General features: G+C 34.5%; 2 protein-coding genes across 2 annotated transcripts; both read left to right on the top strand.

The window, feature by feature from the left end:
• Positions 1 to 34121: 34121 nt before the first annotated feature.
• LOC133324534 (protein fork head-like) lies at positions 34122 to 35921 on the top strand. Its single transcript, XM_061533373.1, has one exon. The coding sequence runs from the start codon at positions 34241 to 34243 to the stop codon at positions 35762 to 35764; it is 1524 nt and encodes a 507-aa protein (XP_061389357.1). The 5' UTR covers positions 34122 to 34240; the 3' UTR covers positions 35765 to 35921.
• LOC133324535 (putative uncharacterized protein DDB_G0279653) lies at positions 35804 to 36367 on the top strand. The gene has a single exon (XM_061533375.1). It carries the CDS (start codon positions 35804 to 35806, stop codon positions 36365 to 36367), a length of 564 nt encoding a protein of 187 aa, XP_061389359.1.
• The last annotated feature ends 35722 nt before the right edge of the window (positions 36368 to 72089 follow it).

Below are 72089 nucleotides of genomic sequence, written 5' to 3'. Positions count from 1 at the left end.
GTGTACTATATGGTACCAAATTTGGATTTGGGTGAAACGATGGAGCTGGAAGCTTTACATTTGGAGTTAGGATCATCGTTGGGGTAGAATTGAGCTATTTAGGAAATTTTGGAAATTCCTACTAATGTGAACTAAATTTTGTACAACTTAAATTTTGGGTATGTTTTGGATGAAGTTTTGAACTTTTGTACTAAATGGTGCCTAATGCGGGTTTGAGTGAACCAATTGAGCTGGAAACCTTGAAATTTGGAAATCAGGTTATGTGGAAAGTTTTGGAAATGTCTACTAAAACCCTAAATTTGGACAATTTGGATTAAAAGTTAACCGATAGAGCTGGAATCTTGAATTTGATTAATAAGATTTCCATTGGATTGCATGATGTAGGTAGTAAGGGAAATTTGTACTAAATTTTGATACAATTGGATGTATGATAGAACCGATAGAGCTGGAATCTTGAAATTTGATGGTAGGTTCACTGTTGTAATGTAGGATTGGACTTTGTAGGAAGTTCGTACTAATGTTTACTAAATTTTGTCCAATTTAAATGTTGGGTGAACCGATACAGCTGGAATCCTGAAATTTGGAGTTAGGGTTGGGTTGAAATTTGGGTTGGGTGTAGGATTGGTCTATGTAGGAAGTTTTGGAAATTTGTACTAATGTGTACAAAATAGTACCAAATGTGGATTTGAGTGAACCGATAGAGCTAGAATCTTGAAATCTGAGTTTAGGATTACTGTTTGGGTTTAGGATTGGGCTATGTTGAATGTTTTGGAAATGTTTACTAATGTGTAGGGGAAAGGGGGGCACCTTTGAACACTCTTTTCTTTCAAGCCTTATAAAATTTTGTATTTTAAGATTTTTGGTATCTTTTAAATTTTAACTAATAGCTTAAAGTATGTAAGCTTGATAAAATATTTTATTACTGTTTTAATGGACGAAGTCAAAGTGTTCAAAGCTTTGAACAAGGGTTGGCATTTTTGAACGACATGGTTTTTACGGTGTTTATGTTCAAATATATATGTTTTTTATTCATAGATATCAGAAATGCATTTATTTATTAAAAAACATATATACAAAAAGTTTCGAAAATTAAAAAATTCAAATTAAAATTTATTAAAACATAAAATGACTTAAAAACAAACATATTAACCCATTTGAAATTTTGAGAAATTGAAGCCAAAAGTTAAAAAATCCCTTTTTTACTAGAGCTTGTTGCGCATTTTACGGAAATTTATAATAACTTTTCTGTAGGAAATATATATGAAAGAAAATACATTAGTTATGTTTGAAATGATTGTTGGAATGCAAAAAAATTGTTTAACGAAAAAAAAAACGATCACCGAATTCTCTCTCCGCCCTTACAACCAAAAAATAAAAAGTTTACAATGGCACTGCGAAAACATGGTCACCCATGTACATTTTGTCGACAACTCAAAAAGATAGCCAAAGTGGTTTACGCAGATGGATAACAAGATTGTTATGAGCTATAGAGCTAAATTTATTTTGCGGTCAGAATTGGTGTGTTGTGTTGATATATGGAAGTAGTTTTGGAAAAAGAGAACATAGGTACTAAATGGTTCGAAAAGTGTTAATAATGTTTGGTATTGGGTTTTAAATACTTCCCACAGTTAGTCTATATGTAAAAGAGTCTATATATAATTCCGTTATAAGTGACTGACTGATTATGAACTTCCAGACGAATCTTGATATTTTGCATATTACATAATTAGTTAGGTTAGTTTCGAGGCATATGTGTGTGATAAGGCTGGGTTTATTGGAAATCTCAACAACTTTTAATAGAAATCTTTCCTATAAAGGCAGAGCTCCGTTAAATATTGCATTTAACGGAGCTCTATCTTTATAGGAAAGATTTGTCGATGTAAATAAAAATATGATGTAATGTGGAAAATATTATTTTACAAATCCGTTCTATAAAAGTGCTGAAGTACTAAAACGTACTACATAGTTCACCATTAGTATTAAACTATCATCTCATTCTTTATTTATAGCACATAGTTAGAAATGTATAATTCCATATTAAGTTATATTGTGTAGCTAAATTAATGTTTATTGATTTTAACTATAAAATGTAATGTGGTTATGGACAGAACCGCAAACGATGTAGTGGGGCATATGCTTGTAACTCATAAAACATTATAATTATATTAGAGACAATATTTTGAATTCAAAATTTCAATAAAATGTAGTCACGTCGTATTCAGCCATATCAAAATTTATGATTTTGTTCGAAACAACTCGTTATCTGCCTCCAGAGTTTTGGTTTAGCGCCTCAGTTTCAGGAATTTTGATGTTGAAAACTGTATTTGCAATTTGGCACTAGAAACTCAATTCAGGATATAAAATAGAATATACTCATATTCTGTCCCACTCAGAGTACTGTATACTAAGAAAGGTTCTGGAGGGAAAAACTAAAATGTCAAAATTAGATGACAGTTGCAGTTAGATTGGTTGCAGGTCCAGCACGGGACTATATTGTTGTGCAGTATCATCTTACTTAATACGGTCACCTTGGTAATTGACTAAGTGTATGTCAATCAGACTGTTAAATGCACATCAACGAACAAATATAAGCATTTGGTTTAATACACATTATCTCAATTTAATAAATTGCGAAATCCCATCAATTTCCAAATTTCTGATTATTCGAGTGCGTGAAGAGTGTGCGACTGTGTGGTTTCAGTTTTGTGGAAATAGTCTTACAACAGTCCTATTATACATTCCTTGCGATTGTGAACCTCATATCCCTGTCTATCTCAAGCAATGGGGGAGAGGATAACAAAATATGATGGGGAAGGAATACAATTTGAAGCGGAAACTGAGAATGTTATAATTTGGTTAATGGGTGCTGCTATTGTTCAATCCTTGTTCGGTGGGTGTTGGCTGGGGGACGGGGCCAATGTATATTCTCTGATTGTATTTGGCTGACTGTCAATGTATGTATGTGTGTGTGTGGAGAGTTTGCTTTAGTTAGACGATGATGACGACGCCTGCTGTGGAAAACAAATCAATAGAATAAATATTGGATTCGGATTAGCTACAACTGCATTGACCATCCCAAAAGATGGATGATTATGCTTAGCATACTCCGATACTTATTGTTGGAAGGAATATCCCATAATAATGCTCCTAAATGAGTGGCCGTTTTAATGTCTGTATGTTGTATTAAGTTTCAGTGATTCCATCATTAATTATTGCACACAGTGAAACAAAACAAAACGTAATAAAAGAACGCAGACATGTCTGGAACTGAAATATATGACTTCTGAAGTCTTGGAATTCAGTGAGTCGATATGCTAAATTTTGCATCAACTACGTAACGGTATGATTGACAACATTAACGAACACAATACGGTCATCTGGAAAATTTGTGAAAACCCCAACAAGTTATAGTATACAAGACTACTGCATATTTGCCATAGAAACACAGGTTTCCTAATTACAGAAATTTACTTCGCAGATAAGGACAATGTAGTGTCCAAACAAGTGGACAATGGGTAGAACGTGCAGTTTTTCCTAATGGGGCGATATTAGATGAGGGGTTTAGGAATGCAACATCAACGACAATGAAAATTTTAATAATATTTACAATGAGTTTCGTAGATTTAAATAAAATAAACATCATTAGACATCATCCACCCATCTGCCAGTCCGTACACACTGCCATATGTGTGGCATTAGAGTTTTCCCAATTTTCCAATTATCGTAATTAACAAGTTGTGCAAGATGGATAGCAAATATTTTTGTGCTAACGTCCAGACGGGGATTTTAAAGGAACTAAGAATAAGAATGGATTAAGGAAGTCAACACTTTAGACAAATGAATCGTATGTTTGGCATAGTATACACACAGCTACATCACCCGGTCAGTTTTGCTGTGGCAAATGCCAAACACGATGAAAGTGACCGTCAACGGATTATCCTTCAGCTAAACAAACCGAACAACGTCAAATAATAATCGACGTGATTTAACAACAAATGTATTTTGAGCGTTGTCCTTTTTTCTAATGTTTTGACTACCAACGGGATATAGATAATTGACGTCAAGTCTGTTGTGTATTGGTAAACAAATAAATATACTCCTGATAGTTCCTTGCACAGTGGGCGAAATACAAATCTAGCGTGAAAGCGGAAAAGTCCAAAAAATTACCACAACATACTTAAAACACTTTATGATCGTGTTTCAATCACGCATATCTTCGTAAGGCTTTAAATATTTAATTATATCTTTCAGTTAATTGCTTATTATGTTTTTTATCAATACCGTAATTGATATTTCAGAAGAATGTGATTCTACTATTTTTTACCTCGGAGTCTGTTTGACTCTCGCCTTTTTTCGAAAATTTGAAAAGTTAGTAATTCAATTTTGTTAGTAATTTATATGTACTTATCCTAGTACACTGCGTATCATAACTATAGACGCACCCTTAATTCAATTGGTATGTTAGTTGACAAATAAAATGGACCCATGAAGTTATTGTTCACAATAAAACGATCAAAAACACATATTATTCAACAAAAATAATTAATTTATTCTTTATGGTTTCGCCGAATTCTGCACTTTAAAAATTGCTGGTGTTGCATAACTATAGACGCACTGTTACAAAATAAGAAAAATTTATTTTTTAAAACTTAATTAAAATAAAATAACTTTTATAAATAATGGGTAGGGCCTCCCTTATTTTGAATAAGTTCAAAAATTTTATCCATCACACTGTTGATCAAAATTATTCGCAAGTCTTCATCGATTGACCGCCATTCATCGATAATCACTTCTTGGAAATAAAATAATGTTTGGTATTGGCGGTTTTCTGCATAGACACGACGAGGCAAGATTCCACACTTGTTCTCGATCGGATTCTGGTCGGAAATTTTAATATTTTTCGATTTTAAGCATACTTGAGTATGGCCACTTTTATGAACTGGTGCGTTGTCCTGCTAAAAAACGAGTCCTTGATTGTTGCTGCTTTCCCAAAATGGCAATAATTTGTCTTCCAAGACTTGAACGTACTCCATTGAATTCATCCGACAACATGGAAATGTCAAATAATGGCTATAAAATGCTCCCAAGGCCATTAAGGAACCGCCACCGAATGGGAATTGCAGCAACTTTAGCTTCATCGAGCAAGTCATTTTTCTTTTTCCGTATGATGTGACCTAATTGTGGCGTTAAGGTGTTTTTCTATTAGATAGAAATTGAATTTACCTGATGTCTAGGGCAGTGCTATAGCCTTGTATAATCCAGTGGACAGCAATGATAAATATTTTAAAATGTTAAAAATGGTTGGGGATAATTTCAGCATTGTATATAACTTTTGGTGTTACGACGATAAGTTTTACCACTTCGTACATGTTTTTGCCAAAAGATTTGAGCACTTGAGAAGTTCGTCAAGTGGCATCGTGTCCGATATACTCATCACATACGAGTAGATGATGATTGCTTCCCACAATATTTCTGTGTGGCAAACGAAGTGTAAGGACAAGCTTTAACTTCGATTTCATTATTGGCCTTTCATCGTTATTAACTAACCGTAATTATGACAAGGATGATGAGTTTGATGTCGAAGTTGATGGTATCACCACCAGCTCAGTTTGTGTCACTGCTGGGAATGTGAAATGTCGATATTAAATTTATTATTAGACAGTGAATGAATAACAAACGCCAGTAGCCTGAGAGTCAGTCAACCGTGAGCTCCGTCGAATGATTGATGGTGCGTAATTTGGGAGCAGAAGGGGTGGTTGATTGGGTTGCTTGCCCTGCACAATTTCATGAATATTACGAGGCAGTTAATGCTTTATTTTTGCTCGTCTAATGTTGGCCAACAAAGGTGTGCCCAAAGCACTCATTCGGGCTCATGGACAAAACATGATGATAGTATAGCCGAAGCGTTGGTTCGACCGCAGTTAACAAACCACTTTTTTGAACGGCGCGTGTCGATGTTTTGGCAGTGCCTTTCGCCGGCACATGCGGCGGGTATTATTAGAAAACAATTTAATTAAATATTCATTTAGAACATAACGAAACGCTCATAATGTGCAATGTCCGTTCTACTTGAAGCGGTTTAATGTGGGAACTGTTTGTATTAATTTTATTTTAAATATCCTATCCTAGTTCACTTAAACGACATTTTTTATTTTTCGAAAAATTGGGCAATGGGTTTGGATTTTCACAGTGAAACGAGTAGATTTGTAAGCACAAACGCATTTAGCTCTGACACAGGATGGTAAATGGTATCATATTGAACCCAATTACCTCTATTTCCGAAAGTTGACATCAGAAAAGGCAACCACGAGAACAGTTACTTAATTATCCCCACCGAGACAATGTAATCAAAGCTGTTTCTTGGATGAACTGTGAATGGATTAAATAATTGATCTGTCATTTTAGAAAGTAAAAATAGTCCCTTACTGTAAATTTGTTTGTGGAAAAAAGAAGTTGTGTAATTGGTTACGTAATCGTCCATTATTTGTTCAATCTGTGTTCACAAAAATGTGTTTGAATTAAATATCCCCTTTAAGGCTGTTTTTATTTTTTTTTCTATAAGTCTATATTGCCGTCACATACTAACATGTCGAAGCCAAAGGTGTGAACAAGGTGGAATGCAATGTCGAGTTAAAGGGAGTGAACGAATGATTGTCTACTACAAAAAATAATAATCAACATTTCGGGTCATGTTACGATGTCCGTGGAATTGTATTGATATTTAAACTGACAGGAGATAAAACGCAACTCATTGATAATTTGAAAAGTTAATTTGTTAGAAGTCGTTCTTGGCAATAACACAATGAGTTTACATGACAAAACACGGTTTTGCAAGTCATCCAACTACCCCTAGGGCGTTAGTCTGTCAGCGACAACTGATAAAACAGGAGTAATTTAGTATGCAAACGGATATTTTGTAATAGTGTGATAGTCAATGACACAAGCTGCAACGAATCGGTACGTGTGCTTTTCTAGCGGAAATCCCCAAATGAAGATGTGATATCCCCAAAAATAATTTATCGTCCCAACCAATCCCCTATATTTTTAAATTAGCTCAAGTATGAGAAAAACAATAGGAATATAGGAGATTACATCATAATTCCAATTATATTAAAGACATATATCCACCTAAAAATAATTTAAAAATATCAACATGATCTAAACACTACGATAAATCAAATGATTTCCAGGAAGTAAAGAAGGTGGTCTTTCAATCCATATATTATGTATTTTGAGAAATTTCATTTGACGCCTAAGACGTAGTTTACATCGCATTGAAGTCGTAAACTACGGAGCAGCTATCAATATGTAGAAAATTTTTGGACAAGGTATCTAAAAAAATCAAAGAATGTTTCTCGGCCGTCATAATAAACATAATAATCAGATTGGGTTTGAATCCAACATCTTTGAGAGATCAAGGATAATGGAGTGCAGGACATTATTAAACCAAAATTGCCTAAAATTTTTTGGACAACTGAAAAAGGTAGCCAAAATGGTTACGCAGATAAAGAACGAGATTGGCATATCAAAGAAATTGGTTGCGGGTTGGAAACATTTTAAGCCGAGATTTTAAGATCGCTGTTCAAAGGTGCTCCTATATTTTCTACAATATCGGAAATTTGCTCATTCATTCGAAAATCTTTCAAAATGTTTGCTGCTTTATGTTGAATATTTCGAGAAGCATATATATATATCTTTCAACACGATGTAAAACTCGATGAGTTGATGAAGTCCTTATATTTTTTCGATAGATATAGCTCCCATATATACTTTCGTCCGATTTTACGTAAATGGTGCACCTTAGCCCCTATATTTCTTTCGATTTGCACGACATTCGGCGTAGCGTACTGAATTGAGTCTAGAGTTTCGTGAATAGACACCCATATATATTTTACCTTTTCTTTGAAATTGGTGCAGATGCAGGCGTAGCTTCTATATCTATCCCCTGACTTCGTGTTAATTGTCCACCAAATAATCAACGTATGTCTGATTGAGATTAAATTTTGAACCGTGCACGGAATAGCGTTTGCTTTAAATCGATTTACACCCATTGTACTCAAACGACTCTAAATCTGCCCGAATGAAATTAAATTACAGTGATGGCCTATTATGTAATGTTACTTCTAAACATAAGCAAGATGTGAATCAACATATTTAATTTTGTTGATTGTTATTTTTTCTTCAGTGGCATTTGCTCCGCGAACCCACGAAAGCACCATGCACCATTGTTATGATCAATTGAACACATCCTTTAACCCGACATTTGTACCTTTTTTGAATAAAAATGCTGTAAAATTTTTAATAATGGAGATATTTGGATCAAATTTTGAGAAATAGTTTCTTGAGGTATTTTCACACATAATCGAAGAAAAAATTATAAATATTTGCCATATATATAATTTTTACAATTTTTTGAAGTTATTACCTACGTAGATCAATAACCGTGGTACATTTGTACCCATCTAAAGATAGCTCTGTAACTCATTAAAAAATTGGACTATCGTGAGGTTTTTTGTTTTAAATTAGTCTATGCGAATCTGGTCTAGATGTAGGAACTCAAAATTATATATACATTAAAATAATATATATTTAAATTCATGCTTACATGATAATCTATCTAAAACAATCATAGTAAATTCGTTATAGCTTTCGAATGGGTTAAGCTTTTTTAGTTATTTTTTTATTGGGATCTTACTTTGGTGTTCCTCAAACCCTCTGCAAATTTTTGTGGCCCTAGACAACGTGGGGCCATCAGGGCGACTCGTGGAAGTCAGAAACTACCCTGGTTTTCCCTTGGTATACAAAATAAATAATAAACAAAATTATTTATTTTAAAAACGAAATATTTTGGAAATCTATTATATTTCTATCGCTTCCACTTCTCTCCTCTAATTGAGCTATTGCCACTTATATGTGTAACACATATGAACATGCTAGACTTTGCGAGATGTTCCATGAGGAAAGATTTGCTTTCTAAAACGTTCCCAGCAGGCAGATTGAGAACATTGAGTAAACGTTGGGTTTTTGTCTGAATCTTCAACGACACTTGCGTACAACGCCACATTCCTCTGTCTTTAAATAATTTACAAGCTGTAAGAATTTTTTTCGTAACGAATCGACGTTTCCAAAGTCACATAAATTCATGAAATCTTCAAATTAAGCCGTTATTAAGAAGTGCTAAAATTTGTTTGTTTTTATCTGTGAAGCATCGGCTACCGAACAATGACTTGGATTGCAGGCTAATCAAAGAAATTTATTTGTTCCCGTCAGACAGAAGCCAACTACCGGTGCTGTTACTTACATCGTGCATTCTGGGCCCCACAGCATAAAAAGGCATAACGTCGGCATTTTCATTTCATGTTCTTCGCGTATTTATCAACATGTCCATAAACTTTTATTGTGGCCAACAAAGGTTGAAAGGCCGAAAAGGCAGCATTTCAAGGAGACGACGAAAAATCAACTCATTTGAAGCCACAAATCAGACAAAATGTCGACACATCTTACCACAAAATGCGGTAGGTACCATTAGGTCACCCTATAGGGAGATGGAATTTTCAATCAGCTTTAGACAGCCCTAAAAATAATACTGACATACGTAGGGTATTCGTTAGACAAAACCCCGCCGTTGGAAGAGTATGCACGCTATTAGCACTTATCTTTTACACTTTTATGATCTGTCAAAAGACTCATTCAGCACTGTAAACAATGGCTTCTACTTGCTACAGCCACTGTACGGCGAAGATATTTCAATTCGTAAGGTGGACGAATCCGTAATATACTAAATACACTCGTATAAATAAGTGTCCACATGATTCGTCAACATTTGAAAGACACCACATCGGAACGATATTTATACTGGCACCTAGAACAATTAGATGATTTTGTTTCAATCAGTTCTAGGTCTGCTTGTGTGCAGAAAGTCTGATTAATTGCTCCAATTTATTATATTCTCCCAAGTGTTCTATTATCTTTCGGTACGACCTGTACTGGACAGTTGTCAATAGCGTGGAATGTCACCCATTTACAATTTGTAATGCGTCTCCAAACTGTCAGGTACCTTTTCACATTCCTCGACATGCATCATTCACATTTGCTGCTGTCGCACCGGCAGCTATTGTCTGCTGACAAGTGCACGAAAAATTCCCTTTCTTTTATGTGCGATTTGTTTTTTCTCTTAATTTCTTGAAAACAATGCATTTGAGGAAAAGAAAATAATGAACGTCACGTCGTTGATGGACTATTGTTAAGGCATTGGATGGTCGGCCATGTTTTCTTTTATTTTAGCTGTAATCGTTAATTCGTGTCCAAAAGTGAAATGCATATTTTTTACAACACTGGGAAAACAACTCAGTACTAAATATTTGTTCGCTTCTAGTAGTTTTTATGCTCTTTGCAATAACGTGGAGTCTATATTAATTTCATCATTCTGTTTGCAAATAATATAATTTATCGATTCTAAAATGTCTGATTAAAAATAAAGATGAGACATTTTTTTCAAATATTTGGTCTGTTCTTACATCCTTTTTCTGACTTTAAACCCTTCAAACAGGTGATTTTTTCAGTGTATTGCCCCTACAATTGCTGACTTGTTTACATGAATGGCATCACAATCGATGAAATAGAAATTAATAAGCACTAAAAATTGGCTGTACTCAGCTAGAAGAGTTTACGCTAAAAAGCCATACAGGTAGAAAGTACTTCTGCTGGATGACAAGTAGCACTTCACCATCATACAGAGGTAGCGTGACAAATATGCATACCTCACCTATCGACGAGAGAAGTGGAAAGCTACAACTGAAGTGCCGCAGTCTTTGGAGTGCCAATGAATCGACAACTAACGCTGTCCCATTCGTTTTTATCCGGCATGAATATTCTACAGCATATTTAACATCAGAGACAAATGTCACAAACACACACTAAACGTATAAGAAAAAACAGTTGGCAATTAATCTTGACATTGAATTCGACGAAAAGGTTGAGAGCTAGTGTCGTCACCAACCGCTCCTGGCTATGAGAACAGCTCGGCAAACAGACGTACCTCAGGTTTAAATTTCTTAAACAATGGCCGCCAACAATAATCGAAACAAATATCAACTGGGTACACAATTTCCAGTGGCCTGAGAACAAAAGAACTTGAATCAATCATTTTTATTGTTACCACTCTATTTCAACTGAAGTAAACACTCGATTTTTTTTTTTAATTTTCTACATTCGAATTCCCTAATATGTCCAAACGTGTGTTCGACACGCGGCCTATACAAGTGCACCGCAATTTTCAGAGCATGGCGAGAAGCGACCGCAACTTCATGTAGTTCATCGTAATCAGGACATCATCAGCACTCGAAATCAAGCCAACGATGGAAGTTCCCATCACCGCGACCTGGTCACAATCATGATTATGGCTGCTACACCATCACCCATCATAAACCAAAGAGGTCATCGTGCACATACTTGTATCATTTGATCGACAAGTGCTACTGGCCGAAAAACAAGTGCATGTCAATGCTTCCCACGTTCGAGGGCAACAATTCTAATTACGCGTTTTCCATATTTCGTATTTTGTTTTGAGTGCAACCGTCGTTTGTCGTTATTAGACACGCAAAGTGCCATCAGCTAAAATTGATTATGACCACAAGTGTTTTTTTGAGTAAAAAGTACGGCTTGTTGGGAGTCGGGCATGAGGACATGTCAATATAAATAAATTGAAATAAAAGGGTGGCATATTAAGTTGTGACGAGTTGTACAATATTGTCTGCCACAATTTCCTTGTTAGACATAAAAAAACTGACTAAGACGAATCATGAATATTTAGTTCAGCTTTATTTTGTGTTGTTTTGTTGGACCTTTTGGTGATGCATAGATCCAGGCATTTTTCATTTGATTTAGATTGTCAATGTTTAACAATCAGATAAACTGCATATCTAGGATCAAGTTAAGTTTACGTTAAGTTTTTTGCCGAGGCGAGAACTATTTGCTTCGCCTTTTAATATTTTAAACAAAAAACACAACCAAACACAAAACTATTTATAATTTGTACGTTAATTTACTTGAAAATGTTCTTTAAAAATCTCGAAATAGTTTAAATGTCCTTGACAAAGACTATATAAATTAAAATTGAAATTGAGTTGACAAAATATTAATGTTTTCGTTTTGACGTCTTACATAATTTTGTATGTGTAGGTTTCAAAATATGATTTGACAGCAAACTTAATACCCAGTTGTAGGCCTTGTCTAGGATAATCTACCAAAATTGTTGACATAAATGGCATTAAACCAAAAAAGAGGATATTTCGTCGAAAAATTATTTCAGTAGATTAAAAATTCAAAAAATGGTAATTTGAGAACATTTGAAAAAAGGCATTAGAACTTTTTTACCGGGATAATATAATTTATGTGTATTTTTTTGACCCTGCGGGTTAACGATGTCCAATACAATGTAAACGTACTATAAAATTTTAAATATGTTGAATATCGTCTATACCATTTATGACGACTTGGTGCTTGATTACAACAGGTGCACTATGGGCCAGAGATTCCAATTTTTACCATAATTACAACAGCGAGTTTACGAAATAAATACATATCACATACAAGGGTTTCGAAGACGCTGGTTACGATCCTGCAAGAAAACGTAAAAAATCAATAGGGTGGATCGAAAATGGCGGTCAGAAGTTTTAAATGTTGAATTAAACGAATTACTTTTGAACATGTGTTGGTCACTCATTACAAATGTGATGACAACTCATTACAAATGTGATTATCAATTGAGAGTATTTATCGAAAATAATTTTGCAAAAACAGAAAACAAATTAATTTTGACAGCATGGGAATATTCATAAAATTTTCAACATTTGTTAATAAAATTTAAAAAGATGAATGAAAAGCAAAAAATTGTCCAGTTTTTATATATGTATGCTATGATATCATATACATTTTGTTGTTTTCTTAATGCAATATGCATTTATTCCCCTTTGGTCCTAATTAGCGTACAAAAGAAGAAACAAATGTGGGATTAAAATAAATTTTGCAATTTTCCAATGACATTTGAATTGAGAAAATATATAAATATATGTATATTTAAAGGAACAATAAATGTTGCCTTTTTACACAATACTTCAGATAAATAGAATTTAGATAGCTATTTTGAATTCTGTATTATGTACATAGTATTGAAAAATCTTACTGGAAATTTTTACTCACTAAAGTTTTGTAGAAGCAAAAAGACAGGATATGAATGTCAACTCATGTATTTTATACAACATTTTAAAATTTGTACAAAATGTTTTCTTTCTACTTTTTTAATTTTATAGTTTGACGAAGAAGAATCTCTCTTACTTTCACAAAAGAACTTTCTGAGTAATTATTACTGGAAAAGAACGCATGCAGATCTAACATTTTCAGAATAAAGTGGAAAAAATGAATTAAAAGTAAATATATATAGTCCGGAGAAAGAGAATTATTTTTTATTCATGTAATGGGATTAAATGCGAAAGGAAACAATCGAAAGAATTGCTACCAAACTTTTATTTATGTCAAAACTATTGTGTGATTCAAAGCAAAAATAAATATTTCACTCGTTGGTTTAAAATGTTGAAAACAGGCAGTTAATATTCCTTCTGTATCATTAACTCAATATCCCGAGTTTTGATTTATGGTGGTCGAGCGATATGTGATAGAACTAAAAAATTAAAAAACGGTTTTCAAAAAAAAAAAAAGATATGAAGCTCCCTTCGATATGAAGCTCTCATTGTGCATCACTAGCTTTGATCCAGAGGTACCGAATATCAATATAAAAAACTGTATAAGTTTGAAATCTCTAGCTAATACGCTTTTTTAGATGTACGGTTTTTTGTATTTTTACAGATGTTTTTTACATTTCGTAAGTATTTCGTGTATAAAACTTTTCATATTTGAATGTAGTATTATTAAAAAGATTTTAATTACAATGTATATTCTTATAAAAATAATTATAAATGTAATGTTTTTAGAAGACTGATAGAAAAAATTAAAAAAAAAACTACAGAAAATACCTTAATGGTAGATTCGGCATTTTAAAGTGGGACACATTCGGTCATATACAGATAGTGCTATATTATTTCCCTAAAATGTGTTTGAGCTTGTCTTTAAAAATAATCCTTTCATATGGTTCGAAATTACATACACAACATCAAACGTCCTTGTATTGACGAAAATGCGATAGGAAATATAGCATTAAAAGTCAAACATTGAGTCGCATATTAAAACAAAATAGAGCCTTTAGAGGATCTGAATTTTAACCAGACTGATAGCGGTCATAATTACCAGGCTATAACTATGTGTCCCATCAAATTAAATTATTCTAATTTATTGTATGTTTTTGGTACTAGTTTTTTAATTAAGTATCAGAGGACAATAATTAGCCATACAGTTTTTATATCTGTTGAATAAGTACTGAGACGTAGAGTTTCGAACATATAGTTCGAATTATGTTCATTGAAATTCGAAAGATGTTTTGTCCATTCTTCATGATCACGTCAAAAATACTTCAAATGTTATACATAATGTTGAGGTAGGGCTTTCAATATGGACCCTTTCTATTTCTGCATACTGCGAGGGTGGAGTATAAATCCTTTTTTCATACAACTTTTGTACTGCGGCCTTTGTTTACTCAGGGCTTAACGCCAGCATGAAATCTCTTGCCAAATCGCTACTACAATAATAATCACAAAAAATGGGCAAATGATTTTCCACCCCAATCCTGGTCCAAGATGTATGTGTTCTCCCCTTCCACCATCACGTCGGCAATGTGATGATTTGAACGACGTCAAACAATGGTATGTCGGCAAGTTTGATTTGGAAAATCCTTGAAAACCTCAACAAAGTGCCTTTTGGCTGGCATCACGAGTTCAGCATTACAATGTTCTTCGCAAATGGGGGAGAGCGTCAAAGTTGTTTCTGTAGCGTCTACCAGTTCATATTCACACTACTGCGGACTACATGCGGCGACTGTAAAGTGCAAGCATGTGGTGTTTCATGCTTGTAAGGATATTTTTGTGATAAGCCTATGTTTTGATTGCTGTTAAAAGCCAGCAAAATGCCAGCTTATCTGAGGATAAGAATAAATTCGTTTGAAATTAATTCAGGGATTTGTTTTCATTAGTTGGCCCGGTCGATGTAATGAACACATGTACCACCTTCATCATTGGGAGTTGAAATTACTCAAAAAGCAAAACCCACCACCAACGTAATATCCAAGTCAATATGAAACCGTAGAAGCAGCAGTAGCGTTGCGGAAATATGGCTTCCGTATTTTTTGAGGAACACGATTGTACAGGGTCTTTGAACATGTTTTTATGTTCATATTAGTTGGAAATTTCATGACATTTTCTCTAAGCAAAACTTTTTTAAGAATTTAATTTTTTCAGTAGTTACAATTTCAGCACTTATAGACACTTTTTTATAAACAATCATTTTCCATTTATGGCAAAATTTCAACAACGCCCTTCAGTATCAACCCAAATATTTCACACAAAGTTGCATGCTTGGCATGTATATGCAACACGATGATTAGGTTTCGTGTTGTCCCTGTAAGTATCCTTGGACATTGAGTGTGTATGTAGAAGACTTCACATAACTGCGGTGCTTATTGGAGATGCAAATAATAAAAAAACAAGTAAAAAGGGCCAGTCGGTATTGTCGACATGTATATACCCTCAGCCTACGGCTTGCGGGGGTCTTCGGAATTACATGCCGGTTTTATTATTCTTTGGTCTAAACATATACCTTATGTAAAATATATATGTTGACCAAAGAGGTTTCCGATTTAATGTTGATCAAATCGGTTATTCAATTCACTTCAAATTAAATTTACAAGTTTATAAAATATTGACCCTTTGTGAGGGAGGTACCAAAATGAGAAGGCCACCTTCGAGCTTGATATAGGCTTGGTAAACGTACCAGATTGTACAAAGTGTAGTTCAAATCGGGCATTCCATCCGCCTGATATTAGATTTATAAATATTTTTACAACATGTGATTCGCATGATATTCTTAAATTAGGTTTTTGCACCATTGTGGCCATTTTGTGGGGGGTGGACCGATATACGAAATAATTGTAGAAGAAATATTACGACGTCCAAAGTTTGGATGAAATCGATTACTCCCTTCGAGAGTTATTGTGCGCACTACACGGCCAGACAGAGGGACAGATAGTCGGACGGACATGCGAAAGAAACGTAGGGTCTAAAAGGCAGTCATAAGGCTGGGGGTATAACAAGCGTCGTTGAACAACAACAAACATTAAAAACAAAACTTTGTTAATTACCTTTGAATACGACGATGTCCAAATGATGAAGATGTTTGCCCAAATCAAAACCGTAAACCAAAGTGTTAATAATGTCCTACGTGATTACCTTTTATCTCCTTACAAGGAACAACATGCCTCTTACAGCTCCACTAAAGTTGCTAGGCGAAAGAATCCTTTGTGAGGATGACTACCTACCACTAGCTGTTACTCTGACTACAACACGGCTCATTAAACATCATCTGGAAATAACAGTAAATAGTTATGATTTAAGTTCTCATAATAACCTAGGAAATTTGAGAGGGAATGTGTAAAGACTGCTAAATCCGTCACAAGGAATAATATAATTTTTATCATCTGGCCTCTTTCGCTGCATGTAGACCTCGGAGAGAACTAAATTATATCCACAACTTAAGTACATGCACGGATCAAAAATCCGTCCATCAAATTAGAGGTCTCTACTCGTGGAAAAAATGGTAAGGAAAGAAAAAAACAACAAAATAACAAAAGCGTTTCGTACTGTATTCTACCTGGAAACATTCGACAGTATACGTGTCGCTGATAACAACAACGACAATAATCAATAGCTACCATTTCATAGATAATTTGAACATTTCATTTGATTTGTAGAACATGGTGTTAATTGATTGTATTTGATGTCGGTATAATCGGACGAAACAATAAGGCGGTCGTTAACTATCTATCGGGCTATCCGATAGTGGTCCAATAAGTGTGATATTGTTCTTGAAAAAATTAATAGTGGCCTGCAACAGATACACATTTTGTTGCTCGAAAATGTTTTATATTAATTGCATTTAATTCCACTCACTGCACTAAATGCTTTGCCATTGATGTTCATTAGAAATTCTACCATTACACACGACAAAGGACGAAGGAGAACTCTTGTCTGTGATGCGAAAGAAAGACTCTCCTTCTGCCTTTTGAATTTGGTTGGCAAATTTCCATTCATAGATTTTTCATAAACTAAAACAGCATGTAAGCCATAAAGATTATTTTACCTTGTATCTATTTACAGAAATATTTATAATCCGCAATTCTTTCCTCTTATTGAACAATGTCTTAGTTCTAACCTGGCAATCCAACAGGTTAAGGAAAAAACAGGACACTGCCATTTTGACAACATTTTTAATATATCCGATGCGCGTGGCAGCCCCTGCAGTTTTTTAGATTAAAATTCTTTGTACAAGTGCATAGTATGGTAAATATTATATCAGTGTACGTAGAGCCAGGCTTGTTAAGCAGAGGCAGGCTTGTTAAGCTCCAAATAAGACATAAAAACCGTAAAGACCCGAAAAAACCCATTTTGACAAAATATTTTACGAAAACACATGTAATGGGATTCTAGCATAGCAGAGATCTGCACTTAAAATGTATGTTTTCATTTTACATGCATGCGATATAGCGCCTCAAGCGTATAACATTGTGGAAAAGTCATCTATTGGAAATTGTCGACGTATGATTTGTCGTATATTTATACCTTTATGTCTTGAGCTCCATTTGCTGAAAAAATTCCGTTACTGAAATATTTCATAAATATGTGACGTATATTAAAAGTACTTTATTTAATGTACTTTTATTAATCTACATCAGATTAATTATCGGTACAACGGTACTTCCCACATTTATTAACTTTTGGCGCTTAGTTGTTGCTCTCCGCCTTTGCCTATCTACATATTTACAGTTCTTTGTTTATTTTGACAGAACAAAACAAAAAAGAGCTTATCATCCGCCTAGCAAACGCACACTCAAAATATTGATTTTTGATATTTTCAAGTGGCCCCTACCATGACCACCATCACTAAATCGGGTTTGTTTTGATTTTTCTGCTTCCATTAATTGAGCTTTAATTATTTCAATAAACAATAGATGAATGGATGGGTGAAGTTGTTATTGTTGTCAAACGCCATAAATAAAAACAACGGCCATTGTTTGATATCGCCCAAAGTCGGCTATGTTTCTCGTAATACAACTAGTAGCAGCTAGTTTATAACTCCGGCTGTATTGGTTTCTTGTTATCAACGCCCAAGAAGCTTGATTGGTGTGATTGAATGATAATGTGGACATAGGCTACCTATACAAACGCGCGCGCACACACACACACACTGTTGAACACTGACATGATGTATCATATGTTGTACTGCTGTTCACTTTTTCCACAAGAGATTGTATTATCAGTATCGATACATATGAATGTATGTTTGTGTATCGGGATAGACGCCTCCCCCGTTCGTCTGAGAAATATGCTCATTGCCTGGCCATACTGTCTTCAGTTATGACTAAACCATACCTATACTCCGAAAGGATTTGCAACTAAGCATCACTTCGAAACCAAGTGACACAGACAAAATCATAAAGATGGGCAATTTTGAAATCGAAAAACTTTATTTTGTCTGGTCTTTATGAATAGGCTTGCCATTCATGTTCAGTGAGACCGACATTGCATATCCGAAGAACCAATGTCAACTAACCATTGTGTCTACGGTTATGCTCAAAATAATGTACGCTGCAACGACATTGGGATTTTACAATTGTGACGTTAATGTTACTTGCCGATCTCTCCAGTGACACTGGTAATCTGTTTATTTTTATTACTTAGAGTTGCCAACTTGGATGTACGATGTCAGATTTTTTATGTTAATTAATAAAACATAAAGTAAGCTGAAACTTGTTTATGAACGTTGAAAACTATTTACATTAGGACTTTATTTTCTTTTGAAAATATTTAGTTGACAAACTGTATATATTTCTTTGCATTTACACATACGCTCTATTCATAAGTAATTTCTTTAGCATATTTTTCTATGTATTTACACTTTTAATGTGATGAAATTAGCGCTTCAAACGAGACCCTGAGTCACGCTTCAAAACACGTTCGTCTTCAAAGATATTCCCTACAGACAGCAGCGCCTGTCCATATCATGTCCACATGTCCATATCATGCAGTCGTGGGGATACAATTCAAGTCTGTGGATGCAAAATTCAGCATCGGCGAAAAGTTACAATTCATCGTTGACTCTAAATGTCTAACCGAGCCCATCGAATCATGTATTTTACGGCAACAAGTGCACCTTAATCTAGAGCTCCGCACAACGGCAAGTGTTGATTCGGGTGTTGTCTACAGCTGGATCTCCATCACTCTTAATTTTCTTCCATCAACTTTTTTGAGCAGCACTTGGAAACAAAGAGCGATCAGTATAAGTGACATAAGTGGCGCTAAGGTGATTCCTATCGCGTTTCGCCACAATCCAAAATCACTAGCATGTACAGATCAACCTTTAAACCAAAATAAAAAAAATTGTATCGTTTCAATACATCACTTTGGATGTTGAAATCGGTGCACATCGACAACTCTGCACCGTAAATAATTTTACGTCCAAGAAATAAAAATACGCTATCGCAATGCTACAAAATCGGAGAGCAAAGTGTTGAGAGAATTACTAATTGGACATGACATATCTCCACGAATACATTTAATCCATCCAGTTCGATGTTTGCAACTAGGAACAGCATACTTCTACTTAATAATACCATTACGAGGATCGCTAAAAGGTTTACAGCGTCCAACTGGCTTCAAGTCCCGCGTTCACCAACTCCATCCACATGTACACAGGTCTGTGCATTTTCAAAACAAACACTTTCAAGTGTAGAACCATAATGAAATGGTTTTAACTGGCTCTCAATAAATGCATTTAATCACGCGCACTTTTTCACATACTGGTGCCGATGAAATCACACTTCTCCTTGTGGAAATGTCTGTTCTCCAATCTTCTACCATATTTAAGGGGTTTCGGCCATCGTCGACGTGTGTGGCCAGCGTCGTCACCATTTCTGATTTTGTTCGTTTTTTATTCCGTTTGCCCAAATACAGACGAAACCTGTAGCAGCCGAAATGTGTGCCACACAAAATGTAAATTTGAAGATTTCTCCTATAGCAGCACCGTCGCTCCCTAATGATGTTTGCCGAAGTTTCGATGGGTGTAGTTTTTTAACAAGTGCTTATTAAATTTGGCTTAAATATGTAAATTGAAAAAATTTCTTTTTGTTTTTTGAAAGCCCCTTGATTTGTTTGAATATTATGAGGACGTGTGTTCCAGTCGAGTACGTAAGTGTAAATGCACATACACATGAATGCTGTGGAACTAAACATTTGTTCCCATGCGCATCTTTTCATTCTTGCGCAGCTAACTTGAAATGTATACTAAGCAATACGTTTTCTATTTCCCGACAAATAAATGTTTACCTTAGATTTGAAATAATCGCTAGCGCCGCGGACATAAAGAGACAATTGGCAATTTGGCTGTTTACATTGTCACTGGTTTCTTTTGACTCTTTTGATTTTCGTATTATAAATTGTAGTGTCGTGAAAAAAGGTAACGGTTATGGAATGATTATTATTACGATTCGATAAATCAAAAGAAGTGAATAAAATTGGCATTCAGTGCATTGCAAATTTTGAATTGTTCCTCTAAACATGATTTTTTATTATTATAATTAGAAAGGCCAATTTTAATATCAACATTTAATGCTGGTTCTTCGGTGATCGACGGCGGCCGACATATTTTTCCATTCGACTATTATCAAAGAGAACACCCTGTGTTAATAACAATTTTAGCTTGGGCCTAGTATGTCACTGCGTTCGAACATTCATTGAAAATTCAGTCTGTATGGTTATAAAATGATTGTTATGCTGAGGTTCCTACAAAGGATGAATGTCCTTCACGGTAGCGTGCATCTAATTATTGGTGGTCTACCGCCAATGTGGCATATCATCTTATGTATGCTGTGTGTCCGGTTGTCTTACTTATTAATAGCGGCGAGCATAATGGACAGATTGTCGGCACCAGTTATACAGCTTATACTATACTTACATCATTTCCCGTTAAATGGCCTGCTTTTCCCATTCCTTCACGTAATTAGTTCTGTGAAAACAATGGAACTGTGTTCGTTGTCTTCTTTTGCCGGAGCAATAAAATCATCCTTTGTTTCAACACCACATTGCGCGTGTGCAAACAAAAAATTCACCAGCATTAATGCTTTTTGTTTTCGCTTTTCGCGGTGTAACACAAAAAAACAACAAATACGACAGTGGATTCATACACAACCACACACACACTCTTTATTGTCGGTAAACAATGGAAAACCAGGGCAATTGCAGCAATAATCATAAAATAATTGGAACAAATTAAGAGGGAAGTACAGCATCCCAGGCGAAAGGATGGTTGCCTAGACAAATAAAATGAACAGCATTAACAAATTAAAAACAAAAACAAAAAACTCATAAAGACGGTCATATCTACGGGAAACTATTTACCATACACCACAAATGTAATTAAGAAACAGCAACATTGCCGTCTTTACGCTCAACAATGATAACGGCAAGAAGCACGCATACAGCGATGCATTGCTTTTATATGTTTCTTGTAATCGGGACCAAAGACAATCTGAATAAACCATAGTCGTCTATATACAGTTGGTTTATTGTTTTACATATGTGTTTTATTCGTTATTACTAAAGCATTAAAATAATTAGTATGTGCTAAATATCAAATAATATGCGCGATTACACCACATATTCGCCAATTTAGGAAAAAAGTAGGCAACTCTTCAGTAAACACAAGTGCAGGTAATGTGGTATACCTTGAGTCTGTATGAAAAAAGCCAGCACAAGACGAAATCCCATTACTCTTTGAAACATTTGTTCTCTACGAAAGCCTACCATGAATCTCAAGGATGGCAAACGAAGGTTTCAACTTTTAACAACTTCTCCATACAAATAACATAAAAATAACATTCCACTCAACGTATCCGTTAAAAATATTAGCAGACATAAATCTCGAGTTAATTCACATTCATTAAAAACAATAAATTAAATAAGATATAAATTGGAAGTGAAAACTATACTATACCACATAAACATCATATGGTATGCCACATTACCTGCACATTTTTTAAAATCACTTTTAATAGATATTTCCCAAATATCTCTTAAATGGAAAAACAACACATGTAGCATTTAACATGCTACAATCGGATAAAAAATTAAAATTTGGCAATCTAAAAACAAATGGGTTCACCTTATTAGCATCACTTATTCAATTTATTTAACTACTACATTTCGAAACATTTCACTTGTAATTTTAGATCATTTTGATAAATTAATTTTTTTATAATTATATTCATTTCTAGTTTGCATTCGTTCATTTCGCACCTGTATTTTATGAGACCACATCATGTAATAATGGAGAACACCCCAGTAGAGGTATATTTTACGTATATGAAAAAAAAAGTTCGTTTGAAGTTGCATTCGGAAAGAAAAAAATATTTTTCTTCTATTAGTTAAACAAACATTTTATACTTTTGTACTATTTGGAAATCAAGTAGGTACCGAAATCAAGTTTAGATCTGAAGCAAATGGAATATGCGACGATGTAAAACATTCATTCAAAGGTAATTACCCCAGTACTTTTCTGACCACGGCTGTGTGTATGTATGCATGACATTAATTAGTTGTGAATACAGCAATTGTCATTGGTTTTGAATGTGATACTGCTGTGTCTGCTTTCGGGTGGATGACAACGCAGCAACTCACACATACATACATACAGAGCTTATACTCGCTTATTAAAATGAGGTATGTTTTTCTCGGGTCTTATCTTAATGTGGCTGGTTTATTTGCTTATCGACTACGAACATTCTCGTGCGGGAATGTTACTTACTTTTTGTTTGGTTTGGCTCGGTGCTATATATTTTTATTTTTCTATTCTTTTTGGTAAGATGTTTGCTTAGGTGTTTCATTTCCGTTTCATAAAATTCGTATTAACATACCGCCAACCGTTTGTTTTCCAGCGTTCGCTAATAAGAACCAGGAATACTTGGTGCCTGCTTTTGTACAGGTAAATTTACTTGAATATTGGTAATCATGGAAAACGCTGTGGCGGCATACGTTTTACATCAATGACATTGTTTTTTTCTTCACCACAAATGGACGTTCGTTCCAAAAGAAAAATAAATAAAAATATCGCATTCAATCATAACCACTTCATATGTATTCATGTATGTATGTGTGTATGTATGGATATGAATAACGAACAAAACTGTTTATAAGAATGTGTTGGGATCAGAACTATCGAAATAAGGCACACACATACAGTATCGGCCAAAACCTAAGCACCCTGTCAGTACATTTTTACACACCTTTTTAAGACATTCTATTTTGTAAAAACAAATCTATACAATTTGTTTTTATTTTTCGTATTATTTATTTATATATTTATTATTGAAAAATACAAACATACAAAATTTAGTATTGAAAACAAAATTTTTAAAATTCAGAAAACATTTTAATTTGCAAATTTTTTAGCGGACAAAACCAAAGCATAGCGTTTCGGTTTCACGGCTATAATAACAATGAGAGTGCATTGAAAATTTCCTCTATGAAATTATTCCTCCATTCGGATTTACAAGAAGTATAATATGAGTTATCGTATAATAACATTTTATCCCTAATGCAAAAATCCTCAATGTTCATTAATCCAGCAAAACATGCCTTGGCTGATTTTCTTAATATACTCACTTATAAAAATATACTTACTTCGTATACTTAGGAGTTATGACTCACCCACTATCATCGGCCGTTGCCATAAAACCACAATGAAATGCTACTTTAACATCTCTTTATCAGTCGCAAAATTAATAATGCATTTTATTTTTATGAACGTTCTTCATCTTACAAATAATCTTTCACGTCGTCGTAATCTCCGCCATTCTTCAGTTATCAGAATGTGTTTATGGCCCGTCAACTCGCGGGAACACATCGCTGTCACTGTTATCTGCTGTAAGTTGACAACTTTACGGTTCATCAAAAGTCGGTTATGTTGTATCTGCTTGGGTACCTGGCTGCAGATCCGTAGAGGTTATGACCGTTGATTCTTTTTTTAAATGCGGAGAAATTTACAATAAGCCATCACATATAAACGTTATCTGTATGTATTTTGTGGTAATGTGGTATCTTATCGCAGTTCTTTGTTGATTCTCCTCTCCAGGATACCGACAACGAAAAATGATATGGAATTTTGAACTACCATTAGATGCATTGTACCAAAGCGGGATCTAGGGAATATTTTTAAGACATACAAAATATGACAACAACTGGGCACATAAAGTTGTAATATTATTATTATTTATTAATTTAATTTTAATTTAAAATATATTAATACAATTTTAATTTGTTATTTATCAATTCAATTTGATTATGATAATTTCCCCAATAAATTTTACAAAAGTGCCGGAAAACCTTTTCCGATTACCAAAATTGAATTTGTTGTTAAGTTTTGGTCTAAAGCTGTTTTTATTTATTTCCAATATTTGCAATTGAATACAATATATATTTAGGGAACTTAAAAATCAAAACTTAATTTGACATCAATATTGATAGATGTTACCATCATCGTCGATGATGATGTTTAGATGATGTTACCATCATCTAAAATATTGAAAAGAAATGCTAACGGACCTTTTAATATAATTTTAATATTAACTTAAACTGTAGGTCTGAGTTCCAGAAAATTAGTATTTAGGGATTCTCAAGTTTTCCAGTTTCAACATAAACAGAATTTACTTTTCGCCGTTACTTTTTACCTTCACTGACGCACAATATTAGATTGATCATCCATCAAAAATAAGGACATTTCATGTATCACAAAAAAAAAAAAAAAAAAACAACAAAACAATAACAAAAAAATGTAAATGATGTTTCTTTCCTTTTAAATCTTCAAGTATATATGTGCAAAGTCACAAATCTTAACAAGCATTGGTATTGATTTACCAGCCCTTGGAAAATCTTGGAAATTTTAAATCGAGAATGAGGGGGTGTGGGTGTTTCCCTTAAGACGAATTTAGGTTTCATCTGAAAATGTTAATAATGATTCCGCCTCTATCATTCGACCAATCACATAATGGTGCGAAGGAATTGAGAGTTGATTCTTATACACAAATGCAGGCAGGTCGATGTCAAAAATTAATTCCGTCGGTCTAGTTAGATTACATAAGTCCACATTGGATAGCATAAAATTGGTGTCTGTTTTAAGTTTAAGCTAGAATTGAGATTCCAATTTCCCCGGATAGAACCAGTACCAATTATAAATGTATATTTGTTCAAGAGATTCCTTAATTACCAACTATATTTAACGTGTTTTTCATGGCCATAGTCAACATATTACTAGCACCACAGTGTCTACAGTCTACTAACGTGACGCCGATAATTTGTTCAACACTTCGATAGGGTATGAAAAGCTAACAAAATATCAATGAACCACTTGAGCTGTCTTAAAAGACTATTTAACAATAAGTATGTATATTAGAAGAGTACATATTCATTTGCGGTATTTAAAGAGACCATGCGTATGGGCATTTCCGCGCTCAATAACACAACTTTCGGTGGCAAATTAAAATTTGGAATGCATCATACACAAATCAAAAAAAGAAGTGGCTTCAGACATTGCTACTATAATGGGAAAACTCTGCGAACTGTTTGGACATTTTATGCACTTTTGATTACAGTTATATCTACATTTACCTTAGTATCTAAGCTTTGAACAAGAAGAAATGATGACAAATGTACTCACTTATCTAAGTACAATTAAAGAATTAAAGAAAAAGCTATTTGTATAATTAAAGCAATAGCTCTTTTCCCAAAAAGGTCAGATCGAAGGCATAACCGTAATACATACATTCTATAAAAAATCTATAAAAACCTCAATCAAAAATCATTTGATATAAAAAAACAAACAAAGAAAAAATTAAGCAAAAATATAATTATCAACAAGCTTTAGAGGCACACATAATGACATAACCGTTTGTATCCCACGAAATGTCTTTAATTGTGAAAATCATAAAATGTTTCAGCATTCCATAAAAATATATTTAATCGATTCAAAATTAGATACCTACACTGAATTGTAAATAAAAGCGTCAAACATTCAACGGTTTCTATGACCAATGTCTTCTTACGTTCATAAGTTATTTATTTTAGTTATTTATAAACAAGAAAAATTTCAAAAAATCATAGCCCTAGTATGCATAGTGAGAACTTCTAAAGTCCTTGTACAATTATACAAGGTAACTGCAATACTCAACTGTTTTGATTGTATCGTAATACTCGTGTCAAGTTCGATATTATTGATTTCTTTTTTGTTTTTGCAAAATAGTCAGGCTTAATCCCAGTTTGTTGTTTTTATAAAAAACAACTATTTATTAGTGGGGAATGTATGACATTGTCCGCCGAGGGGTAAGGCAGGGAAGACTATAGTTTCGGATCTCGCCACTGATCCTCATCAGTTCCCTTAGTTTTTTGTTGGGATATTCTCACCAGAAGCTATTAATAGCTTCTTTACAAAAAACTTTTCAAACCCAAATGTCTCTTGTGACAATTCGAAGTTCTTACGTTACCAGCGATACGACCCCAATGAGAAGTTCGTTTCGTTGGCGCCTGACTTCGTGGTCAACAAGGCATTTACAGACAACTACAATACATTTCCCACTGCTATGTGTCGTCACTTTCTGACGAATGCACATAACGTTGTTGTTGGTATTGCTAGTTAAAGCAATAAACCAAACAGTATGACCGTGCCTCGTCTACAACTTCAGTAGTGTTTGGCGGGTTATTTGAGATACCATTTGTATTTTGTTTTTGCAAAATAGTCAGGCCTAATCCCAGTTTGTTGTTTTTATAAAAACGACCCAGCAGGAAAATTTTTTACACATTATATATCGTCAGCTATAATGCAAAAAGGCGTAACTAACAAAAAATTGAAAATTGACTTTTTGAATGCATATTGTGAATGTCAATAAACTACATGTGTTGACAAAGTTTTACACGTCTGCGGTCAGAAAAGGAGCTTCTATTAACAAAAAACAAAAAGACGTAACTACAAGTGGGTTTATTTGATAAATGCAAAAAGGCGTAACTAACAAAAAAATTCAAATTTTTACTTAATTGTTATGACTGCAATTAAAATAAATAACTAAATTTGCTAAAAAAATTATAGTCTAATATATATTATATTATATTAAAAGTGAAAAAATCTTAATTTGACATGTTTATAGTTTTCATTCAAAACTGTTTTTTGCTTCTCCTACACAATTATGCTTTTGTTAGATACGCCTTTTTGCATTTTAGCTAACGATATGTGAAATATAAAATACGATAATACAAGTTAAAAGGTCGTTTACATTGAACCGGATTTGGTTAACCGAGTGGGTTTAAATTTTCAATTCCTTTGAATACATGCCAAATAAATCCTCATAAAGTAGGTTAACCCTGTAAAAAGTTCTAATGTAAATGCCGTATAAGCTTTGCAATATGTAGGGAACCAGAAAAAATACAGAACTACTTTGGAAATGTATGACATTATTGCTATATTCCCAAATCTGCAAACGATGGAAAAATATAATATCGACGTTTAAGTCCGGGTTTCCAATCATGAATTGGCATGAGAATTCCAATTATATTATTTTAAAAGAATATTAATCGCGAGTTAACAATTATATATTATCAAATCAAAGAAGTCGCAACAGCAGTACGTTGTCCTTTAGTTTACAATTTAATTCAATTTCCTAATGGATAATTTGAAGCCTTTGCAATGAAAAAATTACATTTTAGCGTTTTGGTATACTCTTTACCTCTTTATATGGTAATGACTCAATTGGTTGCAGGCAACTCGGAGTCGATTTACAAATATCCTTCCGTCTATCTGGCTGGTGGGCACGATAACTCTCCAAGGGAGTAACCGATTTCATACAAACTTAAAAGTTCGAAGATGGGGAATGTCGGTCCACTCCTTTTGGTACCTCCCACACAAAATATTCAAAATTGTGATAAAACGTACATTTATAATATCATGTGAACTACCGATCCGATTTGAACCAAACTTTTCACAATCTACAAAAGGGTCAATATTTTATAAACTTGTAAATTTAATTTGAAGCGAATTGAATTACCGATTTGATCAACATTAAATCCTCTTTGATAAAAACATATACCTTATATAAAACGAATAAAAAACATTTGTGTTAAATTTCGAAGACTTGCGCAAAACATAGGCGAGAGTATATATCTGTCGGCAACATCGACTGACACTTTTTTAGTTGTTTTGGATTCAAGCATTTACGAATAGTTCGTGGATATTTCTGAACTTTGCGCTGAAAAACGTTCCATGTGAATGCGCCGTGTTTTTATTCCCACCCATGGTATAATAATAGAAGTTAACATGGAAATTTGTTTTTCTAAGTAATGTTAGAGTCAACTCCATTCGACTGAAAAATGTAAACAAACATACAAATTATCAAAAAGATTTATTTATTTATTTGAAAAATGTAATATTTTCGATTTTTTAAAATACAATTTAAAAACATGAATGAAAATCTATCAAATTTATATTTCTATCGCTTCCACATCTTTCCTCTAATTGAGCCATTGCCACTTATATGAGTAACACATATGAAAATGCTGGGAATTGCGAGTTATTCCTTTATCAAACATTCCCAGCAGGCCGATTGAGTAAATTGAATATGGGAGGACATCAATAAAGAACAATTTCGAATTTTATGCTACCCAATTTTCCTGTTGGGTAATTTTTAAAAACATAATTTGTCAAATTCATATTGACACTAGTATAGCATTGGAATCAAATCAGCTGGGATTTGCTGTTACCTTTTATAATTGTACCATGATTCCCACACCGAAGGTATTCATTAAATTTCATATGTATGTTACAGCCCTATCTAAATTTCTACGTCGACGCACGAATTTTCAAATTGAAAAAATTAACTATGACAACGTTACCTATTAACCGACGGGGCGTACAAAAATATTCAACTTCCCCACTATGGCAAAATGTTGTGTACGGCCGTATAACCCAAATATAATACAAGCAAAACATAAAACAATATAAATTTTTAAATAAGCATGTGAAATATTTAAACACATTTTATAATATTGTTTAATTCGCTAAGAGATATAGATTCGACGTATTGGGGTAATACGACCGTACAAAACATTTTGCCATAGCGGGGAAGTTGAATATTTTTGTACGTGTAGTTGAATATTTTGTTGTATTTTTAAGTGTAGATTACACTTTAAACGTCAAGGTAGCTTTGAACTTAGTCTGATGATGGGAATATATTCAAAAAATCCCATACCGATTTCATATATAATGTAAATGGAATTACTTTCACCTCTTGCAATGACAAGAATCTTGTTAAATATACATGAGTGATGTTCACGTCGCCTTTATATTTGTCAATATGATTTTATTTTCATTTTCCTTGCTAAAGACAAAACAATAAAAATCTTTTTTATAGGTTACAATTACACCAGCATTGTATATACCGCTGAACTATGTGGCGCCCATCATTCGCCAACCACCGTCTGTCTGGCATATGCGCACTTCTGACTAGTCAATGGTTTTTATCGATTTATAGGAAAAAGGCTCCAACAACACTGCAGACATTGCCACCCCCTAGCCCGCATTACAGATTCACAAATTAAAGTAAATATTTTTGTCTGTGATTTCTTTACATTCGGGCACATTGTAGGGCAGATCTTAGCATGTTCGCTTAAAGAAGAACAATAGACGTAAACTCATGTATGCCAATGAAAATATACTAGAATACACAAACATTCATTTTGCACTTGTATGGGAAATATACACATAGTATAGTTCATTGAGTACCTTAAACAATAGTTCGGATAGTGAAAAGAGAGACCTTAATATAGTCAACATAGGTCATATTAAGACCATGTTGGTTTTTATGCTGAACTTGACCCACCGGGTATTTGTCCAACTGAGACCAGGTCAATTTCAGTACGAAACGAAAATTTGCTTAAATCTATAAATCCATTAGCTTTCTTGAAGCACATTTATTTTATGAGAGAAACACAAGAGAATTCGTTGGAGAATGCTAGTTCCATGTTTCGTGACTGGCTCGTCTAAATCGTTATTCAGTTAACAAACAAACACTTATCACCGATAATTGTGACTGCTACGATCAGCTAAGTTTGTTGTGTCATAAATAATCTGTAGTTTTGTTTTACGGCATTTGTGTCTGTTTGCGTTTATAATTTTGGGTTGTTCAAGATTTATTTGATTTATTTACACAGAAAAAAACAAGTCGAAAGACGAAACTGCAGAACGGACAATCAATTAGCGGTAGCCATTAGTGATCATTTAATTATTATCAATCAATTATTTATTCTTGTTATGCAGATCCATCTAAACTTACCACTCAACGATAAGTGAACTTGGGTTGGACGAAACAAACATGTTGTAGGTTACCAACATATTTGTAGTTTTCGACTAAAGCATTTAGAATTTGCACGTGTTCCCGAAATTCAGTTTAATCATTATAATCATTTTCCAATAATTTTCCAGCGCCAAAATATTGTTGCACAGTGAAATTATACATCAATATGCATGTATAATTTCACTATATATACATATATATATATATATATTGAATCTAATTCATTGCATTGCGTACTAAAATAGCTTGGACAAAAGTCCGTATTACTCCAATACGTAAGAACCTCATTTATGTTTGTGCCAATATATATATATACCTAATTCATTGCGTTGCGTACTAAAACGCAATGCGTTGAGTTGAATAACATCCAGGCAGGCCTCATATTCAATTATAGGAATGTTTGGTAACTCAGTGCTGTTTAATAATTTGTACAAATGGCTACAGTTTGAGTTTCGAGTCTTTAAATTTATAATAATTGAGTTAACCGATTAAAATTTAATTATTACAAATATCTCTCAAGGTAATTATTGCTCGAATATATTTGATGCAAATCTTTACTGAGTACATTTTTTTCAGTAAGAATTTTTAATTAATTCTGTTCTGAAATCACTACTGGAATGTTTTTATGATTTTAGCTGTCAGAATTCTTAAGTATTTTGCGAATAAGAACTATAGATTTTCCTGCATCCGACGGAGCACAATTGTTACGCACAAAATATTTTTATCGATTTTTTCTTTGTAAATTGGAAAAGTTTTACCACTTTCTGCGTACGGGAACAGTCCAATACAGACTTGAAATGTGTGCTGTGAATTTTAGGAAATAGGTCAAATTCGTTTTAAAAATAATCCACTTCGAAGACTTATTGGGTGGATTACAGATATGAAAGATTCATTCAGCCGTTCTATAATAAATTGACGGATATTGACGGTTTTTTAGTTACTTGGATTAACTTCAGCTAATAACTTCCTCCGATGTATTTATTCCAGTGACGACAAAGAAGCAGGTAACCACGACGCATTGAATGAAACTTTTCTGGGGACATTTGTCGAAAACGGGCTTCATAAATGTGGAAATTCCTTTTAGGACTCGCACGCGATTTCGAACGGCAAACTTAAACCGACCGCAGGTAAACACAATTGAATTCATTCAATAATGAAATCCTTTTACCTGAATTTATTGCTCCTGAACACTATAAGTACGATGAATTCTAATAATGAAATTATCGAAATATAGGTTCGCGGATAAGTGCTTGAGATAATGTTGAGGCGTTAAATTATTTATGACGTGTGTTGAAGTTCGGCGAGCGTGCAATAAAACGATCATTAAAATCCGTTTAATCCACATTTGGTAAACCGAAAAACGGCCTGTGCTGGTAATCAATTGAAAATTCCAAGAAATGTGTTTCCATTGAAGCTGAGTACATTTTTCTATGAAGTTTCAATGAGTTTCGGAGTTGCGGAATTTTCAATAGATTAATTTTACGCGAAGAACTTATTAATTGAATTTTGACTGCGTTTACTAATTTCGTAATTCGCTACATGTGCTGTGTTCTGTCGCGTGACATGAAATCGATTTGACGAGTATTTGACATTTGCCATTAACAATTTTATATTTGCCATCAAAAAGTTCTGGCAGACGCTAATGACGTTTACAGTGGATGTTTTGTTGTCGTCGTCGACGTCTGCTTCTATCCTGAATTGGGGTTTGCGGTACCTTAACCTCAGCCATGAAAATTGAGTATGTAAACCAAAAGAAAGATTTTTTAGTGTTGGGGACGAGAAGAACTAGGCTTTCTCTTCGCAAGGGGGCCACGTCTGCGGGGGGAACTAATATTAATGAAATACCTTTCGGTCGTAAGACAGCGCTCGGTCGGAATGATGTACGTGAAATATGTATAACGGTCTACTGATGATCACGGACATAAGAATGCCAGTTCTTTGTGAAAATTGCGCCGAGTGGCAATGGTTTTTGGCTTACTTTTGCTGTCACATTCTCTGAACAAACAGAATTTGCAGTGGCAGCAAAAGAACTTGGTGGTGATGGTCCCGGGGAGTTGGAATGAATTGTTTTGGGTTAAGTTGAAACAAACAGGGGAAAACGGAAAGAATCAGAACTTAAAGCAGCTGGTGGCCCTTAGTAGAGTTTTTTCTTTCTTTCTTTCTTTTTTTTTTTTTTTTTTTTGTTTGATGACAAAGACAATATTTTACAATTTTTATATGTATGTATGTATTTTCTTTTATTGGGGGTTAAATGTACAATTTTACAGCAGAAACATTTAATTCTTAAATATCCCCTAAATAGTTCCTCCCTCCCTGCTCGGAAATGCCCTGACGTCGTTACCAACCATTAACGACTTGCTTCAGTACGTCATATTTTAGGAAGACTCTCGTAGAGAAGGCGTTGTTGCTTCCTCAGAAGCCCCGCCTCCAGAAGAGAGGACGAGAGATAGGTCTCTTGATATTCGAGAGTGTAGCATCAAATATTGATTATTTTTATATTTTCGTGCTCTCTGCATCCATTGAAGAGCACCCACCTAATAGGAACACCCTGTACGGTTGTCTCTTTCCTTACCACGTCGATGTTGCGTAGTTGTCCACCAATGCATTTCCCACAAATAAATGGTTTATTTGCAGAGCGCTCTGTTATTGGAAGAACCAGTTTGACAACAACAATGCCGTGGCGGCAATCCAGCAAATGATGGTGTCAGCGGTGGTGGTTGATAGCCCATGCTTGCCTAGCAAACCGGTCGACTGTGCGAGAGTGAGTGAGTGCGATGTGTTTGTACCTGCCTGCCAGTAAGGTTTGCCCTTGTTCAGCAAGCAAACTGTGAGTGAGCTGGGCTGACTGGCCGTACTGTTTCACACACGTCTCGAACATCTCATAGCCAACGCGCGGCAAACTACACTTGAACACGGCCTGAACAATATTTGTTAGCAAGCCAAATAGTATGACGGCATTCCCCTCTGCAAACAGTCGAATTCAAGAGCTCAAGCCAAAGAGTACTCGAGCGCATTGTAGAATTTGTATTTAATAATAATCGCATAAAAAACAACAGAACAAGAAACAACACAAAAGCAAAGAAACACAACGGGTGTTATTTATTGAAACAAGAAACAACAAACTAAGCCACACCAACCGTCGCCCGAATTAAAGTGTTTAAGTTAATTTACTATATATACAAATATAGAAGTACACAAATCAGTCGTCTATCTGAATATTTAAACAAATAAACAAACAGCAACATTGAATTGAAGTGCAGTGCAGTGCCGTGAAAAAAATCGAATCGTATCGACTCGACTCGAATAAAAACAAAACGAAGCTATTGACTAGACAAGAATACGCAGTGCAGTGAAAGGAAGAAGGAAACTCAAATAACTTTTGTAAAATATACTTTGTAAAGTTGAATTATAAACAAAGAAATGTTTATCGACGTGCAGCATTCATGCTCACCAATTGCAATTTAAGTGAAATTTGACAACGTAAAGTGTACACGTTTTGATCGGATCCTTTTTATTATTTGTTTCGGTCTTATCATATTCTACGGTACTACGGCACTGGGATAAATCGGCATCATAACGGCGCAACTATTGAATAGCTTCCTTAAGGGCTCGCCCCACCAAACAACGATAGACATCATGCAGAAACTGTACTCGGAGGCGCCGACTAGTGGACCCATCAGCATGACTAGTCAGTCCGGCGGTTCCGCGGGAGGTGGAGGGAACAATGCCGGCGGAGGCGGTGTTGGAGGGGGCGGCGGCAACCAGTCAAATCCCAACTCCCAGAACCCTAACAACAACAATAATAATAATAATATTGGGAACAATGGCAATGGGGGCAACATGAGTCCTCTAGCTCGTGCACCCTACTCCATGAATGCAATGAGTATGCCCGTCGGAGGAGGTATGTCTTCAGTGTCACCGCAAACTGCAGCTACTTTTGGTTCCAGTGTTTTAGATTCAGCAGCAGCTGTGGCCAGTATGGGAGGATCGATGGGCGCAGCGGCGGCTATGAATTCCATGGCACAGAATTGTATGACGCCCAGTAGCATGAGCTATGCCTCGATGGGATCACCATTGGGGCAAATGGGCAACTGCATGGGCGGTGGGATGTCTACAATGGCTGCGATGGGTGGATATTCGTCCATGGCTGCAGCCGCCAGTGCTCGGGAATTGGACACTGGTTCCCCCAATTCGTTGAACAGGTCCAGGGTTGAGAAGCCCACAACATATAGACGCAGCTACACACATGCGAAACCACCATATTCCTACATTTCCTTGATCACCATGGCCATCCAGAATAATCCGACGCGCATGCTAACCTTATCCGAAATATACCAGTTTATAATGGATCTGTTCCCTTTCTATAGACAGAACCAACAAAGGTGGCAGAATTCCATTAGACACTCATTATCTTTCAACGACTGCTTCGTCAAGATTCCACGCACCCCCGATAAGCCTGGCAAGGGATCGTTTTGGACTTTGCACCCTGACTCGGGTAATATGTTTGAAAACGGATGTTATCTCAGACGCCAGAAGCGTTTTAAAGACGAGAAGAAAGAAGCCATTCGCCAGATGCACAAATCGCCCTCGCATAGTAGTTTAGAGGCCACATCCCCGGGCAAGAAAGATCATGACGATTCGCATCACATGCATCATCACCATCACCACAGTCGGCTGGACCACCATCAGTCCCACCACCACCATAAAGACAGCGGCCTTGGTGGGGCCTTGAGCTCTGCACATAGTAAAGATGCCGAAGCCTTAGCCATGTTGCATGCCAATGCCGAATTGGCATGCTTGGGGCAACAGGCCCAGCATGCCCCATCACACCACCAGCACCACCATCAGCTGCAGCAGGAAGAGCTATCCAGCATCACCAGCATGGTCAATCGTTGTCACCCTTCCCTGATAAGCGATTACCATTCATCCATGCACCACCTGAAGCAGGAACCATCCGGCTATGCTCCACCCAGCCATCCATTTTCCATCAATCGGCTATTGCCGACTGAATCAAAGGCCGATATCAAAATGTACGACATGAGTCAATATGCTGGCTACAATGCGCTAAGTCCTCTGACAAATTCACATGCTGCCTTGGGTCAAGAGTCATATTACCAAAGTTTGGGTTACCATGCACCAGCCGGTACGACTACCTTGTGACATCACCAGTACCCCTTGGCTTAAGGACGAGCGGAGCAGATGCTACTGCGTAATACGGCTCCAAGCTTGAACACGAGTGGTAGCAACAGCGCCGGCACATGCATTGGGGCAACGGGCACCACGTCGTCAACCACCAGCAGTAGCATCTTCTCAACAGGTACCAGTAGTAGCCAGCAACAGCACCAACAACAGCAAATACAGCAGATCCAAAACGAATCCGTAACTCCCTCCTCGACCACTTCCAACCACCATCAAAACCAATCGCAGCAGCTCCACAGCACCACTTCCACAGCGGCAGCTGTCAACTTCTACAATCAAAAACTGAAAGCGGCAGCCTACCTAAACAGCAAAATGGCAGCTGCCGCCCACCATCAGCATCATGCGAATCTGTTACAGAGCCAGCTGACCCCAAGTGACCTGCAGGAGGATTCCTCCAATATCACCAGCGATCTCAATGACGACCATTTACAACAGGTCCACCACCAGCAGCAACAGCAGTTCTACAGTAACTACCAGCAATATGCCGCGGCAGCCACATCGTATCGGAATTGGAATCACACACTAAGCCTGAACGGAGCGGCGGCATTGCAAAATCTGCTCTAAGGTGACGCTTCGAAACAATTTAAAGATACTTGCACGAGGCCCCAAAGGACCATGTACAATCCACCACTTAGTAAATATGGGTGCTAACACAAGCAGATATTGCAATACGGTTGTGTCTCCAGCATTTGGTTCGATGGTTGTTAGCGTTATTTAGCGCCTTTGCGCTTGACGAACACAAAGGTAATTTTGGAAAAGTTTACCATACAAATCTCAAAGATACGCAAGCGCACTATCAAATAAATCGCTGTAAATAGTTTTTAGTTCCCATTCGTTTCGTTTCTTATTTTTATGTAATTGTTAATGACGAAAAATATAATTTCTTCTATGAATTTCGAAAAGCCTTTCGTTTTGGCCTTTTTGGAATTCAGCAATCAAAAGTGATGTAGTTTTAAGCAAAACAAAAACAAAAAATAAAAAGTAATAATATATTATAAGTTTTGTACAAAGAACATTAACAACAAATTCAAGCAAAATCGTATATCCTCATTAAAACTAAATCTATAGCCGTGCCATGAGTTGAAATATTTTTATTTTCTACACTGAAACTATGAAACAATCACATCAATCAAAAATACTATAGGCGAGAGAACCACACACACACATAAATACATACATATAAAACCCATAGTAGCATTAATTTTGTATAGTCTTATAGAGTTAAGTGCAATCTTTTCTGTTCGTATCAATCAAAGTCTATCTTCGAATTAAAACACACACAAAAAAAAAAACAAATAGTTGTAGAACAAAATCCAAACCAAACAAGAATCTTCAGCCCTTATTATTTTATAATTGCATTTTTATTTTTTTAACATATATATATTTTTTTTTTATTTTATAGTTCAGAAACATTCCTGTTGTAATGTCTAAACCAATGTTATCATCCTACAATGTGTAAAAATTATATAATATTTAGTCTAAGCGAAAATTAATCATATATAAAGTAATTAGTAATATTTTTAATTACATTTGGAAAATAAAAGGACTCATACATAAATATATACATGTACATTTTTATTACAATCCTAAGCTTATTGAAACAAGAGAAAAAAACAGACATATGGAAACATTTTAAAATTAAATAAATACAATGATTATTCAATAACAAATACAACATTTTTTTATTAAAAATCCCTCTCCAACAATTGAAATGAACGAACTCTGTTCCATTAAATTAACCGATTCACATTTTTAAAAATAAATATAAGCAGTTACAACATTCCAACAGAAATCGATGAAAGGCAAACACACACACACATTCGTTGTTAATATTGTACGAAAAAAGAAATAAATACAAATTATACAAGGCTAGCATAAAATTGAAATTAAAATAAAATACAATTACTTTTAGTTAAAATTTAATAATAAAAAAAAAACAACAACAAAGAACTAAGAAATTCTTCTTTATATAAATCGTTTGTTTTTCTTTGCAAACCGAGGCTGGCATATTCCATAAACATATTTTATTTGTAACCTGGATCCAAATTATACTGGATATTGAGTCAGTCGCTTATTTGGAGAGCTGTGAGCAAGACAAACATTAAAATAGTAAGACAAAAATCCGACATTGCCTAATGTTGAACAATACATGAGTCATATCTATCGTTTTATTCACTGAATACATTTTCCCCTTACGATATTTAAATACTAAGTAATACAAACTTCAAAATAGCTCTTTCAATTTACACTCTACTACTGAAATTTTGTGTAAAAAGACAATATTTAGTAATTACTTATAGCCTGTTCACTAAGATGATTTCGAAAATTCGCACAACACAATTCCATAACAAAATAAACCGTTTTGAGAGAATGTCATTCTTTCAATGAGAGTATGAAAATTTTTAACAAATTTTTTTCAATCTTGTTCCTCGAATTTGTTTAAATCTCGTAGACATATGGATTATACGTATTTGGATAATACGGCCGTACTGAACATAGTGGAGAAGAAAAAGTAACGCTGCTATTTCTCATTCAATTCTCATTTATAGAACATAGTTCAAATTGTTCAATTTGTACTTTTTCGCATATTGACGTAACTCATATCGAATGATAAGTTATTTATTACAGAAATCTACTGGCTACTAAAGTTTAAAATTGTCATTACTGAATTTTTTTCTGTTGTTCCTTGAAACTAGAATTTCAATCTTAGAAAAAGTTACCACATTTTTCAAACATTAAAAAACTCTCAATCACTTTTGCCATTTCCGATTGATAAACATAATGGTAGGGTCTTTGCGTATTTGGGTAAAACGAACGTTCAACAATATAACGATGAGAATGTTCGACGTATTTTGGTTACATTCACCGTTATTAGGGTTGGCGTAGACGTGTCAAAAATTGGACATAGTCGTATTTATACGACAAATCGCTATTATGAAAGTCGCTACAAATATTTGTTATCAACAACAATTGTTTTGATTCAAAAGTGCAGTTTGCTTCTTTGCTAAGAGTGAGGGATGTACCACTGACCTTTAACAAGGCATTCAACATTAGCTACTATCTCGCCACCAAATTAATCATCAGAAAGGAATACGAAACACCCTTACTCTACACGTCTATGAAAGAGAAGCCACTTTCGGCCGATAACCTATCATGGACAAATAAACTTATCACGAACTGGCAGAGTATCGATCCAAACCAATGCAGAAAACGACAAGATAACGGCGCGAAGCGAGTGCATATGAAGGTTGCATCTTCTTTGTCCGAACCTTACTCAAAACAGTTTTTGTTTGCTTTTCCTAAGTATTAATGAGAATGCAATAAATTTACAACTTGTATGATATGTATGACCGTTGCTAGTTCGCTGTTATCAAACAACAAATACATATCAGTACTCAAATTGACAACCCCAGTCCCTAAAGGTGTCACTGCATTGGTCGTGTGAAACGGACATGCTAGAGATAAGCACCCTGAAGAGCCTATTACCCTATACAAATGACAATTTGTGATTACAAATTGGATTTGAAGTAGTTATAGGTTCCACTGATAAGCGGGTCTAATGAATTGTTCGCTTTGTTTGGCCGTCTTGTTAGTCCATATGTGTTGCTGTCGGGAAACTAATTTCAATTCGTTAAGTAAGGATGATACCAATGTGTAGGCACATTGTTAAAAAAATGCAAAAAATATATATTAAACCGTTCAGTAATGTTTTACTTTCCTGAAATATTTGACAATTTCAAAATAGTCTTTTTCCCCTTTAGCTACAAGAAGCAAAAATGGCATTTTTAAAGTGTGTTATTTCTCGAAACGTTTTGTCGTTTCGAGATATAACACACTTTAAACATTTGGACCATAACAAATTTATAATAGCCTCACAACATTGTTGTATATTATGCAAATACGAATGTTAGGCATGCACTTATAATAATTGTCAATGTTGAATGAATATACAATTCGCTAAAATTAAGTAGTGCGGCAAAATGTATTAATTTTTAATCCAGCCAGACAGTAATTCAAGCTTGTGGTGCATTTTGTGTTGTGGAAATGGATATGGAAAATGAACGGTATTTTCCAAATACGATTTTCGCCTCAAGGATCTGCATTGGCAATAAATGCATTCACTTTCTGGAAACACATTTCTGAAACTTTTTACAATATTTTTCAAATATGAAAATATAAATAACTAAATTTAAAATTTTGTCAATATTTTTGAAACATGATGTTTAATTAAATATCATAAACCATTAAATCATATTTAGAACTATGCACTACAACTTTAAAATATATCTCCCCTTGAAGGCCGATCAACGAGAGGAGAAGCAATGAAGATAAATCCCCATGAAAATCAATTCAGCTTAACTGAACTTATCTCTTTGTGCTGTTGATGGCTGCCTAGCTGTTGTTGTTTTTGCTATATTTTGTCAATGGCGTCTATCACTTTAATTTCAATATGAATACTGCCATGCACACATACCAGTATGTACACATAAACTGATACACTCACAAACGTGCGCACACAGGCCAACCAGCAAACATCAAGAGATACTCGTGCATACATTTTGAAGAACAAGAACCCAAAGAAAGGTGTTGGTTGCGAATACTCGTCCTCTCATTCCATGGGTGGTAATTCTGGCTGGGTGGTTGAACCATCACGGGCTGTTCGATGGGCGATGTGTAAGGCCTGAAGTCTGTTTGCAGGAGACCATTGTTTAATATTCCCTTCATGTGTTAGACATGCGCTCTTTCTAAACTGCCTTCTGGAGCTCCCCCAAAGCACAGTCGCCGTTACAGCAGAAGTAGACATTGTCGTCATGATGAGTAACATTTCTGGTGGTGGTGTCCAGATGCCTAACAAAGTGGGTATGTAGTGTACTAACCATACAGGCATCCATACAACCATTCATACGTACTTGTATGTACAACATTTAACCACAAGCAACAAATTTTGTATTTTCCAGATACATTTTTGCCATTTCTAGTATTCGGTTGTTCTTGTTGTCAGATACGAATGGCGTACAGCGTTCAAATACAAATGTTGTCACAAATGCCTTTTAAGAACGGCGTGTGCTCACATGCACGGCATCTACGCGTAACTACTTGTACACATTCCTATTAATGTTCGGGATGGAATACCGCTAGTCTCCGTATCGAAAAACAATACATTATCTCATATATATGGTTTTATATATTTATGTGTATATTATGTACTCCACCAATATTGTTTTTTTATAACTGGACTTATCCATTTGCTTGTAAGAACAGAACAAACACTTTCATACAAAATGCCCGAAATAGTACATACATGCGTACCTATTGTACAATACACCCATACACATGTGTGGGTATAAGTGGGTGCGTGTGCGGACACATATTTATTTGCCAATAGATAAATTGTTGTTTGGCTTGTAGTCATTTCACTATACTCACAGAAAAACCTTTCAGCGTAGCGAGGATGTTCATCACCTGGCAAGGTTGGAGAGACTCTGTCTATTCCTCTTTCTCATTTTTGCAGACTCGGAAATAAATTTTGGTGTCACAATCGACTCTTTAAATATTGCCAACTTTAATTTTCTCGAGGAGGAACTTAAAATAGTTAAACATTGATTGCGACATATGTTTACAATCGTTTGCATGTTTACAGTAATGAAGATTCGAGGTTCATATCAAACCTTTCTAAATTTGGTGTGTGAGCAAAAATGTATTCTACATTTACATCGAACATTATAGAGTATGGAGTAATACTTTAAGAGTAATGAATTTATATATTTTTGTGAGGTTAATGAATATAAAATATTGTCTTTAGTTATAATACATTTTCACGATTAGTAATGCTTTTCCATGTATTTTCTATTAAACATTTTTATCTACTCATCTCTTATTTAACAACGTTACCTAAAATATTCAACATCCCCACTATGGCAAAATGTTTTGTACGGCCGTATTACCCAAATACGTCGAATCCATTTCGCTTAGCGAACTAAACAAAATCGCGACATAAAATTAAGAAATTATAAAATGTGTTCAAATATTTCATATTCTTATTGAAAAAAATTATATTTCTTTATGTTTTGTTTTTAAATTCAAAAAAAAAAAAAAACACAACTACGTTCTGTCATAGTTGAATTTTTTCAACTTTGAAAATTTGTACGTCGACGCACCATCGGGCGGGCCGCCGAAATGAAATCCTGCGTACTTCCTTATAGTAGTAGCATTTTTGAAATTCAAAAAAGTTCCAACATTGAATTTTTTTCAAAAACTGACAAAATGTAAAAATTATAATGACAATAATTTTTCATTTTAAAATTTTTTCATTCATTATGTGATGATAATGGAGAGATGAAAAACAGTAGACATTAACGTAATTACTGAATTGGTGGCTAGTATCATTACTGATAATGACATAATACGACAAAAAACATGGCATAATTACACAAGGTAGTCTCATGCAGACATATGATTCCAATTTGTTCATAATTTTACTTTTGACAAAATTCTGCTTTCAAAATGAAAATATCCCGCACAACACGTGTTCAGTGACAATAATTATAAAATGTTTATTATCTTGAAATTTCCAGCCTCTATACCCTATAAATGTAATTTGTAACATCTATAGTTATATCTAAAGAGCAATATTAAAAAAATGGAGATATGTATTTACAGAAAGTATAATTTTTTATATTTTTTTTAAGATGCCATTCGACATGCATAAAATTTTATGGAATTTGTTTTTCAAACAATTTGGAATTGATAGATGAGTTCCAAATTTTGTATGGTTGTCATTATTAATTTCTCAAATGAGACTACCTTTTGTAATTATGCCATGGACCATAAATTATGAGTGAGAAGTTTTTGATTTGGACCAATTTTTTAAGATTGGATGTGTAATTATCTGTGTGCAGACATTTATAAACCAATTTATTCAAGATATTCATATACATATATGCATAGAAACTAAATATAAGTTCAAAGGTATGTCTTGCCTATCTTACTTCCATGGGATGGTATGACACTGCGGAAAGTTCTGTAAAGTTTATTCAGCGATTTTTTGTCGTCAACCAAAAATGTTTCTATTGTTTTATTTTATTTTTTAATTTTTTGTAATAAAAACCCGAATGTCCAAAACGGAATTTTCATTAGAACTTTTTACCGGGTTAACCTACACTATGAGGATTTATTTGACATGTATACAATGAAATTGACAATTGTACCAATCCGGTACAATGTTTAACTTATTTCTAACAATCATACCTTTAGTCGGACTTCTAAAGAGAGAAGCTACTTTTAAAAAAACCTCTTATACCGGGCAAACATTTGAATCTTAAATAAAATAAATTTATTCCCTCCATTAACAAGTTAGCGATTCACAAGAAATATAACATTATGCCCTATGCATAGATAAATTAAATGCAATTGGGAGTAAATTTTCCCCATAGTATCACGTAAATTTTGAAAGCTATGACGCGTATTTGAAACCAAGTTACTCAGACAAATTTTGAAGTGGGAATCTGCAATCCTTCTTATGGTATAATCATACAAATTGAGTATTATGTCAGAGGTATGATTACTGTCGATACTATAACTCTACAACCACGTGGAATTTATGAGTTTAGAAATAGAACATTTTTTTATTTCCTACATGTCACGCTCATTTTTGTATGAATGATGTGTATTTACACCTACGTTATTCAGAAAACCGTTCTAAAGATATACGCCTTTAACATGTTCCGAAATTTTGAGGTATGTTTACTATTGATGCTTATGTTACTTTCAGGGCATGTCAAATTCTGTGCTAAAGTTTTAGGAACTGAATGTTGTAAAATTTTTAAATTATAAAAAAATGGAAACATATGACTGCATGCGACTACCCAGTATAATTATTTTGCAGTCTAAGTCAAGTCAAGTTTATTATATCTATATCATATTTTTGAGTAGTATTAATTTTAAAATACTTCTAACATAATAAAGAAACATTTTTATTCAGACTTGCAATATGTACATACATATAGTTCAGTAAAACTTCGTGTGAAGATGAGTTGTTGATGTCACAACCAATGTTGAGCTCTTGTACCAATTAAAAAACAATCAAACTTTTCTCCTTTCCAATTTCTTAGTAAAAGAAAACAAGACGAAAATAAAATAAAAAGCATCCTAAACAAATGCAAACTCTTTTTAATAAAATTTTTCAATTAAGGCCAGAACAGAAACAGACACATACCTATGGATGAGCAAACAAAGCTGCACACATACAAAGGGTATGTAGTGCTCCTATTATTCATGTACAAAAATATGTGTATGTATGTTAAGTCTTAAGAATGGAGGAAAACACCCCTCCTTGTTCCACGTTGGAACACATTTTTCGCATTTGAGACAAAAAGAAGAGTAGTATATAAATGATTCATACGCAAATGCCTAGTTGAGGGGTTGAAGCGGAAGATGCGCCGAGCTAATAAAAAATTAAAATTAAAATAGACTTTGTGAAGTGACTTTTTAGCAAAATGTATAAACGCCGAGATAGCAAAACGAAACATAATTAAATACGACAATGAGAACGACTGAAAATTAAAATCAACAAGTCATACTACTACACAATAATTATCTGAGAATTGTAGTATGAAAAAAATATTATTTGGAACTGTTTATAATAGAGGCTAATGTACTGCTACGGTTAAGCAAATTTATTTTCAACATAACCGATTGAATACAGTCGACGCCCGGTATATTACATGTATCGGTATATTATATATATAGAAATCCATTGAAAAGTGGATTAACTTTTTTGTTCCAAATAAAATTGCACTTTAAAAAACTTCGCGATATAACGATGGGACGGGTCGTTAACTGTATATGATTTTAGCTTACTTTTTCAAGCGACACACAGTGGCCCAATTTTTTAAAGTAGGTATTTGCAAAATGTGACATTTCGTATGGACGGTGGCCAATGGGTCCTGAAATTTGCACGTTTCAGCCCTATAAAATCTTTAATATTCAACCAAAGGTAGTAACAAGTGACACGCCTTTGCTGTTGGTCTATGTTTCCGAATACCTTCTCTGAAAACGTTACATTTTACAATACAAAATCGTTATATTTCACACACATCACTTTACTTCTCAGAACATACATCAGGAATATATAAATTATTGTCTTCGCAAATGTAAGATTTAATGTCCTCCATGTTATAATTTTGGGCCCAAAGTTGATGTTTGTTTAAGGCTATATCAAGGTTTGATTACTTTTCTTATCCTTATTTGCTTCGAATGCTCCTACTTTTGAAAGTCACCAAAATGACAATTATTTTCGTATACAATGACATGTGTGAACTTTCCTCAAATGTAATATGTGGGTGTCAAATTTATTAAAAAAGTTATTCGTTAAACAAATATAATCTTTAAACTCAACAAATCTATTCAAGAAGCAATATTTTAAAACCATTTACAACGTTACCTAAATACCAAATTCCATATCTCTTAGCGAACCAAATAAAATCGCAAATCAAAAGTATAAAATGTGTTCAAAAATTTCACATGTCCCTATAAAATCTGAAGTGAAAATCTCAACAATTGATCTATTGTGTCAGCATCAAGCTAATAATCTAATCGGTTTCAAATTTTGACACGTTTCTCTGTGAGTTTATAGCTATCGTATAAACTGGGATAAATCGAATATCTTCCTTATTTTTAACTTAGTTCCTGGTCAGAAATGGGCGATATTCCAAACAAACTTTTTTAAATGTCCGCCATTTTGTTAATTTTTGTGAGACGTCAAAATCACCAAAAAATTGTAAATTATTTTTCTTTTAAATTTTCGAATATATGTGCCCATGAAAATTTATATTGCTGAAATTTTGCACAACATCAACCTGAATGACGCGCATTTTGGTTTGTTGTTTTGTTCATTATTTAAACAATTCATTTAATAATTAAAAAGTACATGGGCTCAGATAATGCCCAACATGTTCATGTTTTGAAATAGTGTCAGTGTAAACCCATTTACGGCGAAGTTTCTGAAATTTTAAAGACAACGCGATATTATGTTGTTCTAGGGATCTGGCAGAATTTTTAATGAAATGTTACAGTTTTTGAAAGTAGCTCCCTATATTAATAAATCTCCTTGAACGTCTTACACAAAACCTAACCCCGGCTGATGGATCATTTTGGAATTGCATTCACTGATTCTAGCTTAGTCGAATCACTGTGTCCTAAAGCATGTGGTTTATTTTTATCCTTGGCATAGGATGCAAATACGGCCTTAAAGTACATTATATGTGGTACAACTTGTATGCGGTTTGTTCAAACGACGGGGGTATAATGCTTATACAGCAACGTTTTTTATTATTATACTTTGTAATTAGGTTTTCGAAAGTTAATTAAAATTCGGTTATAAAAGCGGAAACTTTGCCTAAAAGCCATCCTCCAATGGTATAACGGCAGCTGAGAAACTCTACTCCCTTCCCACTAAATTAAACGCCCACCCGAAGGGTTAGAATGAAAAAGAACGACGAAACATGAATACCAGACATTTTGGGGAATGGCATTTCCTTGGAAATATGATTGTGTGGCTATCTCCCTGATATTTATGAAAAACGCACGACGGAGAGTTGAACAGTGGGAGCTAAAAAAGTTTAACTGTTTTACTGCTTCGGAATTTTTGAGCAAACATTTCATTGAAATTACCAAGATAAAAGATATATTTATTTCGTACACGTAGTCGTAGGGATGGCAGCAATGTACACAACCAAAATACCAGCGTAACAGAATACCATAACGAGGGCTGTTATACCATTGTAGGCCAGCCATAAATGGTGACAAACGAAACCCAAAGTTTCGGGAGTCAGCCAAAGTTTTGAAAAATGTGGGCAAAATACTGCACTCGTCAAAAAAAGAAAAAAACATGTTTGGTTGTACCTCGTTTCGCGTGCAGGACAACATAAAGACAACACGAAATAAAGAAGGGAACAAAAAGAGCATTACATTTTAATAAGCAGAAATTACTTTGCTTTGTCCTGTGCATATTATGTATTGGTTCGGCGAGTTGATTCTGTTTCCATGTTGTACTCGAATTGTACGCTCTTTCTCGTCATCTAAAAGGGAAGCTGAAATAATTTAAAATGATGACTTTGAAATAAATTGCTGTTATCTTTGTCCAGCAGCCGTCGACATTTTAAAATAAAGTCTCATTCTATGTGCCAACTTTGGCAGTGACGGTTTGGAAAGGAAGAATATGGGGCAAAAAAATACCATCGCTTCAGAAGAATGTAATAATTACCTAAGTCTTACATAAAACGTAGATACTGTAGGTTCTCGAAAATGTCAAAATTGTTTTCAAATGCATTACAGTCTACAGTGTACATGCATATATAATAGATTTGAGAACTGTACTATTAGGTTATACTGAATGAGCAAAATAAGGTTTCAGTATCAACATCGAAGTCCTTGTTAATCGTAAAACTGCGTACAGATGACAAATGTTTGTATATGTTTGGTTGATTTTATGGTTTATAAATATATTTCAAGAGTTATCGTGGCCCACAAACGATAACTCTTGAATTTAGTAGTTGATTTCGTATATCATTATACAGTGTTTAGAATGTATAGAACGAATTACTCAAAAAGTCACCATATTTCAACCTTACAAACCAAAGCCATTCTACATTTTACTGGACAGGGTCCCCAAAGACAAATCGATATGCGCCTTTTTCCAGTTTTCCTTATACTTTTGAACTGTTGGATTCGTCTGAAATATTTACTATAAATATATTTCATTATGCAAAAAACAGAATAATAACACTTATTTGCGGGAAATTGATCCGAATCACAAAATTTTAACGCAGTTTCTCCCGGATAAACATATATGTATACCAATTGAAAGCTAACAACAGTTCTAAATACATGTAATACAATCGCTGAACATGCTATCAGAAATAAGGTTAAACTAATTTCGGCTTGTGGTATTTAGTTTGCTGTTCAAGAAAATATGGACGAAAAATACGACGCACAAGAACTCGAGACCGAATGAGGATATGTTTTACATAAATATTTCTCATTCGATTTGCACTAGCCGTAAACAAATTTACAAGGTGTTTCCATTATGGAGAGTTAGAGTTATAAAGTTAGTGCTGGCGATTATTTTGCGTTCGCTTCTGAAAAAGTTCTAAAACAATATTATTTATCCGAAATATGCTGATCCTATAAACTATCAATTGTCAACATATCACATTCGACGCTTCAATCTCTGAACATTTATGACATAGTTGAAAAAACACTTCTATATTCTTAGTACGAACATGCACATAAATTAGATTGCACTGTTTTACCGAATTAATAATAATTCCTGTTAAATATTCAGTCTCAAGTCACCACAAGCATCGGTATTAATTGACATATGCAATATTTGATGCGAAAGTAGTCGAAACAATCCTATATGTTGCCTCAAGAAACCATAATTTTAGTTAACCTCGCAGTACTTTTAGGGGATTCTTATAAGCCGGCACACAATGACAATGATGTATACGAAACGTCACACAATCATAACTAGCGGATTTTCTTTAACATGTATGTAGCCGCTTATCAACTTTCGCCATAATATAGTTACGTCTCACAATGGAAATTGAAATTCCCATCAATAAAACTTATAATTGATCTACTTTTAAGTACCGAAGAAGATACCACGCATTTAGTATATATCTGCCTGTCTAAATAACGACAAGTATGACTTTCAGTTTTATTTATATCCCTAGTGTTGGGGGTTGGGAGTCAACACACCTCCAGTAAGCAATGGAGGAGGTTCGATTGGATTTGTTATGTTGAAATGTACAAGTAACCATGTTTGTGGATATGTAATTTCATCCAGCCATTCCCAGTATTATTCTTGCAGCTAGTCATCACCTACCTTATCGACAGCGCCAATGACGCGCAAGTGACAAAGGTGTGCTCGGCAATCGATAAGACGGTATAAACTGCAGAGAAGTGTATCCAATATGTCAGTGTCTGTCCGGCCTCCATCAGTCATTGTCACACCCTTCATACATTAAGACAAAGTCAGTAATAAAAATGAACTGTTTTTAAATTTGGTAACGTTCTCCCTGCTCTTCTTCTTCCCGTTGTTGCCCTTGTCCACACAAAAGTTGTTTGACAGGATAGCCAGAATAAAAAGAAGCTTTCATGTGCGTGAATATGTGACAAATGATTTTCGACAGAATGGATGTAGAACCTAAATGACGATCAATGTGGTGAAGGAGCTGTGTCGATGATCTGATTGGGCCGCTACTTTATTCATAGAAATTAATTCTGAACCCAGTCAGTTGCAAAAAGCACGCCATTACTATATTGCGTTTGATGACCCAACCCCTTAATCTGATTGGGCCGCTATTTTATTCATAGAAATTAATTCTGAACCCAGTCAGTTGCAAAAATCACGCCATCACTATATTACGTTCGATAAATTATTTTGCAAATTCGCCAAAGTTCGAATTTGCAAAATAATTTGCCAAAGTTCGGTGTATTACTATATTGCGTTTGATGACCCAACCCCTTAATCTGATTGGGCCGCTATTTTATTCATAGAAATTAATTCTGAACCCAGTCAGTTGCAAAAATCACGCCATCACTATATTACGTTCGATAAATTATTTTGCAAATTCGCCAAAGTTCCGTTTCCGGTGTATGCCTTAAGTGTGTGATAGTAAGTATTTAACCCATATTATTGTTTAAGCTCGAAAATGTAATTTCCAAAATAAAAGAGGATACACCTATGTTTCTTACTGTTGAATATAATATGGTTGAATATAATTAAAATTTCTTACTACTCAGTGCATGTCCTAAATTTGGTTCATTTTATTAAGATTATTTTATACCATGAGTCATAGGGTCATTTTGTGACCCCTTATATTAAAACTAATACTTATGTTACGATTATGACGGTGAACATAGTTTTTAGCTTGAGGAAGAATATTTTTTATCTTCAGAACAATTATATTCCATGAACATAGCGACAATCAGTTCCATAGCCGTAACTAATGACACTGAATTTGTTGACAAAGATCAAACTATAATGTGATCATGTCCTTGTACCTATTTAGATATATTTCACTAGTATCTGCATTTGACGTTAGTCAACGCAGAAGATCTGAAAAAATTAATAACTTGACCATATTATATTATGGCACCCAGCGACGTACGCAGGATTTCATTTCGGGGGGCCCACTGGTACGAAATGGAAAAAGTAACATTTTTGCGTCTTAAATATAATATGAGTAGATGGTTAAGTTTAAAAAACAATGTTTTATTTTAATATAGATCATTTGTAAACATATTAAATTCGTGTATGCTTATTAAAAATATAAATATTATTATTTTTAGAAAAAAAATATTTATTATGTCATCAGTATTCACTTTAGATTTATGCATAGACATAAGATATAATGTAGAACAGTGTGGGATAAATACGTTTTTAATCAACATAGGGTAGAATAACTTCTTCCAGCTGATGCTGTGGTTACCGGTATCGTTATTAAGATTTGTAACAATATATTTATACTTGGAAATAGATTTTCGTCACATACTACAATCGCATCAAGTGGATTAGATGATTGGGGATCATTAAACATTTCGTTCAATTCTTCGTGTTTGACAATACGAATGTAGTCGTTTTTAAGATTTACTCGTATTTGCTTATCGAAATGTATTACATAAAGCAGCAGACCTTTTTGGAGCTTTTCGAAAGAATGAACACATTTCCGAAATAATAGAAAATATACTTCGTCTTTCTCGAATCTTCAAAATTGCATTTGAACTTAAATTAAAAATTTAAATGAATGTATACTGCAAAAGGGAATTTTGATTTAATAACGCCTGAACTCCATTATAAGTGCCTCACATATTGGACGCGCCGTCATATCCTTGGTCTCTCAAAAATGTTGGATCCAAATCAAACCTGATTATTGTGTTTATTATGACGATCGTGAATTATTTTCCTGTTAATCCTCTACTTCCACGTAGCAAAGGAAACATTCATTGACTTTTTTTGATGAGTTGAACCATATTAGTGTTCGGACAAATTTCGTCTTTTAAGGTAGTTGCAGCTTTGTCATTTAACTGCTCAACATTCAGTACGTAACGGACCATAAAATTAATTTTAAACACTTGCCAACAATTTGACTTAATTGAAAAAAGATCTATATCAGATAGTTCATAGCAATTCGTCATTGTTAATAATACTTTATTGAAGTATGTAATAAACTGGTGGGACTCACCCATACTCCTACTGGTACCTCCTCTACAAAGTGTCAAAATTTTTAAATTCAATATCAATTACAAAGTTTGCACATTGTAATATTTTTGCCAAAACTAGATCACGTCGGAAGACGGGATTTGTGGTCCCATTTGTATCAGGTGTCAACATTTTAAACAATTATTATGGAATGGAATGTTCGAAATATGACCCCAACATAACATATGTGATTTTTTTTCTAACGTATTGGCAGGATTAAATGATGATTAAACAATATTTTTATCAGGAAATATTATACAAATCTATCTGGCATGTTCTGGAACTTACTGTTAGTTTATTACACTTTACACGTACATTTCACCTTACGATTAAACTGCTTATCTAGTTCTCAGTTGAGTAAAATTATAAAAGGTAACAGCGAAACCCTGCTGATTTGATTCCAACGTTCATAATACTCGTGTCAATTTAAATATGAAAATTGTGTTTTTAAAAATGACTCAACAGGTAAATTGGGTACTCATACGAGTACAATTCGATATTGTTTTTTATTAAATGTTCTCCCATATTCAATTTACTCAATCTGCCTTCTGGGAAAGTCTAGGAAAGCAAATCGTTCATCATGGAATAACTCTCAATTTCCAGCATTTTCATGTCGTTCATTTGCTGCAAGACAGGCATAACTTACTTTCAGTAAAATTTGAGTTTTTTTAGAAAAAATGTTTTTATGAAAGCTTGAAAGGTATTCTTATAATCCGCAAGGTGTGCATTTATTACTTCTATAGTTTCAAATCTGGCCCTTTTCCACAATAATTCGAGACAGTATTTTAAATCTATTTATTCTTCGTTAACTCTACAGCCCCAAGAATTATCAGAATTCGACTGTATCTCCTTAATCCCTTGATATTTACAACGTTTAAGATAGGCTGTCCTATCCTGTGTGTTGGCATAAAAATAGCAAAGTGACAAAACGTGCAGCCACGTGACATCATTCCTATGCGATTGGAACGCACGCTTACACAGATTAATTCTAATTTTCTAGCTTAAATCTGTTGCATGCCGAATTCAAACCGAAAGTGAATTTTATTATCAACCAGTACGCCGCAAATCACAACGACAACTACAAAAAGAGAGCAATAACATCAAAACAAACAAAAACAAATTGTTAAGGATTTGTTGTAATTGCTTTAGAGATAAGGCCACCAACATAACAAAACAAAGAGCCATGTAGCGGGGTATGACGATATAGGGCAGCCGCGCAGCATATGGGGTGGGTGGTGGTTTGCTGGCCAACGACAATATCAAACAAAACCCTCTTCAATGTAATTTCTAATGCTGAAGCTGGAGGCCGAACGACCGACCAACACACCACACAAACACTCTCTTGAAACCAAAGCCGTTCATCTTTGTAAGTGAATGACTGTGAAAGTCCTTTTAACGGTTAGAAAAGAAATCTGATTCATGTTATCGAACTTTTCGTCACCATCAATACAATGTGCAGTCCACAGTTTATTCTACTTTATAGTTGGGGTGGGGTGGAGCACGACCCTTCATCCTTGTGAGACTCATCATTGTCACCGGCATTGTCATAATCCGTAAGTGACGCATTCAGTCACGGAGCTTACCAATGACCATTCATTCGTTGCTGGTTGTTGCATGTTTCCATGTGTCGATAGGGCACATACTTTCTCCCGAAGCATATACGTACACGTGAACATAGATTTCCATACGCACACAGCAGCCTCTGGTACATATTGCAAACGCTCATGTAGAAAACGCCAGAACGTTATGCATGAGGCGAGTGTTTTTGTCGGTATTATTGATAAGGATAAAGTTGTTTGACAGTTACGTAGGAGCTCAACAGAGGAACTTTTGATTGATTGTTTTTGGTCCCTGAAGTGTATGCGTAGTTGCTTTTGAGTGATATGTGAAATTCACGGCCTATGTTAAATTTACGGCCTCAAATTGAACTGGACCTAGGGAAGTTTATATATAAAACGCGTTAATTTTTTCTTTAATGTATCTAAATGATTTAACCTTTGTATAAGAACTCAAAATACATTGTGAGAAAGTAGCATATAGAACAGGAAGGATACTATTAACAATTGAGCGTACAAAAACCTTAAAAAAAAGATCTGAACTCCGAATTTTCCACAATATTATATCGTATTTTCTATGCACACATATACAGGGAAATAAGTCACAGATGGAACCAAACGGTGTACATCGTTATATTTTTAGTAAATCCATGCCACAATTCTGTCGTGCATAAATTCTTCATCTAAGAAAATCTGAAATCGAAAAATGTCGGCATAAAAAATACCTAAAATCTGTCGGCATCCTCACATGGGAGCTATATTAAAACATGGATTCAGGAGGATTATTATCCTCTGTAACAACGAATTAACAAATTGCGGATAGGAACATTACAAGTTGGAAGACCTACATGAATCGTTAATGAACATTTACCTCATTTGTGTATTTTAGAACTTACAGTATTATTATTAGTATTTCCAATAGGATTATTTGTTATTGTCAATCCTGTTTTGAATTTTAAGAATGATGTCGGGAGGTTATTTTAAATTGCTGGACCCCATTTTCCCATCATTGACTTATTCCTCATATCAGTGACATTTCAAATTTTCTCACATTATATACTTTTAAATGTTACTGCTCCTATTTTCTAACCGAGGAGTATTAAACGATATGAGAACACTTCCGTACACATAAAACTTAGGTTCGAAGATGTGTTGGAAATTTATTGACATTATTCAATTAATTATTGTGCAAATATTTCATTCTACATGCATGTGTACATGCGTATTCGTTCACACACACGTTCGTGTTCTTGTGTCCGTACATGCCACAGTTGGAAGGATACACCCAATGGTACGTTGACATATTTGCCCAATGTTGGGAACAGGGTTTGGTTTATTGCTCAGTCCGACATACAGTCAAAAGTCCGTACACACAAACATACGTGTATGTACGAGTACGTAGCACTCATTCTGCAACACAACAGTGGATTTATCATTAATTGTGAATTAGGATACAATTCCAGCAAAGCAAACAGACACAAGCAATCATGCAAATAAACACAGCCAAATCCCTAATACACCCACTGAATACACATCCAAATGGATGGCTACGAATGGTAGCACTTGCCGAGTGAGGACATCCGGAATCATGTGTTTGGCAACACCTACACACGTCCCCTATGTTACTAAACTGGACGAAGTTCTGTTGATTTGTAGTTTTATTCCCATTGTTGATATTTAAATTTGGCTTCACACAAGAACTGTATTTAGTTTAGTTCTAATTTTCCATTTGATTCACACATTGCTGTAAGTGGATGAGGTCGATCTGAAAATGTTGGTACACACTATGCCTTTGCAAATGCAATCTCTTAACTAAACCAGAAATTGTCCAGCGCATTATCTACGTGGCAAAAGGTTTTCTCAAGTCCCAGCGTTAAATCATATGTATTAGTGATGTGATTGAAGCAAAAACGCCGGTTTATCGAAAAAAATCTGTTATTTGAAACTAAAAATTTTAAACTAATATTTCGGGTGAATTTTCAAACACTTTACTTCGCTTAAAAGAAATACCTGTTAATTGAAAATCTGTATAAGAGAAAGACTTTTTTGTTGCAACAACACAAATATATATGAAACGATCACCGTTTAAGAGAAAAATATCATTTTTGTGAGGGCGACGAAATTCATTAAAATTTGTATGTGCAACCCTAAAATAATGTTGCACATTTTTCCAACCATCTAGGCATATGTCTAAGAAAAAAGAATTTCTTACTTAATTCATTTTATAAATGATTTATAAATTTAACGATTTTTTAGATATTGATTGAAAACTTCATTTAAGCGCAACGCGTTTCGCTTATCCGAAGTTCTTTTAATTGGAAATCCTGCTTAAGAGAAAAACATTTTCTGAAATTAGGCGTTTTCGCTTAACCGAATTCGACTGTACCACTTTTTTTGCAGAAATGTTATACGAATATATCCTTTTGGTATTCAAATATAATTATCAATCCGCCGTCTGCACGAAGCCAGCAAATAGCGAACCAGCAGCATCATGTTTACAACGCTCCTCGTGGATGCGAAGATATATTTGGTTTATATCATGTACCAAGTACAGGCCTATGTGTTGATCCTGTGTGTGTGTGTGTGCGACTGTGACCAAAGCATTGAAATGCGTGAATGGGCGCATTTACATTTATTTAAATGCGTTTTAAAGTGGTCCTGCAGTCCCTCGGTCCGCAACTCCTATTCCAAAATGCCAATTGCCTAAATACACATCCAGACGCACAGACACATACACTTGTGTTGTGCACGCTCTGTTATTTTAGCTATTGTTGTTTAGCCATTCTCATGCACGAAAGAAGTGTAATGGTGTTAGTGAATTAATTTCGGTTTGTTGTGCAAATATATTTCAAAATAAATTAAATTGTATTTTAATTTTCGTCAACAACAACGGCAGTGCAATTGTCGGTCGGTGGCATTTCTAAATTCGCTATTCACGATTTTGTTATTGTATCTGTTTTGTTAATATTGTATGTATGCATGTATGTGCATATGACGTATATATGAACAAAATGTGTTTTTTTGTTTTGCTTTTAATTTTGGCGCATTTGTTGTTATTTCTGAGCTCTCGGTTTGCATTAAAACTAAAATATGTGTGGCATTAAAAATCACATTATTAGTTTGCATAGAATTGCGTGTAATTAAAATTGCATTAAATATTCGTGTTTCGTGTTGTATTGTTTCGAAATGTGAAATTGGGATTTTAATTGCAATGTATGTAGTTATTTAGTTGCTGGTTTTTAATCTAAACATAATGCATATGAAAATAATAATTATTAATTAAATGGCTAATCATCTAATTGAAAACCCCACGAAGTGATTGGCGCAGTGCAACAGTTTTGTACACAAATTAAAGGTGTTTTCTCGTCGTAAAATTTCGTAAGTATTTGCTGTATAAAACATTTTTTAGGCAGTATTATTAAAAAATAGTTAATTACTTATAAAAATAATTAAATTATAATGTTCTAGAAGATTGATAGAAATAAATAAAAAAATGTAAAAAGTACCTTCAGAGTAGATTTGGCGTGTTGAACTGGGGCACATTCGGCCAGGTAGAGCAATATTATTTCCTTAAAATGTTTTTGAGTTTGTCTTTAAAAATAATCCTTTAATATGGTTTGAAATTACATATATAAAACCAAAGGTGCTTGTATTGATGAAAATGTAATAGAAGAAAGCTATTTCTGATGGCGTGTGTGAAGTTGATATGTCAACGTCCGCCGCTAGAAAATATAGTCCTATAAGTCAAACTTTGAGGATATGAATTACAACCAGACTGATAGAGGTGATAATTACCAGGTGCCGAATGTGCCCCATCAAATGCCGAATCTACCCCGAGTAGGGGCACATTCGGCGAATTTGACTTTTCTACAAAACTGTAAAATTTTTTAACTAATACTGATTTTTTATATTTTTTATAATGTTCTAGAAGATTGATAGAAATAAATAAAAAAATGTAAAAAGTACCTTCAGAGTAGATTTGGCGTGTTGAACTGGGGCACATTCGGCCAGGTAGAGCAATATTATTTCCTTAAAATGTTTTTGAGTTTGTCTTTAAAAATAATCCTTTAATATGGTTTGAAATTACATATATAAAACCAAAGGTGCTTGTATTGATGAAAATGTAATAGAAGAAAGCTATTTCTGATGGCGTGTGTGAAGTTGATATGTCAACGTCCGCCGCTAGAAAATATAGTCCTATAAGTCAAACTTTGAGGATATGAATTACAACCAGACTGATAGAGGTGATAATTACCAGGTGCCGAATGTGCCCCATCAAATGCCGAATCTACCCCGAGTAGGGGCACATTCGGCGAATTTGACTTTTCTACAAAACTGTAAAATTTTTTAACTAATACTGATTTTTTATATGTTTTTGGTACTATTTTTTTATAATTAAGTATCAGACGACAATAACCAGCCATAAAGTTGTTATATCTGTTGAATAAGTTCTGAGATATACAGCTCTAAAAATGTTCCGAATATGCCCCAGTCTCCCCTAGGCCCTGTATTATAGCTGCCATGAAGCGTGGCATGAATTTGGCTGCGGATTATGGTTAACAAGAGAATAAAATACCTCGTCTCCAGTAGATCCGACCGAAGACAAAGATGATATATCAAAGACATATTTTACGAGCTCCTAGAAACAACATATGACCGCTGCACTGGTCATGATTTTAATGCAAAAATCGGAAGGGAAAATATTTTTGGTCTCACCGTCGGAAATTTAGCCTCCATGATGAAACAACGGCAACGACAACGGCATGAGGTTGATTGACTTCGCGGCAATTAAAAACATGATAGTTAGCAGCACCAGATTCAAGCATATCGATATACACAAGGCCATCTGAATTTCTCTCGTTCGAACAACGAGAAAATGGAGAGAAGATGCGTATTTTCAGAAAAAATAAAGAACAAAAAAGACGTGAGATAAAGACAGAGATATACCAAAGAGTAAAATACCAAAACGAAGGCTTTGGTGCTGGCACATCCTCCTGTAGAGATAAAGAAGGAAACAGATAAAGACAGAGTGTTGAGGATATGTACCAGCTGATTAGTATAATTTGGCTAGAGGAATACATCCCCAATGATTGGAACATCAGCATTCTGTGTCCCGTGCACAACAAAGGAGACAAGACGATATGTACCAACTATAGAGGAATAAGTCTCCTTTCCATCGCATATTAAGTGCTATCCAACATGCTGCGTGATTGACTGAAGCTAATGCGTTTTCAGATCTGGCAAATCCTCCATTTACCAGATGTTCACTCTGCGCCAAATCCTGGAAAAGACCCGCGAAAAACACATCGACACATTCCAACTATTCGTCGACTATAAAACCGCATTCAACAGCCCTATCCGTTCAGAGGTGTTTAAAGCCATGTCTGCTTTCGGCATTCCTGCAAAATTAATATGGCTATGCAGCATAACTTTGAACAGTGAATGTTGGAAAGGACCTCTCGGAGTCCTTTATGACCGAACGAGGATTTAGACAAGGTGACAGTTTGTCGTGTGACCTTTTTAACATCCTGCTGGAAAAGATCATACGAGAGGCAAAGGTGAACAGAAATGGCAACATGTACACAAAATATCACATGTTACTCGCCTACGCCGATGACATCGACATATTGATAGCGGTCGAATATTGATAGCGGTTACAGCCACCTTTGAACAAATTGAGAAGGAGTCTGCCAAAGTGGATCTGCCATAAACGTAGAGAAGACCAAGCTTATGGTAACAACTCGCAAGACGCCCAGTAGACTCGGGCCAACTGTGGAATTTTTTATACCTTGACATCCGTTTTGAAATTCGGAGAAGAATAGTGCTGGCCAACAGATGCTATTCAGCATCAACACTGCTTACTTAGACCATAAGCAATATTGACGGTGAATTTCGCCGTCGAACGAACCATGAGTTGTACCATCCATTCTCGTACATCGACCTTGTCAGACGTATCGAGCTGCAGCGACTACGTGCGCTAGGTCATGTTGTAAGAATGGATGAATATGCCCCAGCTCAAAAAGCAATTTTGTACTAAGTGGTACTAAATATTATATTTGAATGGAATCGGTAGAGATTCATATCTGAAACTTGGTATGTAGCTTTAGCTAAATATTTTTTTGGAAATTAGTACTAAAATATACTAAAAACTTCTAAATATTATATTACAATAGAACCGACAGAGATAGAAATCTAAAACTTCGTATATAGCTCTAACTATTAAAATAGAATGAAATTTTGGAAATTAATACTAAAGTGGTGATTAAAAGTACTAAATACAAATTACAATCTGAAACGTGGTAAGTATATTAACTTTTACTTTGCTATGCATAAATATATTTCTGAAATTAGTACCAAAATTGTACCAAATATTAAATTATAATGGAAACGGTATAGGTAGAAATTAACAAATTAATAGGAGAGAAATTGGCATTGCCTAATCTATATGTCAAATAGTCGGTATATTGCGTTATAAGTGACTGACTGACCAAACGAATCTTAACATGTTGCATATAGGTTAGTGTTTGTGCATAGGAGTGTTTATTGGAAATTCGTACAAAATGGTACTAAAAATGTGGGGACGGCAAAAAGTACAAATCTGAAATTCGGTATGTAGCTTTACCAGTTATAAACAAAATGCGAAACGCCCCAAAAGTTGGAAACTTCTCCTTAAAGTACTAACAAGTGCTAAATATTCTGTAATTTTGAACGGATAAGAAGGAATCTGTTATTAAATACTAATTTGGAACTATGGCAGTAAACATTTCTATATAACTATTTTCCAGAAATATGCCCTAAAAGTACAACACATTAAATTCTGCGGTACGGGTGGAGATAGAATTCTGAAATTTTGTACAAAGCTTTTTTTAAAAACCTGAGAGTTACATGAAATGTGGTTTCCAACTGCACATGGACCTTTACTACGGGAATTGTGGTGTAAATTTCCGATGTAGTGAAAAACGGACGGACTTCATATATAAATAAATTAACCTATGCAAACAAGCCAATGAACACCACAAGTACAGTAAGTGATGCAAATGAGGTATACCCATTTATTTTTAGATTGCCACATTTTTATTTCGTATCCTATTAAATTCAAATTTTACCATTAATATGCTACATGTGTTGTCTTTCCATGAATCAATTTGAAGATAATATTAGACCTAAAATTTAAAAGATATTTGAGAATATATTTGAAATTCAACTAAAGTCGGTTTTAAAAAATTTGCAGGTAATGCGGTAGAATTTTCTCTTCTAATTGATTGTCATCATCTAATTAATTGCTTTTAATGAATGTGAATTAGCTCAAGATTTATTTATTGTAACATTTTTAACATATCCGTTGAGAGAAACTTGAAGTTTTACTAATATAATCTCGTCAATGCATAGCAATATTTAATTTTTGTATGTACGCGTTGTTAGAACTTGTGCTTGTTTTTTCAAGCTAACTTAAAGTGTACCACATTACCTGCACTTGGGTTTACTGTAACATTTTTTCCTAAATTGATGAATATATGTTGTAATTGAGTATATCTTCAGATCTTTTATTTCTATTTTAATTTTTTTGTACTAATAATTTTAATGCTCTACTCAAAAAAATAAAATAGATCTGTAAAATAAAATTTTAGTTTTTAATTCAACTGAAATTAAGTGTTTGATACTGATTCTCAGTTTGACTTTCATAAATAGAACAAATCATTTCTTTCTTAATTTTTTGAGTGCTGCAAACTATTCAGTATGATTCAGTTATTCTGAAATTGCTATGTTATGAAAAAAGTGACTACCACATTACCTACATATACCACATTTGCATCACATACTCTACTAGATGTTTGCCACTGTAAATGCACATGTTTCTAAAATTTCTACCGTAACAATACAGACATTTATTTGCAATTATGTTTCTAACGCCACTATATTTCAAACTTTATGTGGGGGATATACCAACAATTTAGGCTTATACCGACAATTTGTTTCCAGGACGAAACACGCAACTTTTAATGGAAATCCTTCCTTCAAAGACAGAACTCTGTTAAATCCAATATGCTGATATAATAATAAATGCTGTACTGTGCAAAATATTACACACGTACTAAAACATACGTACAAATGCATAAGTCCCCATTAAGTTATATTGTGTAGCTAAAATAATGATGATTTATTTTAGCTATAAAATTGAATGTGGTGTTGGCAGGTACCGAAAGTAATAGTAATTTTTGGAAATGTGAACAAAAAACTCTTCATGTTAGAGACATGGGTCATCTATAGTGTTATGTACGAACTTATTTTAGTGATCTTGAGAAACCACTCTCAATTCCCATGCGAAGACTTACAATATGAAATGTTATAAACACATTGTGATTGTGATTATGTATATATGATTTCGAGTACCTATATCTAGCTCAGTTCCCCATAAACTAATTTGCAAATGGCCTTTTTTTCTTATTGGTCGTAGGCTTAATACAAACACTGTAACAAGATAATTACACTTTCTTGTTGTTTCGTCGCATCAAGAAAGCAATCAAAAAAGATTTCTTATTATTCGCGTAATATCGCGACAAACCAATAAAATAACAAAAAGGATAACTTGCGAATTAATTATCCAAAACGAATTACAATTTTCGATTCAATATTTACATAATATATACATACATATAATTTACAGAATTTGCTCTTTCATTTGTACTCGTACAGCGAGGAAAGTGTTGGATTCCTTAAATTAATTTAACACTAAATTATGCATAAAAAAGGAACTTCGTTGAAAAATGAGCTCTCGTTAATTAGGCAAGGATAATTACGAATTCATTTCCATTATTTGCGGTCTCTCTGTCCGCTGGAAGTAATAATGCAACAAAAGAAAAACACGTAATCGAACAAAAAACTGTTTGATTTCTTAATAGCAATTACTTGAAACTGGAGTGTTATTTTTTTAAAGAAGACGTCTTTAGATGGACATCTTGCAGACCTCACTTTATGTCTCACTCCGTTTTGGGTTATTATGAATGTAAAACTACCAAAGTTATTCATTCAATTAAGCATTCAACTGGCGGCATATTACAACCTTTTTTAATAGTTATTTCGCTGTTATTTCCGGAAATCTTTGATTCGCCCATGCAAGATATGCGCCTGTCGCAACAAAAAGCCAAGCTCGACAGTATGCACACTGGTCCCTTAAAATAGCAACATGCCACAATAGACATTAATCCGCCAACGCACTGACATTGAGTTTTTATTTCCAACTGTGACACCCAAATTATTAGCAACAACAATTGCTCTTTCCATGGATTAAACCAAAATGGTAAGGTGGTGCAAGTGCCCTAATATCATTGCAATCAAATCAAATCGAGATAAAAATTAACACCCGTTTTCACACTTCATGAATGTTGCCATTGAAGCACGACGACAGACACCTTATTTTGTCCGTATAGGCGACACAGCAGGGTACATGTTCAGCCAGTGGTAAAAATTCAATGCAGATGACATCTCACAAAACTAATAACTGTAAATACATTTTGGGCAATGAGACGAAATCTCCAGATCATAGGTTATTAAACGGAGAGGAGTGAAACAAACAACAGTGATTCATTGTGTCTATCGTACTACTTCTCATCCCTTTAGTACGGAATTAGCAACATCATGTTTCTCCGTAAGCAGGGGTGGGTAAATGTCTGGTGCTGCTGCACTTACCACAGTGGTTACCGCCAGATTCTCTTCTATTAAAACATTTATTATTTACAAGAAGATGTTTCAAAACTGTCCGGGAGTTTATAATCGATTCAAATCTGAATTTCGACATTTGAAATATTACTACATTCTTCATACAATTTGAATATATGTTAATATTATACTCTCCTTAAATCCTACTTCATCCTGGTACTCGTTAAAACTTGCATTAATTAATTCCGGTCTCGAATTAAAATATGTTGTTACCTTCTGAAATCATAAATATATCGAGTTTCTTTGCAAAATGACTTCAGTGATAACCGTATGTATATAACTCATTCCTATAGTTATCTGGAGTAATTTTGGCGATTCACCATTTCAATTTCCTCCTCAACTCCACTGTGTATTTGTCATTATGTCAATGCTTAGAAAAATGATGATTGAGTGTGGAATGCAAAAATGTAACAACAATTGTTTCCGAGAGTTGAGGGTTCAACATTTAGCTAAACCTTCTAATAATGAAATACTTATTGTCGCAATTATTTTATTGCCCTTCTTTGTTGTGAGTGAGTGAATGAATAAATAAACGATGGAAGGCCGGGGCGTATGGGCGACAGTATAAAAGTGGTTATTTGTCGCTGTTTTGTTGTGGCTGCCTTTATTACAATTCATCTGGCAATTTATAACCCTCGGCCGAGCTATGTTTCATTTGTATCTTACAAATCCCTTGACTGCCAAATGATTGAATCCTGCAGCAATGAACAGCTTGGTCTTATTTTAATTTTCATGGCATAAGCGAGGAACACCAACAACATCACGCCTCAACCCTCAGCCATCGTTAAACACGCCGCTTTATGTTCTGGTGGTTTTGTTATTGTTTCCCCCATTGTTTATCGAACGGCCGATTGTCCTCCGCTGTCAATCGAGCCATACGTATGCTTTCATAAACATTTATGTCGGAAACATGTCTAGAGACGTTTATTTTCTATACCCAATTGTTGTTGCTTTTGAGTATAAGTGTGCGTTACTGGTGGTAGGTAGTTTCCGATGTTTTAAGGACTTACATTGGGTTACTATCGGAATAAAATTATTATAATAGTATGGAAATTGTCAAATCATATGTCATATATAGTACAAACAGTGTTTGTCTAATTATTGGCACTACGAAACAAGCTTCAGTGTTTTGTTATACCCTCAACCATAAGGTGGAGTGTATATTAAATGTGCCAAATTACATGAAAGAAACTTACAGTCGAACACGTTTATAACGCACTCTGTCGCACCAGACAATTTAGTTCGTTATAGTCTTAGTAGGAAAATATAAGTTTGTAAAAAATAATGAGAGTAGTTTTTTTTTTATTTAGTGCATGTCCACACATTTTATATGTAAAATAATTCATTTATGGAAAACGAACTAAAACAGAAATCACTATACATTTGTATTTGATGCTAGCACCTAAATGCGTACAATTTTATTCGCATTAAAAGATAATACACGTATTTCAAAGATATTACCAAAATTTTACGCATTGCGTATAAAAATGTAAAGTTAAAAATGTTCAACATTTACCGAACGGTAATTTAAAATATTTATATCACTCACCTCAAAACTTTTTTCTTTTGATCGTATATATCTACAAAGTAAATTGGTAAATATAATCTCTAACTTAAAAACTTTTTAAAGCTCTTCATAGAGAAAATGCTTTATATCAGGCATGCTTACCCTTATACGCTACCGTAACTGAGGGTCGATTGGTAAACAAATTTTCTCTTTCTTTCTCTCTACGTCAGTTGTTTTTAATGGTGAATTCTCAGTTACGCTCGCGCACACATGCTCTCAATTTAAATTTGCCCAACACTGCTTTATATCTTTGTTTCCAAGATGTCATACCAGACCATTTCATTACCAGACCCTTGCTCAAATTTCTGCCTACATAACTATCGGATTCATCTGAAATAGTTACCAGAAATAGTTACCAGAATAGGCTCAGTTCCCCACACATTGAGATGATTACAAATGTACCACGGTTATAGGTAATCACTTTGTAGAAGGCTTGGTAAACAAAATTACAGGTCAAATGTGCGGTGGACGAACTAATTGTAAATATGACGAGCAAATTTCTGCAAAATGAAACAACACTTAAAACATTTTCGAGAATTATATAATTTTAATACGAAGATTTTAAAGAAATCATACAATTTTATGAAAAATATCCGAAAGTGGATCTGTGGATCATTATGTGGAAAGCGAAAGATCCCCGACCATCTACTTGATGCGATTGTAGTATGTGACGAAAATCTATTTCCAAATATAAATATATTGTAACAAATCTTAATAACGATACCGGTAACCACAGCATCAGCTGAAATAAGTTTTTCTATGAAGTTTTATATTTTTGTGAACTTTTTTTACGAGTAATATTGCCTTTCCATATATTTAAGCGAATTCAACATGCGAACAAATGATCTATATTAAAATAAAAAAATGTTTTTTTTTTAATTGGTCATATACTCATATAATATAATATTATAATGATCAATATTTCGAATATCAGTATTGTGGAGATAATTCGATATTTTGGATTGTTCAACGTTTTGGGGCGGTGTTCAAAACGTGCCTAGTCGAAATATTGGTTTTAGACCCATGCTTATATTACCACCCTATATATTACAACGGAAGTTGTTTAAAATTAAAATATGAACAAAATGATGCAAAATTACTAACAACAAAATGATAATGAAATTGTTGTGGCTAAATCCAAAGATAAAATGCTAAATTGAGCCGTAAAATGCTAAAATTGTCAGAATTGTCATGTTTTTACCTGTTAAATTTGTGTTAAATGTCTATGTAATATGCATATTTTCCATTCTTTCTGCTTTTTTGACACGAAGAAGTTCAAAAATTGAATTCATTTTAAAATGTACATATTAAAACAACATATCAAACCAACCGGTGCCTTGACCATCATTAGACGCGATTTCGACTGTATGTATATATAAATAATATATGGGACATAGTAGTAATGATTTTATTTATGGCTTATATTTCCAAGGAAAACCTACTCCGGCTTCTTTTAGGGGTGGAAAGCAGCTTCATATAAATGTGCCGTACATTTTCGTCATGCTGAAAACCTGTAGTTTGGTATTTCCCTTTGGCTAGTTCCACACCCAACACTATTTCATTGGGAAATTTTGACCCCACTGTTCCTCATTATATTCATTTACACCACCATCAACAATGTGGCAATCAACTAAAAATAACAACAATGCATTAACGCCGTTCCAAGGTACAATAACATCAAATGTTAAACAGCTCTTCGAGGAGTGGTCTAAATACGATCGACGAACTAGTCCAAAACTCAATACAATATGCCACCGAATAGCTTGGGCCATGTATTTGAATTGTTATAGTGCATATTTGGGTGAACTAGAGAACAATGGAAAGCACTTGAAGGAGATGAGAAACAATAACAATCTCTCAGAAAAAAAAACACAAAAATAAAATAAGAGGACACGTATTACAAGGACTTTGCGCTATGCATCCGACAACATTTATTGTTTTCTTTACCTTTCGGTAGCATAATGGAACTCGCTGATGCCTCTTTACGAAGGGATGCCTGTCTACGTCCCTGTTTCTAAAGTTCAATGGAAGGTGATTATGGAGTGTTTGGGTGTTTACACCGAGGGTGGGCGATGGTGTTTTGTTTTGACAATGTTTCTGTTATCATTCCATTCTTTGGATCTGTGTTTTGGTTCATGTTATTTTCTTTTTTCTTTTTTGTCGCTGAATTAAAGTTCGGTTTCAGAGAAACTTGTTGTTTATTGCGGCACGCAATGTCACGTCTAACTGGTGGTTTTCTTTGCTTTCGTGGGGTGGAATGACACTGTCAAATCTTTCGACCGGAATGTGAAGTGAGTCGAACAAATCAATGTCACAGGCAATCAACAGAGCAAACCAAAAAACCAAACGGACATTGCTGTTAAATGGCACCATATGTGATTGTAAACTTTTGACAAATGTTTTAATTTAGATGTCACTGCTGCGAACCCACTTCGACCTGCTTCGGGTGGTGCGTCCGACCAAATGGGGGTTGTATTTTTGAAAGGGGTGGTTTGTTTTTGGTAGACGTTGAATAAGGAAGTAAGAGGGGTGCCAGTTAGGAAATGAAAAACAAACTGCGAAATTAGAAGTAAATCAATTAACCCATTGAAAGTGATAATAAACGTTTAGTGAAATACATGCAAAGTGGCGGTGCCCTAACATGTTCCAGCTTTTTTACAAAACAGAACAATGATTGTCTACAGCAATTCTTTCAATAAAACATGTATAATCCTAATGTTCTTGTGGTCACACTGTTGCTCCTAGGGACGTTCGGAGTGGGCCAGGACTACACCGAAATCAGTTTTTCCTACAATAAAATACCATAATTGCAATCCTGTGTATGTCGATGTATGCCTCAGTTCCGGCATTAGTATCTGACGGACACATTATCCACCTCAGAAGTCAAACATAACCGTACATGCTGTTGAGGGGCGACATACAATCAACACACTTGACATTCTGTTAACATTTTCAAATACGTTGGAATATCTGAATTCAGAGTGACGACGCCACATCATTGCCGTCTTTTACATTCGTAGTTATGCATGTTCGAAAAGTCCACCAGATATGGCCAATACACGGGACGCATATTTACACCTGTCGTGAATTTTACTCCGTGATCCCGCAACCCAACCTAATAAGTACTCCAAATGTGGCTGGCATGCCATTTGCATGTCTCACCACGAGCCAGCTCAATTCAACATCTGTCGTTATTTCAACGTATGTTACGGTCAACCTACAGAGTTCCCTTTAATTTTGGTTCGATTCGACTCGACTTACCGCGTCAGCGCCACAATAAAATGATGTTGATATTTGCCGCCGCCGTTTGGTTATATTATGAACGTTGATGAACCTTTGGGCGTTCAATTCCTGGTACTTACAGCTACTTGAGCGTGATTGACATTTGTAAGGATTTAATTTAGTCCTTTTAATTTCAATTTTATTCCACATTTCGTGAATTAAGAATACAGTTTTGTTGTTCGTGCAACTACATAGGCTAGGGGTGAATGACGAAGCATATCTTTCGACTTGCAGACACCCCTTCCATCGCTAATAACATAACTAACCGCCACACAGAACAATCGATCAATTGTTTGTAGGATTTTCACGTCATTTCTTCTTATCATTTGATGTTAACAAACAGTATTGGAAACTTTACATGAATATATGTGTACGAATAAGACAAATCGACATACCAACACTAGACCAATAAATTCGGGTTACCAAAATGTTTTAACGCACGATACACACCAGCAGAGTTGATTGGTAGTCAACAAGGTTGGTGTACCCACTCCTATGTCCATGCAAAAGGAAACAGTGTAGAACCACACAAAGTGTTGGTGGTACATTTAAATTTACTTGAAAGGTATAAAATCACATTCCAATCCAATCACAAAGAAGTCTACCAAACGAATAAACACATTAAAAGCCAATTTTCAAAAATTTATTTTAACTTTGATATACTTATCAGGGCACCGTATGAAAATCAACTCTTTAAAATGCTTGCTCTATGTGTTTGCATTTAAAAATTGAAAATTTAATCCATAAGATCCATTTAGTCTCTGATCCCGAGAAATATATCCGATAAGGAAAGGACCAAAGTTGTTCGAGACATAAGAATCTTATTGTAGTACATATTCAATTATATATAAGTGCTTCAGATACATATATATCTGATATACCGCTATTACGCGGTTTTCTATAGCGTGTTTTCGCAACAACGCGGTTCCCAAAATGAGTACAACGCGATTTTTACGAAGATTTTTCAAATATTTACTTTTTAATTTGTAAAAAAGTAACTAAATTTAGATAATACTCCATACCATTCGGATTATTTGAGTCATCTTAATGCTCAAATCGAATTTTTAAGGCCCAACAACACATCGCTATTACAGCCTTTAGATCAGGGCTAATAGTATAATATAAAGCTTGCTACTCTCGGAATTCTTCTAAGGTAATTATAGAGAGGATTGAGTCAGAAAATATTGCGGTCAAAAACAAAATACCATTGTAAATTTCGTAGAAATTGTAGATGCATTACTTAAAGAAATTTGTTCTTCAACACTAAAAGCACTTGTACCGGCAATAGAATATAGTAACATAGTGAGATTGGAATTTACAATAATTAATAATCCAGAAGTTAAAAATCTCACGATTGAAAATAAAAAATCTTTTCACTTACAAATTGGAACAAATCATACCAAGCGATGAGAGGGAGTAGAAAGTTGTCGTTCAATTTTGGTTTTAATTTATTAAATATTTCAATTTGAATATTTTACGTAGAATTGAAGTTTCTGTTCCACATTATCTACTATACATATTCCAATATTTTGTTGATTTGTTTTTATTTTGGAACCCAGCTCTGATTTTTTAATATGAATGGATGCCGTTGCTATTGACACTTCAATTGAATTATTTTAATATTTTTAATGTTCAACACACACCCTAATGTGATGAGTCGCTGTGTTATTTTCATACGGTGCATCGGGTTTTAGATAAGGACCAACGGTATATTGGCAATCCTACTATTTGAATTTGAATAATTTCCGGCCATATTGCTCTCTTGTACCTATAATCGGTTGAAGTAAAGGAAGGGAGGTATTCATTGGATACAACCGACAAAAATGAGGACTCAACAAATAATTGTCATAAAACTTAAGTGATTCATTTTCTATAAAATTTATGATACTTTTGAGCTCAGAACCTAGACAGACATTGTTTTATCGTCCCTCTCTGCTGACGATGCAGAGCTTTAAACATAATTTAAATTGGCAGAACGGGTGAGCGGGAGGAGTGGTTGTGACAGGATGCAAACTAGGGTCGTAGTACAATACGTGGCTGTGTCCTCAGCAGTGTTATCGTTGCTTGTGCTGTTGAATCATTAATTTAATCTAAAACTTTGTGTTTAAGTTTGGTTTATTGGAGCAACGCCAAATGCATCCGGGCGGCAAAATGGATGATGGCTGTAGTCCTGAATGGGTGGCCGATATGAGAAGTGGCTCGTTGTATGCATGGCTTAAGACAGCAACAAAAACTGTACAACATGCAAGAATTTATGTCGGCCTGCATATACATGCGGTCCCTAGAGCCTGCATTCAAATAATGAATGTTAATGTGTGCGTGTGTGCATTTAATATGTATAAAGCAAGCGTTGCCCGTTTGTTCGACAAAACATCATTGTAATAATTTCGTCGATTACAACCTCCAGTACTTACTTATGTTTTCACTTGTATAATACGAATGATACTATTCATACCATACATCATTGATTTCTTATTTCAGTATCCCAAAGTAAATGAACATTTCGTCGATAGTGTCGACCGCGATTGAGTACAAAAGTTCTGAAAAATAACATAATTAGTTTTAAATGTCACATAAACATCGTAATTTTTTGTAATTTTCAGAGGCAATCTGATTGATTTCCGGTAAATGAAGTTTTTTCTCTCAAATATGTAATAATAAATAATTTTTTATTTATTAAACCAAATATGTGGCTTTCATAGGGAAATTCACAGTATAAGTACTTATGTACTAACCGAACAAGCGGGTGTTTCGTAGGCATCGTTTGTTGTGGACTCAAACGAGCGGTAGGCAGGGAACTGTTAAGCAAATATTTTATGCAAATGCATCCCACGCTGCACTTGCTAAGGACAATGCTGGTAGTAATTGTTGGTGGAGCTATAGGGTATGGTTTCAGAATTAATTCTATCCTGTTGCTCTTGCGGTGTAGAGTGGTGCTGGTTTCCAAATGTGATTCTACACAACTACATGCATCTACACCATGCCACAAACGTCTGCAGTTTAATAAAAATCATTAAAAATTGTATTTTTACTAAAAATGTGAGTGTCTGAAAATCAACAAATTCACGTAAAAAACTATATGTAAATCATTTATTGTTGCACCATGATCTACTGTCCACTAAATTATTTCATCGTAAAATGGAGGTAAGACATTAAAACGTAAATTACTCCCGGTCTGCTTCCTACAATACCATTGTTAGGAAAACACTCATTAAGAGATTTACACTTATAAAGTAATTGAATGATGATAACTTCTAACTGAAACCCAAGAAAGTAGCAAAACGGCTGAACGTCGAGTTTATCTGTAAGCTGCAACTTTAAAATTATACGCATACAAGATGAATATATTATTTAAAAAATAATTATAATGCTATACGAATAAACTGCAGTTACATAGTTTGATAGCAGTTACATCGCTTAAGATTCATAACAGGGAATTACTTACACATTTGTAGTACGATAAATATACAAATTAGTAACAAGATAAGGCAAATAAACTTATTTCGGTAATGAAAATGCTTCCACCAATAGAGCAAGATTGAAATTCTGACCACTGAATTTTCTAAGCTAATTTTTACTTATTCACTATCCACATTGCAAATTAGTTGCATGGAAGTTTCTAAACGATATTGTAACTTTTAAAATATAAAACTAATTACGAAAATACAGAAAAACTATTTTCATTCAAAATTATTCCTTAAAAACATTGCTAAGGCAAGACAACATAATGTTATATAACTAGCTGGACCCGTGGCGCGCCGCTGCCCCTACTAAAGTGATTAACATAGGACAGCTCACGTAGAAAACTATTTGTATGCTGTTTAAAACCTAACAAATTTGGCTTGATTATACACTAATATATTTTCTCCTTTATGTCTATATTCTCGTCTGATTACCCATTATATGGATGGGATCCCTATTGCATTTTTATACCCTTCACCAAACTGTAGAACAAGGTATTATGTCTTTGTCCATATGTTTGTAACAGACGAAAGGAATCGAGATAGACACGTGGTTCCTTTTGAGAATATTCATAGAATCACTTTCTGAGTCGATTTATGCATGTCCGTCTGTCCATCCATGTATTTTTGTGAACAAAGTAAAGGGTGCACCAAACTCCCAATATTGGCCTAATTGAGAAAAAAATTTGCACAGAGTATTGAATTAGGTCTAGATTAATGTATGCCAAGTTTGGTTGAAATCGGTTCAGATTTAGATATAGCTCCCATATACAGTTTCGTCCGATTTTAGGTAAACGGTGCACCAAACTCCCAATATTGGTCCAATTGAGACAACATTTTGCACAGAGTATTGAATTAGGTCTAGATTGATGTATGCCAAGTTTTGTTGAAATCGGTTTAGATTTAGATATAGATCCCATACATAGTTTCGTCCGATTTCAGTAAATGGCGCACCGAGGACTCTATGTTTGTTCTATATTCATGAAGTTTTGCAGCGAGTATTGAATGTAGTTAAGTATGATTTTAAGTTAAGTAATGATTTGGTTAAGTATGAAATCAGCTCAGCTTTAAATATAGCTCACATATATACTTAAGTCCGATTTTATGCCAATTGTGCAAATGGAGGAGCCTATGTCTGTTCGCTTTACATGAAATATTGCATAACGTATTGGATTGAAGACGTTTCAAGTTTAAATATAGCTTCCATATATATTTTAATCCGATTTCATCAAAATAATGTACCAAATAACTAAAGTTTTTCCGCTTAGGACGAATTAGTGCACAACGTACCAAATCGAACCTAGAATAACGTGTATTGGATTTTGTGTCGTGTATTGGATATATATAGATTTTATACTTATACCCTACGGTCAGTAACCGGATACATTTGTACCTTTTTTTGAATAAAAATGCTGTACAATTTTTAATAATGGAGATA

Source organism: Musca vetustissima, unplaced genomic scaffold (genome assembly GCF_032173495.1).
Source record: "Musca vetustissima isolate MV318-11 ecotype Yass unplaced genomic scaffold, APGP_CSIRO_Mvet_v1 utg10205, whole genome shotgun sequence".
Taxonomy (NCBI): Eukaryota; Metazoa; Arthropoda; class Insecta; order Diptera; family Muscidae; genus Musca; species Musca vetustissima.
This window is presented reverse-complemented; position numbering and strand designations above follow the sequence as displayed.

Bases quoted from the DNA above. Each gene is read 5' to 3' on its own strand.
- LOC133324534 (XM_061533373.1), top strand. From the start codon at position 34,241: ATGCAGAAACTGTACTCGGAGGCGCCGACTAGTGGACCCATCAGCATG.
- LOC133324535 (XM_061533375.1), top strand. From the start codon at position 35,804: ATGCTACTGCGTAATACGGCTCCAAGCTTGAACACGAGTGGTAGCAAC.